We start from the raw sequence: 70,962 nt of genomic DNA, 5'->3' as shown, positions 1-70,962 counted from the left end.
GGTCTGTAGCGGTAGAACCACACTTGCAACTTCAGGAGACCTCGGGCACGCACCCATGCTCCACTCCAGGAAGTGTCATGTAAAGTCTCATGAAAAGTTACGGCAGACTGACCGATTGAAGAGTTTTGTAAAATATACATGCTAAAGCTGTAGGGGAAGCTCTGCAGAGAAAGCGAAACCGGCGATGAAATCGCCAATCCTGAATAGTATACCTTTAAGCCCCAAAAACGGCGTCGCTATCTAAACAAAAGGTACATCTGATAAAACATTTAGTTTCCACGTGCAAGTGTTATGGTGTAAACTGTCATTGTCTCTCGATTGAAAGGACAGGTGTGATTTGACCAACTGAAGCCTCGCCTGTCAGTCAGAGCTTTCCCTACAACATGTGACCCTAATCAATCCTACCAATATAATTTCTCTTGTTTTGTAGTGTACCCCTCAGAGAATTCAGTTCACTCAACTGCAACCCTGAGAAACATGCATGTCTCATAAATAGTACCCTTCGTTGCTTTAGAGTTGCCATTCATAATGTTTGTGTGTGTGTGTGTGTGTGTGTGTGTGTGTGTGTGTGCGTGTGTGTGTGCGTGTGTGTGTGCGTGTGTGTGTGCGTGTGTGTGTGCGTGTGTGTGTGTGTGTGTGTGTGTGTGTGTACGCTTGTGTTTTTGGTTATGTCTGTCAGTGCTGGAGTTGGCAGAACAGGCACTCTGATAGCCCTGGATGTGCTGCTGCAGCAGGTGGAGAGAGAGCAAGCCGTGGACATTGCAGGGTTTGTCCATCGCATGAGACGCCATCGGCCACGCATGGTGCAAACAGAGGTGACATTATGCACACCAGATAGATACTGTAGATAGATAGATAGATAGATAGATACTTTATTGATCCCCAAGAGGAAATTCAAGAGATTACACAGAAACATTTTCATATCAGGTATCAGGAAGTACATGAACAAATATTCAGCGTGTGTGAGAAGTGTGGATGCCCTTTAGCCTTTATCTATACGGCCAAATATGTGGTTGCACATGATGCAATAAATTTTTTCTTGCATGGCTTACTGGAAAGCCACTGTACGTGGCTGGGTAATGAGTGACTGCAATAAAAACGGTCGATTACTCAGAGAAACAGAACTACACACCCAGCCATTGTACTGTAAATGCTCTTTGGTTGGGATAAAAGGTGAATCTTTGGTCCAAAGGTCCTGCAATGAGGAAGTATTTGCAGGATATATCTCTGTCATACTTTTAAATATGCTCTAATAAGTAATATTTCACCCCAGTGGTTTAATATAGTTAATATCAGAGTGACACTTTACTAACTTTACTTTACTAATTTCTTTCTTTGTTTTATTTTTTTTCTATTCCCTATTCTATTTCAGTCCCAATATGTATTTCTGCACCAGTGCATCAATGATTGCTTGAAACAGAAGAAACCAGAGGAGCCGATATATGCTAACATAACTGGCCCAGATGTAATCTATGTAAACACTGCAGCCATAACCTCCAATCACAGGAAATGATTGTAGCCTTTGAGATTAGTAAAGGTACATTATGCAGGTTTAGCTATTTTTGGCTCCCTCTAGAGTCATTTATATTTAGTCATCTATATTTATATTTTACTCTGCTGTTGTTAATAGCAAACTTCTTTTGAATTATCCCCCTGCACGAATTAAACATGTTTTTGTTGTGAAGGATTAACAACAAAGAGCTACATTATATCTATACTGACAAGGTCATGTTTCCCGATTCTCGCGAGATTTGATGGGTCACCCTTCTTGAAGTTGCACGGCTGGTTTTCTCAGTAGCAACTCGTTATGTCTATGCGGTGGACATTAGCTACGGGTGAACGATTCACCTATTTCAAGTTTGTGTCGTCACATTGAGTTCGTAAAAAAATATTGCATATTGTACCTTTAACTTGCTGTTTCACAATTTTAGATAAAGGACAAAGATATTTGCTGATAAAATAATCCTGTAAAGTCAAAATGTCCACCAGAGTGACCGAAACACATACAAGAGCATCATGATTATATGTAAATATTACTTCTTCACTCATAATAATAATAATAATAATGATGATAATAATAATGATAATAATAATAATAATAATAATACATTTTATTTATAAAGTGCCTTTCAAGACACCCAAGGTCGCTTCATGGCCTAAGAATTGGTTTGTGCTGCATCTTTTGGTCTGATTAGGCATGACATCTCTGGTCACAAGCTCCGTTTGACAGTTTAGAAACAGGCTTCACTCTATAAAATATTGTAAATAGAACAGTTTGAGCTTTACATCATATGGACTACCTTTCAATTGAAAGTCTACAGGCCTTTGTGACATTTGTTTTTTTGTTCTACGATGCAATTGTATGCTTAATGTTTGAAGTAGGAATGGTTGTATTGCATTGCTAGTATCTGACTACTTAATGCAAGGACAAGAAAAAGCCTCAACAGATCAACACACTGTAATTCATACCTCAACATGGACACCGTACTGCTCATCATGTAGAAAACAGAAGTAACCATAAACTGTTAACATTAACCCATTTAATCCCAACGGTCACAATTGTGACCGATTTTTTTTTTTTGCTTCTGTGCCTTTACAGATGTCATTGTATGAAGTATCAATACATTTTCCCCAAAAATGGAAACCTGAAAGGGTCTCAGTTAAATATGTGAAGTGCCAAATGTGTAGTGTAATTTGTCACATGGTCAGAGCTGCTTATGTTTTGGTTGCACCCTGAACAGAAAATTTCCACCCAAAAGCTCCCAAACTAAAGCTTAGAAAAGTATGTTTATGTAAAAATAGGGCAAAGAGTTTGGGTACACATAATCTTTAAGGTGTCTAGTATGGAGGGATGCAAATGAAATATGTGAACTTTGTTCAGCGTTCTCATAGCATGAGTGAACATGAAGACGGTCACAATTGTGACCGCTAGGCAACTACAGAGTCAGATTTTGGGGATTTTCTCTTTTTTTGACACATTTCTTTGTCCAATTATCTAATTTCCAATACATTCCAAACAGAGATGATATGGGGACATTGTCCCAGGTCTGTTATTTACATTTAAATGTGTATCACAATACAATACTCAACATTGCCTCTGCAATTCTCTGCTATATTCTAAGTGTGCCGATTTTTACATAGAGAAGCCATTGTATCACACTATTATACATAGCTATTGTAATAGCTAATTTTCTATGTTGTTCTTTTTCTTAATTTTACTTTCAGTAATGTCCTACACATATAAGATCTAACTGACTGTCCAGATTTTACAATCATACCTCAAAAACAGTAAATCATTGTCCCCATTGACTATATTCCTATATATTCCTATATTGCATATGTCACAGGTGGTGGGGGTTGTAATCAACTCGCCAGTCAGCCTGTTGAAGGCAAATTGGCTGAATGTATGCAAAGACTTGCAATAGACATGAACAACCTTACCAGAAAATATATTCCCCACCCCTTTCCCAACAGCCCCCCAACCCACCCCCCAACACACACACTTATGCACAGTAAAGGGCCTATGTCACAGGGGCCAGGCAGACAAACCAGAAGCACAGCTTCATGTGATCAAAAATAATTGTCTCATCAATCTGTCCTGACACTATTGTATGTCCACGTTACAGACTGTGTCCTATTATGTATTTAGAACCTTACTTAATCCAGTAGTCAAATGAATTAAATTGAGCAATATAATGGATATCACACCGTTCTGACACTAGATTAGGCCAATAACTGAGGTCAGAGCAGGCTCCTATGCTCCTCAGGGTTATTTGGGATCAAGGACAGTGGTCCTGTGTTCTCCAAGTCAAGCATTGTATGTTTCCAGGGTCCTCCAGCATTATAAAGCACATAGTAGATACCCGAATGAGCATAGGTCCCAGGATATAGGACACTGGGGACATAGAGCCTTATGAATATGAGGCCTTTGGAGCAAAGGGACCAGGTAACTTAGGATGTCACTTCATGTGTGTTCACTAATTCACGGATGGGATAAATGCAGAAACCAAATTTCTTGTGTACGCAAGTATACTTGGCTTAAAAACTTGATTTACAATAATAAACAGACAAACGACATCTCTTTTTGCAACATGTGGTGGTTGTTGCATTGTGGTATATAGTTGATATAGATGATATAATGGCTTTTCTATGTAAACATGGTAAGGTTGTTCATGTCTATTGCAGGTCTCAGCATACATTTAGGCATTATGCCTCTAACAGGCTGACTGGCGAGTTGATTATACCCCCCACCACCTAGTTTGTATATGTGACATATGTAAAATAGTAGTCAATGAGGACAATAATTTACTGTTTTTGAGGTATGATTATCAAATCTGGACAGTCAGTTAGATCTGATATGTGCAGGTAATGACTGAAAGTAAAATTAAGATAAAGAACAGCATAGAAAATCAGCTATTACAATAGCTATGTATAATAGTGTGATATAATGGCTTCTCTATGTAAAAATCGGCACACTTAGAATATAGCAGAGAATTGCAGAGGCAATGTTGAGTATTGTATTGTGATACACATTTAAATGTAAATAACAGACCTGGGACAATGTCCCCATATCACCTCTGTTTGGAATTTATTGGAAATTAGATGATTGGACAAAGAAATGTGTCAAAAAAAGAGAAAATCCCCAAAATCTGACTCTGTAGTTGCCTAGCGGTCACAATTGTGACCGAAAATAAAACACTCCTTTTCACCCACTTTTTTATTAAAATTTTAAAAAATAGTAATTGATTACTTCAAAGGGTTACTCAAGACACATGATTTTGATATTTTCATGTCTGGGAAAAATTTGGGATTAAACGGGTTAATTCATGCATGACAACTTCCTTAAGGCACTTGAATCTGTGAGTCTATTGAAGAGAATTGAGAACTCGAATATCTAATTATGTGCTTCAGTAACATGTCAGCATTGTAACATTATTGTAACATTTTAAATATAGTTTAAATTATCAACCAAAACAGATTGGATAACACGGATACATAATTTTAGCTGTAAAATGTAAATAAAACATTTAATTGTATTTTCTTGTCCTCTTTGTCCTAAGTACTGTATTTTTGCTGTGTATTCATTATTAATGTGCAGCCCAGAGACCACTTCATGAAAACTCTGAAAATACAACGCTGGGCTTTTCAGCCTATGGGCCCTGATTCAAATTCTTGGCAAAGTGCAAAGTATAATTAAAGTTGGTTTAATAACAATTAGTTGCAAATGAAATACGAAGATCCTACATTCAAACAGCAATGGGTGAGCTAAAAGCCTTACACCTCATGATGCTGTTAGGTCAACCACAAGAACTTACTGTAGCTCATTACTGACTTTGCACTTTCACTAGCAATTTAATAATTTAGCAGATACTTTTCTACAAGTAAAGACCAGAGGGTACATTTACAAAAGTATGTTTATTCTCAGGTGTGATTTACACAATCAGTGTTGGTAAATAACAACAAACATTGCAAGCAAACAAAATAAGAAACAGAACTTAGAGACTTTCTCTGGTATGCACTCAAGTATTGAACTACCCTCAGGTTCATTTGCAGTTGACGTTTAAGCTCTTTTGAAAACTGCATTTTCAATCAAAAAAAAAAAATCTTCAGTAGGCCATCTTCATAGAACAAAAGTTGACATATGAAAAGTAAAAAAAAAAAAACATCTCAAAAAAATATTTCTCTGTCTAGCTGTCTTGTTCTTGTGTCTGTAAAGTCTCTGAGCCGTGCTGTCCCCTTCCCGGGCTCCCCTCCTCCTCCTCGTCATCCCAGCAGCCCCCCTGCAAACCAGCTTCAGCAGCCTGCGAGGGCTCGTCAGAAGGGCTGTGGAAGCACGTTAGGATCATGTCGTCTTGTATTTTCTCTGCTTCACTGATGGTAGTGGCGCTCTCGGGCCTCTCTGCCGCGAATGGCACCGGGTGCAAAGGCTCTGGCACCAGCTCACGAGGAAGTGGGACAGAGAACTTCTTAGCGATGTTATGGAGGACGCAGCAAGCGTAAATGACCCGGGCTACGTGGTCAACGGTGCCAGAGTGTACTTGGCCCAGGTCCTCTAGGCAGCGGAAGCGGTTCTTTATGGAGCCAATGGTCTTTTGGCTGCAGGAAAGGGCCTTCTGATGGGCTGCGTTGTAGGACAAGCTGGCCGCATTCTTGACCTTGGAGGGATGTTTGGGTGTCAAAACGCATGTGCTTAGCTGATATCCGTGACCTAAACCAGAGGGGTAGAAAGGAGGGAGGTTCGTCACTCCGCTCACAATGAAGGAATTAAGCAGGGAGTGATGGAAAGAGTTATAAAGTAAATGGGTATAGTGTACTAGTGGCCTACATTACTGGGAAAATGTGATGTGCCTTACCGATAACCCAAGTTGGTCCGTTGTATCCTTGTTTGAAATGCTGGAAGATTACCGACTTCTCCCAAATCTGCTGTGCAGGTGTGGCCCCTGGACAGCATTTCTCTACTGCCAGAAGATTACCATTCACATCGCAGATGGTCTGAACCATTAGAGAGTTATAATCTAGGGAATTCTTATATAAGGCCGGGTTTTCCACGGGAGGCGTCACCTTGATATGCATACATCCAAGTACACCGACAGCATTTGGAATCCTACTCAAATCCTTAAGGCCTTGTGCTACACACACCCTGTCATTGTGGCTACCAGGAAAAGTAATAAATTTCTCTGCGAAGCCAGCCAATAGCCTTGACACAGTTTTGACAGCATCAGTGGCCGTTGTTTTATCTAATCCCGCCAAGTCTGTGATTTTCTGGGACAAGGTGCCATTTGCGTAGAAGTAAAGCGCTACTAGCACCATGGCATCCACCTGCTGGGAATCCTTATGCTGGTCATGGCTATCAGTGTGTAGACTGGTCCTGATTAAATCGGCAATGAATGTCAGACACGGTCGGTTGAAGTGAAAATTGTTGAACAGAAAGGCATCATCCAGCTGGTCCAGAAGCCTTTGAGTCACGTTAACGTTAGTTCTGCCCTGACTGTATTTTGTAAGGTTGAGATTTTCATTTGCAGTTCTGAAAACATGCTCTTGCACGGCTAGCCACACAGCTGGTGCATATGCCATTCCTCCCAAATGTAACTTAATATCAATTGACCTAGTTTCCAATATACCAAGATAACTTTCTATACAACTACTAAGACCAACTTTCGCTTGGAAATTGCCAAGCGCGGGTCGCGATTTTTCTCACAATGCTAAGCAGCACGATGGGCTACATTTCAATCTTTACCGTTCAATAGGTCTCTGCCTCAGTAAATAAACATCGTCTATGTAGGACCTACACATACACTGTCACAAATATCAGCCAAAGCTCCAAGTCATTCAGAATTTAACTTAGATTAATGTTACCGTTATATTACAGAAGGCTAGGATTTATTGCTCCATCTTCATCAAACACTGAAAAAGCTGAAATTCTTCTTCCTCTTCTGTATGTTCTGTATTTTGCGATGTCAGTGCGTTACCGCCACCTATTGACCTGAGGTGTGAAAAGATTTAAAAATAATTTCCTGCATTCCATAAGTAGGCAAGGTAAGTCTCTATCTCCCCACAATTATTATTCATTAGCCAGATTGATGTAAACAATGTAAGGCATAGGTTATATTAATGTAAACACAAGCACATATTAGTGCGTTTTTTTAGCCAGTGTAATTACTGATTTAGCAGGGGGGTTGAGAATATTTGCAACGTAGGCCTACTGTGCAGGCATGCGGATTGTCCAAATGGGTTGATGGGACAGTGCCCAACCAAGAGGTTTGTCCACTAATAGATCCTTGTTCAATCAGCTTTTGTTTGTTAATGGTTAAATGGCCTGTAATTTCAATGACCTACTGTACCTCTCACCAACATAGCTTCCATGAAACCGTTCCAAAATTTCTCATGGCAGGTTTTATTTTGTTACATTGCTGGCACATTTTGCTCATTATATTTCTGACACAGTCACATCAACATAGGCTACTTCTTTGCTCATATGGTCCCAGTTATAATCAATGATAAACCTTTAACGCATAAGTTAAGAACAATTGCCAACGTTTGGTTATGACTTAACTGTTGGTCGCCATCTTTGTCCCGAGGAATTATTCACAAAAGTAGGCCTAACTCATTAATCACACATGGTTGATTTTTCCCACTTAACAGAAGGCAGGGCTATCCCTGTTGAAAGTATCAATGAAACGTTTAAAACATATATTGATTATTTTTGGAAAAACTGTGAACCTATACTTATTGTAATAATGGTTACAGTAATAATACATTTATGCTTTGCTATTTGCTTAAGAGGCTGCATTTAAAGACTTGCATCATCAACAGCTGTGGTTTCACTCTCAGGTTAATATGATATTGCTGAGCATCATAAGTAAAACAGTTCATTGCAGCAATTATGTGGTGTGGATGGATCTGTAACTCTAACCAGGGGTCAGTGTGCCAATTTAGCCCATAATGGGTCAAGCGCTCTCCCAGGAGAAGCAGCACAGCTCTGGGATACCCTGCCATCGCCCCATACTTAGACATACATGCCATCGGCACACACATGGCATATAGTACATACAGTACCGTAACATGGGTTAGGCCCATGGGGGATTGAAGCATGACCAGGAGATAAGTAGAGTGTACAGATAGGATTCTGGAATGTCTCTCTGTGTGTGTGTGTGTGTGTGTGTGTGTGTGTGTGTGTGTGTGTGTGTGTGTGTGTGTGTGTGTGTGTGTGTGTGTGTGTGTGTGTGTGTGTGTGTGTGTGTGTGCGTGCGTACGTGTGTGCGTACGTACGTGCGTGTGTGTGTGTGTGTGTTTGTGTCTGCTGAATAAAGGGAGTGAGAGAGAGCATTCACTAAGCCACTGTAAGTGAACGTCTGTCTGTTTGGACACACGTATCACATGCATTTTTTGCTGGTGTGTGTGTGTGTGTGTGTGTGTGTGTGTGTGTGTGTGTGTGTGTGTGTACGTGTGTGTGTACGTACGTGCATGTGTGTGTGTGTGTGTGTGTGTGTGTGTGTCTGCTGAATAAAGGGAGTGAGAGAGAGAGCATGCACTAAGTCACTGTAAGTGCACTCCTGTCTGTTTGGACACACGTACAGTATCACATGTATTTTTCATTGGGGTGTGTGCGGGGGGTTTGCATGGGTAACAGTTAAGCCCCAACACAAGGGTCTATTCATAGTGACCACTCCAAAGCTGGCCCTCTTCATACACACTGTACACATTTGTGTCATTTGTCCCCCTCCTTTGCCCAGTCATCCCCCCTGATTCAATGGAGTCTCCATTCGAGGTGGTAATCAGGTCATCTCTCACACATCTCACTCAATTAGGAAGGTCACACACTCTCACACACATCCTGTGGACAGAACAAGAGAACAGCCTTGGGGAGGGGGGGGGGGCGGACATGGTCAAGGAGTGTATGAGCAATGGACAAGAAGAGGAGTGTGGCTCCCCAAGAGGTATAGTAGCCCCTCCTGGGGTTAAGTGTCCTTTCCTTTTATAGAACCATACAGTAGCTAATATTTGGGGGTGGGCTATGCCAACACCCAACAACCACCTCCTACTGAAAAAAAATGAAAACAAGGGAGGAGAGAGACAGAGAGATGGAGCAGAAAAGAAAGAGAGCAAGAATAGAACAGTGGAAGAGGCAGGGCGTTAAGAGAGAGAGAGAGAGAGAGAGAGAGACATAGGCAGGACCATTACATATAACTCTTAGAGGTCTGGCCCAGACGGGCCATTGTCTTTACTGGAAGCAGTAAGCACCTCAGCAGCACCCCACAGCCCAGAGTCATGCCTGCCAAGAAGTCAGAGCCCAAGGCAGCAGCCAAGCCAGCAGCGGCCCCAGCATCACCGGCTCCAGAGGCAGGTCCTGCACCTCCTGAAGCCCCAGCTGCTTCTCCTGCCCCACCAGCTGCTTCTCCTGCCCCACCGGCTGCTTCTCCTGCCCCCCCGGCTGCTTCTCCTGCCCCTCCAGCAGCTTCTCCTGCTCCCCCGACAGCTTCTCCTGCCCCTCCAGCAGCTTCTCCTGCCCCTCCAGCAGCTTCTCCAGCTCCTCCGGCCGCTTCTCCTGCCCCTCCGGCTGCTTCTCCTGCCCCTCCAGCTGCTTCTCCTGCCCCTCCAGCTGCTTCTCCTGCTCCCCCAGCCGCTTCTCCAGCTCCTCCAGCTGCGTCTCCTGCTCCTCCGGCCGCTGCTCCTGCCCCAGTAGCCCCTGCTCCTGCCCCTGCCTCGGCTGCCCCTGCCCCAGAGCCACCAAAAGCCCCGAAGAGCGCCGCTCCACCTGTGAGTGTTAAATAGCCGCCGAAGGACCTGCTATTTGTTTGATTCACTCTTCCTGTTTCCTTTAAGAATCTGATGAGCAATTTTGGTGATATGTACTGTCGTCAACTTCAGGAGAGGTGATATACTTGATATGATCTGAATTGTTATCTCATGTTATGGTATATCGAAATGAATGCAAAGGTAAGGGCATCTTGTAATGATTCATGACTCCTTTGTTATTTGTCAGCTATCTATCAAAATGGTGTGATTATGAAGAAGGTTCTCCCTAACTCTTAACAAAACTCTCAGTTGAAGATTTTACCATCATGTTGAAAAATGTCAAAGTTGACTATCTGAATTGATGGAAACTTGGCGGTGCAACAGATAGCTACTATAGCTCAGTGTACAATATGCACATAAAGAATGTATGGATGGATGTGACTGTCTGAAAATGTGCGAGCTCCGTCTGGACTCTGATGCCTGTTCTCCCCATGCATCTGTTTGTAATGGGCAATACTGTACATTGATACCCCACCCTGGTGTTCCTCTATTGTTCTCAAATTAGCCCTCTCCCTCCATGGTAGAGACAGCCACAGTAGACAGTTTGGTGCTGAAGAGTTCCATAAACTCATGGGGGTGCTATTATTAGAACACAGAAGCAGGGTGAACATGTTTGAGGGACAGTGCCAAGCTCTGGCCTTGGCTATACACCACATCTGTTCAAGGGATTGATGCCCTGTCGCACAACAAAGCCTTCTCTTAAAATATGTAACGCTGAAGTCATCTATTGGAATGCAGCACACATTCTTATATATTGTATATCAGCATGTCTTTTTGACAAATTTAAGGAAATCAAATCAGATCAGAGACCAGTGATGGTGAAGCTGCTTACTTTTAAAATGTACAATTAGGAAGTAAATTGAATTAGGAAAGGTTCTATTTGAAGGTACACCCTGTTGAAGAGCATACGAGGCAATAAAGACAATATTATTTGAATAACGTGACACTGACAGTGGAAAATGGCTGTGACTAATTAGATTTGTGTGTGTGTTTGTGTGTCTATTTCAGGTAGACTTCAGTGCTGATCAGATTGAAGGTAATCAAATATCAAACACCTTTTTTGGTTGTATCTATTGTGTACACAGAACATGGTTTGCGTTGATGTTTCTGCAACAGCAATACTGCGCGTACATCAAAAATTATATAGTGACTTCATGTTTGTGTCTGACGCCCGCTCACAGAGTTCAAAGAGGCCTTCCAGCTTTTTGACCGGACCCCAACAGGAGAGCTTAAGATCTCGTTTGCCCAGTGTGGAGACGTGATGCGGGCTTTGGGTCAGAACCCAACAAATGCAGAGGTCCTACGAGTGCTGGGGAAGCCCCAGTTGGAGGGTCAGTCAAACTTTCTCTTTTACCCTTCTCTTCGCTATCACTTCCATCTTGCCTGAATTGGCTGTTGATGATTGGCAGAAGAAGGGGGGTTCATTGTTATGTGATCAGCCTCATAGAAAGATTATCTGTTTAAAAAAATAGCCTCACTTATGATATCTTACCAACTAAACCTGAAATGTCACCTTACATCATGCGTTTTTCATCATGCATGAAACCTGCCATATCTGTCATAAATAACCAGAAATAAAGTAGAAATACCAGTAAGCTAGAGGCTCACAGCAGCCACACCAATTCCCAGGTGAAGATAAGTTTACAAAACAAGCCTCATTAGTTTACAAAACAAGCCTCATTCCCCAGAGCATAACAGAGGTGTGGGTTTTGTCACTTGTGTCATCACCATCAATCCTTCATCCCAGCTTATATCTAGGACATTTACCAGTTCACACTCTGACTGATGACAGTGTCCGATAATCCCACAGCCTGGGTGTTGCTTAGTCATGCTGCGTATTTAGACTAGGGAATGTCACAGGAGCACTGTGAATTCCAAAGGGGGTGACGGGTATATTGGACTACCCAGTTTGGTGGAGAGAACGCATATGCACTTGTCTCCACCATCCAAGGCCACACAATGTTTATCTGACCCTTACCATAGGTTGAGAAGTTGGGGCAATAAACACCTCATATATGTAGCAGGGGGGATAATTTACGCCTTATGGCCACCCACACGCACACCTAAGTTCTCTCTATTAGTGATCATTGATTCAATTCTTTGCAGTTTATTGATGAATGTCTAAAATGAATACTCTTGTTCTTGTTAACAGAAATGAACACCAAGCTGATTGACTTTGAAACCTTCTTACCTATGCTTCAACAAGTCTCAAAATCCAAAGACACGGGCACATTTGAAGACTTTGTTGAGGGACTTCGTGTTTTTGACAAAGAGGGAAATGGAACTGTTATGGGAGCTGAGCTTCGCCATGTTCTGGCCACTCTCGGTATGAAGGCTTGTAGATAATATTCTCATATAGATTCTATAAAACAGCCTGTTCAAATATATTTCTACTATATACTGTATATGATGATAGGATAGGCCTACTATGGCTGCATTATTCATACATGTACATGATGGTATAAATAGTATTTGTCTGTGTAATTCTTTCTATATTGTAGGTGAGAGGATGACAGAGGGAGAAGTTGACCAAGTGCTGGCTGGACAGGAGGACCCTAATGGCTCTATCAATTATGAGGGTATGTAGGCATTCATTTTGATCAACAATTACTGATTTCAGGAATAACAGTAAGTCTATGCAGTCATGAATTACATATTTTTTATGTGTATGTTTTTCAAGCCTTTGTCAAGCATATTATGGCTGGCTGAACAAACCTTCAAGAGTAAGTGTATTACACAAACAGAGGTTGTAATAGAATGGAGTTTCATTATTACAAACATTTTCTGACTTTTTCTAACTATCAATACATTTCCTTTCCTTCTAAAAGGACATAGATGAGTCTTCTTTTGGAGTCCAATGGATATATGACAGTGTGACAGTACGAGGTTTACATGAAGTGAAGCAAACAGCCAGTGGAGAGAAACTAACATCTGTTTGTTCATAAATATTCCCATTGTTATTATTTGTGCATGGGTCTGTAGGCTGTACTCAGTGCAGTTTGGTGTTACTTTTACTCTGAAAATACATATAATAAAGAGTTTGTTTTTAAACGTTTGGAAGAGTTTACTTAATTCACAATAAGGGGAATAAGAAAGAAATGAAGACCTCCCTGCCAAGAGATTCAAAATCTCCCTAAATATTGTCTGTATAATTGCACCCTCATTGACTGTCTTCACCATAAACTCCATATAAAAACACACTTATAAAACACCCATGATTGTCGTGTTTTGATGAGATTATCGCAACGCAACTGCAGCACTTCCAATTCGATTTCGATTTCCCATCCAGCTGTTCTGCTCAGATTCATTTTTTCTCCCCACTCGATCAAAAATGCTGTGGTGGTACAGTTGCTAGTACTACAGAATAATAAACCCCCGAACATTCCCTTGAGCGTTCTAGCACAGCTGCCAGTGGATTCCTGGTATGCGCAAAGCCAGGGAGAAGTGCTAAGTCTCCCCGTAAATTCAATACGTCAGGAAGGCCACCATCCCCTGCAGTCTCCCAGTGTGGTTGGGGTGTCCCAGAGGGAAATACAATGCAATAGGACACACACAATTCTCTGAAATGAATCAATGACATCACAGATGTCAAAATGTGAGGCAAGGTTGTTGAGTTGTGTATGTGTCTCTCTCCATATCTCTCTCTCTCTCTCTCTCTCTCTGTGTGCATGTCAATGAGAGTATGTAGCATTCCAGAATAACAAAATTATATTTAAGAAAAAATAAAAACAGGCCAACCTAAAGCGAAAAGGACAAATTTTGATCAAACTGACAGACAAACATAGCAGATGTTAAATAGCACAAACAAACCTCTAAGGGGATTGGGCTCACTTTGGATAAGATTTATAGTAGCCAGATAGCTATCTGCTCAATCCGACTTCATTACTCTCAGGCAATGAGATTACCTTACGTTAAGCATCGGAGCTGTCTGTTTCAATCTTTTTGGGCATGTGATGGTCACTGACACACTTACCACTAAAGCTCTAAGTTCATTTGTCAGTCTTAAGGCTAACAGTTGGACTCCCAAAAGTTGTACTCCCACACAAGAATTGTTGTCAGGTGCAAATAGGTCTTGGACAGCTCATTTATCTTATAGGAGTAGGGAAACCAAAATGCAAAACCAAACACAAAGACACATGGACACACACACACACACGCACACACGCACACACGCACACACGCACACACACACACACACACGCACACACACACACACACACACACACACACACACACACACACACAAGTCACACAAATGCAAATGTTTGTGTGTTTGTGTGTGTGTGTGTGTGTGTGTGTGTGTGGAGGGGGGGGGGTTGTGTAGGCTGTATGCACTACATGGGCATTGCCTTCGACAATGATAAGGAATAAAGTGGCATGTACCTTTTCTGTCTATTGTAGAGTTAAAGTTTATGCTTTTTAGTAACAGAACAGTTGTAATGATTCTGGATGTTGATACTGGATGTGAAATGTTGAAAGATTGTGACATTCAAAAGCTGAGTGGAAATTTAGTCTTTTTAGTAGACATATTAAATTGCTTAGGCATTATTATTGTATATATTTATATTTGACACAAATGATATGTGTAAATGAAAATGAAGTTAGTATTCGTGTGAGATTCGTGTGTCCAATTTCACATGATTCATGTTCTGACACGCACGCCCAAAGTCCTCTATCGCTGATGCAAGGTTCCGGAACTGTCTGACAGTCTGACCTCATGCACAGAGCACTAACGACACCTAGTGATGGTGTGTGGTACTAAACAAGTCTGTCTCTTTCCTCTCCTCACAGAGACGCACATGGTGCAGGAATTAAGGCGGTCCTTTGTCTCTTAACAGTTGGCGGAATTAACAAACTTTCAGTAGCAAATAAAATAGGGGCCAACCAATAGGATAAACAATTAACATTAGTGTAAATGCAACCGACTTAATGAAAATTATTTTCATTATGGACGACGACTACATAGAAGGACAATGACACTGGCACTTTTAAACAAGTGTCATTGTTCTGTACTATTCTTCTGTGTTGGCAGGCAGGAGGTGTAGTGACCTGACATGTAGCCAATGGAATACAGTGACACCTGGCAGACAGTGATGTCGCGGCCAAGGTAAATCCCCATGCCTCCTCTGTGGCAAAACTAAATGACAGATGTTATACTGGGAACATTTCCAGAATTTCAACCGAGAGAGATAAAGAGTCTGCCAAGAGCTGGGTTAGCCACAGGGTTAGGGACTAGGCTACTATGTCTTTCGGACTTCAGCTGACATATCGCAGGCCTACATAAAAATGCACTTGTTTGCAGTGACCTAAGGTTTCAATAGTCTTCATAAGACATAGATGGCAATGGAGTAAAATGATCAAGAGTTGTGCACTCTTCACTATTTAGGTCCAATCAAGAATCATCTGCTTTCTGAAGGTCAAAGTTCATATTAGTAAACGATTCAAATAGATGTAGGCCTACATGTATTAGGCTACTTGAAGTCACTGAATAGTCAAACCATACATTTACAGTAGGCTATAGGTCTCTCATGGCATGCAACACGCACATTGGTATTTGAGTTCATTTAAATATTTAGGATAGGCTACATTGGGCTATTTGCGATGTTGCCAATTATCTTCAGTTTGTACTGACGTGGGCCTGCTGCTGACAGGTTACAGTGCAATAATTCAATTCCGCCTAAACGTATAATCATCACTCATCTCTCTGGCGCCCTCTCTCCGAATCAGGATTTCTGCCGTATTACAATTTCGCTGCGCGCCGGTCCTCTCAGTGAGCGATTGCAGCTGGAGAGACAATAACACAGTCGGTCACACAGGTAAGGAAAGCAACCTAATTGTATTATTGTAGTGATCTTAATCAAGTTCTGTCACCAGCAACCGTAATCCTAATCGCGTTGCAATAGATCACGTTTTCTGTCCGACGTTATGCAACTGTTGGGTTCTGCAGGTTTCGGCGTCCGTCGTTCCATGTTGACTATGCTGTATTTTGCATGAGGTGGGAGAGGTTGGGCCTCTTAGTTTACGTATTAATTAACTGTAGCTCCAGAAATCACGAGAATTTTGAATTAATCTGTTGTTTTATATTGCCATTATTTATCTTCAATGGTTTCCGAATAAATCCAAATATATTATTTACATTTTATTTCATTCAAGACTGCTAAATCTTAGTAGGGGATATCAATGTAACGGCATTTATGTACGTCTGTCAGTAAACATCAGACGTGTAGCCTATTCTAGCTCCATTGCGTTGACTATATCATATCTAGAGAAATGAATACCAAAACAGTTTGTTGAAGGTTATACAGAAATCTAGATTAATTTCCCGTCATCGCCGGTGCGCATGGCACGGTACAACGCTTTGTCTTGTCCGAAGATTATTAAATTCGTTTATGAGCCCATTGCCTTTAACCGGTATATGCAATGGCCGTTACATGTCCATTTGTCGACAGCGTTTTGAGAGTTACATTTGACAAGGCCCAATTTGATTGAAGCTATGACAATCGTACATTTGAGGAAAATGTATTATTACATTGTACAAGTGAGAAGGTTGATTGTCTTGCAGACATCGTCTGCAGACTGTGTGCAGGCTACATCACTGTATGTATCCTTATTGAGGATCGTTGTTGATTCTACAGTCAGGCATCTTTGTTGAAATGGTCTCCATTTGCTTCTCGGGAAAAGCGGTACTGATGCGGGCATGTCTCCAAACCTGCATGCTCACAGCATGCATTGCGTTAGAGCCGCGACGATGGCTTTGGCTTTTCAAAGTGGTTCCACTGGTTTTAATTTTTAATGTTTTGCTAGCTGTCGTTAAAACCTTCTGCTATAATACTGAAGTCAGCGCCATTATTTTACCAGGTTGTTGTTAGATATGCAATGGCACGTTGTTGTGATGTTGGACAAGCAGTTTTCCTTTGGGTTTGCGCAAACGGCACCATGCATTATAACCGTGTTATCTCACACACATATGGGTTATATTATAATCCGATTCAGAATGGGGGTGAGGTAGAGACTAATCTAAATGTAGGACTATAATGAAACGTCATTATTGCCTACACTCCTCCTTCAACACAATATGATTCTGTTTTAGGCTGATATAGCCTAGGCCTATTGAATCCTGATTTAGCGATTATAGCGGATCCTATTGCCGGCTGAATAAACATCCAATAGCTTCGGACAGGCCTACATCCTTGTAATTATTGAGTAAATACCACCGTTTCGGTCATTCTTGCTCGATTTAAATATCCACTTGACCAGCATTTAAAGCGGTAGGCAGACACACCCCTTTCGCTCAGCTTAACTCGGTGCAAGTGCTTTGGAGGTGCAATGTTGAGATTGGGAAATACCACCTGACACATGTGGTCCACATTGTAAAATGGGCGCTCCCTCGCCCTCGTAGCCTAGCAGCATGGCCTCTCAGCCGATGCTAGATTCCTTCAAAGTAGCCTACAATTGGTGGCATCTGATAATCCGCTGCAGCAGAACTGCCGGACAAAGCTGTTGTAATTTGATTTAGGCTATTTGAACCATATGCTCTGGATGTGTGAGATGAAGCATGCCAATTAAAGGGAGTTCATATAGCTCTATGGTATTTAATTGGAGACCCACCTTTTGGAAGGTGTCACATTATCACGATTCAGTTGTTTTTGTTGGTTGTCCTCCTTTTGTAATGCACCAGCAGATAGCAGAATACGATTGAATGATAATTCTTCTGTGCGTAACTGAAATGTTCAACTGAAGTGAAGGTTTAACAATTTGGCTAAACAGTACTCAGCAAAATTTCATTGTGGGATAGGCTACAACTGGCTTGTCTGTCTGGCAATGATGTAATGAGTATTAAAGGAACAGATCCCTAATAGCCAGATTAATCCACATGGCAAAAAAATGTCTGGAGGAATTCTTACTTTGAGAGGCTTTGCAGTTGAATTCTCAGCCTCAGGACAAGTTTGACTAAATGCCATATGCAATGCCTCAGCCCCACATTCTTTCGGGAGAAAAAAGCTTAATTGGAGAGGGTACTGAATGACAGAGGACCTCGACTTGTTGCAACATTCAGCGGATGTCTCGGGCAAGCAGTGCTGACTTTGGAGGTGGTGCGCACTATCGTAGCTGGGAGGCTCGTTGATTTGCGTGAAGTGACGTCCACCCACAGCTGCTGGGGTTTAAGCGTTTACACCCCTCGCATTTAGCAGGGGAACCATGACCACCAGGATTCCACTCGCAGTCATGACCACATGATTGCATGTCCAGAAAATGAAGTGGAACCTTGTTGGAATGCTTTTACCAAAGCCACAAACGGCCCTCTGCTGAAGACCCCTCTCCCCCTTCCCCATTTTTTTCGTTCCCCAATGCATCATGCGTGCCTGTTTTTCAGTTTCAAACCGTTTTCCACACCTGTATGTCACCTGAGCAGTAAATACCACCGGACCAATGGTTCATTCTTAGAAAGTGCTTTGAACCTAACTCATGCCCTGGCAAGTTTTTGATCCTGGCATGTTTCGGTTATTTTCTTTAAAGCCAAAATCCACACGAGAATGAAAGCCTCTGTCCATAAGCCCCCTTAGTGGTGAACTGAGAGTTTTTGCGTGCTTGTTCACAGCAAATTCACCCAACAGTAGTTTCATTCTGACACTCTAAAGGGTGTTGGCTCAGCTACACGAGAAAAAAGGTCCCATCATCGACCCCTCCTTTTCAAGGAGGGCGGGAGAGAGAAAGAGAGAGATCAGGCTCACTCTGCTCTAAAGCGATGCTGAGGCAAAACTAGGTCAGAGATACAGGGGCAGTCATCCATGAGTGTAGCATCCTAGGCCTTCAGCAGCCACACGCACACACACATATTCACACACACACACACACACACACACACACACACATACACATACACTTTCTCTTCTCATGCACACAATCTCACAAACACTTTCTCCCTCCCTCTCTCTCTCTCTCTCTATCTCTCACACACACACACACACTCACACACATAGATACACACACACACACACACACACACACAATGACACACACACACACACACACACACACACACAGCATCTCAGCCCACGGTGTGCACCTCAAAGTAATGAGAGATGAGTCCAAGTGCATTTCCTCCATATTAGAGCGCTGAAAGTGCATCTTTCATTTCATCTTCAGAATGAATCATGAAAGGGAGGGAGGGAGGGGGGGGGGGGGGGGCTTGTCGTGTGACTGTTTCACCCGCCTAACAAAATGCCACTGATGATTACTTGTTCTTACTGTGCATCCCCACAAGCTGAAATTATACCAGCTTTTCATAATTAATGATGTTGCCCTGAACTTACAGTAAGACAAGGGTAAAAAAGTGTCTTTGCGTGCATTCCACGGCCCATTTTGAATAGCATTATATGAGGGCACAGGCTTTAGCACCAGGAGCTGTGCACCTATAGGGCCCCCCAACTGAGGAATGTGAGGCTTCCACCTCTCCAGTCGCTACCTATTAAATCAGCACCATCATCACGCAGGCTGAGGCCCATTGCGTTGGTGTGCGTTGGTGTTTCGGGGGGCTTCACAGGGCAGCCATGCCGGGTATCTTTGTCCGGGTGTCCCTGGTGTGGTGTAAACATCCACGTTGATCATGCTCTTTGTGCCTTTGTGTGTGTGTGTGTGTGCGCATGGTCCCTCCCCCACTTAAGTCTGCCTCTCTAGTCTGCCCCCCCCCCCCCCCCACACACACACACACACACTTCAACCCCCACCCCCTCGTCCCCACGTGGCCCTGCTCTGGTGGGTTTACTGAAGGAGGACAAAAAAACACAACAGCAGCGGAACGCGGCCAAGTCGACATTCCCACCGCACGCACCAAAGGGGGCGAACTGCACCAGCCTGGTCTCCCTCTCCCTATCTATCTCTCTTTTCTCTCTTTTCACTATTTCTTTTACTTCCCCTCATGAAATCCTGGTGTCTCTAACACACACACACACACACACACACGGACGCACAAGCATGTAGACACACACACACACACACACACAGTCTGGAGTCTTTACTAGCATCCCTCTCAGCAGGTGGACTACAGTTGTCCCCAGAGACATGCTCCCCTGGGTCACTCCTATTGGTCGAGTACCAGCGTTGAAAGGAGACGTCCATAGACTAACATTCGATCCGCTTTGAAGTTGGCTTTGGTCCCCTGCAGACATCATGAATTTAATTAATTACATTTTTACGAGCTATCTTTTTTTTTTTCTCTTGCTTGCCACTTTTAACTGTGAAATTGTAACAATTTATAATCTCCCTTATGGGTTATGTGGCTGGAATTTGGTGTGCCACTATCATCCCAATAATTGCCATGTAGGACACTGACATTGGGCTCGTCGCCTGTCTGGTTTTCATGTACTTAAGCTCCAGGATATCCTTTGTTTGATGTGCTCTTGAACGTTGTCACTGGGTGTTGTCACTCAAATGTACACAAAGGTGTGTGGAGAAATGCAGAAATATGAGGCAATGACTAATAACACAACTGGACTATTTCAGCTTTTGTACCATATGTTGTGCATATGATGCCAATGACATAACTCTCACTGAATGGCATCAGCGCTTCACATTGTCTGCTAGAAACATGGTCATACATTGCATGCCTAACATATTCAGATAAACTTTACATGTCAACCAGGTGTTACCATGTGCTGCACACGTGGATATGGAGATCTTAGAGATCTTAGGCAAATTCTAGGTCTGCGAGATCTTAGGCAAATGCTGATGGACAGCTGAAGGTGAGGCCTTGTTGCCCCAGTAGGGAGAGGGAGGGAAAGAGAGAGAGATAGAAAGAGAGAGAGAGAGGCAAAAAGTAGTGAAGAGAGACGCAGAGACGATGGAGCTTGTGTAAATACACCATCTGTGGGCTGGGATGACTTGTGTACTGAGTCGGCACATAAACCAGGTGAGAGTTTTCCCACACGGCAGTGGAAGCTTCCAGAACACTGTGGATTGTGCTGTGCTGTGCTGTGCTGTGAAACGGTGTGCTCAGCGACCTGTGTTGGCTCCCCCTCGCTGCCAGTAGGACTGCGACTAATGATTATTTTCATGGTCGACCGATCCACCGACTATGTTCTCGATGAATCGATTCGTTGTTAGATTGATAATATATCTCGGTCTTATATAAGATTGTGTCCTCAAACGGCTTATTTGTCCACACGCCAAAGATATTTCGTTTAGCGTCATTGAAGAGTAAGTCAATTGAACCATGAATATTAAAATTAGAACAAGTTCAAGCCTACAAGATTGAGGCGTCACCTCATTTTCTGTCAGGGCTGGTCTCTTTTAGGTTTGGTCTGAGAAAATAGGGACTAGGGAGGGTGCATTTAATTGAACACTGAATCAAATGGGAAGTGGTTTCTACTCCAGAATGAACTGGTGCCCAAATGCCAGTTGCGTGTGCCCAACAGTCAGAATATGATCTACTCTCCTGGGGAGTGGCAGCCATGATGGCATGATGTTAGGATGGCAGTGCTTCATTGCCCACATTCTGTCCAATATGTGAAAAGTCATGCAATACCACTGTATTTGGTAAACACAGAATTGCTTAGAGCTGTCCTTATGGACCCCCTACAGTGCCAGGGGCTGGTGGGCACAGATTTGACCCGATGAAAGGTCAACTAATCTGGGGTCCCATGAGGCCTGTATGTGTCTGGTTCCTGGACATCACTGTACTGGTGGTGTGTGTCGCAAAACAAGGTCGGAGAGAACACACACAACGTGATCGTCGAAAGAATACAGTGAGGTGCAGCTCAGAGGTAGCAAGCCTGCCCAGGGTTTTTTTCTCAGAGTCCTACGCAGCCAACGTTTGAGGACGGCACAGGCTGAAGGGGAAGAAGACGGACTCCACCCCAGGAAAATATTCCAGTCAGTGGAGGCATGAACACCGACTTTTGACAGCTGTGGGGAGGTGCAAGCCCGGGCTTGGCATGGTATACTCGGCCGTGTAGGTGTAAGGGAGGATTGCAGACAGGGACACATATCGTTTTGCCTGAGGGATGAGCTATGTGTGTATGTGGGTGTGTGTTTGTGTGTGTCTGCCCATATGGGGAGTGTGTGTGTGTGTGTGTGTGTTTTTGTTGGGGGGTGGTGGTGAATTAGGTGTGCATGCACATTCATGTGTAAGACAGAATAAAAAATGAACACTGATGGCCTGGCATTGTTGTGATTGACTAATGCAGGTTGCGACACTGACGTGGGTAGTTCTGTTCCTGCAAAAACCTTGCTCTGGTGCCAGATTCTACACACCAGTGACACTCCTGCTCAGTCTTCCCCCAAATTTGTTTCCCCCCCCCTAAGAAGCTTTAAGAAATCAGTTCTTAAAGCGTCAGTCAGATTAGTTGTAGTCCCGATTTGGGGAGCTGAGACTCTGAGCTGAGAGTAAATTGCACCTCAGCCATCATTGAAAATCGTTCAAATATGTGAGCTGTTAACAGCCCAGCCGACTGGGCGAAAAGTGAACGGCACGCAGGTGCACAGATGGAGGTGGGAAACACCTCTCTGCGGGCATGCTGCGGTGACAAGATGAGATGAGACATGCTCTGCTCTCATAAGTTCTTCTGTGGCATTTACTGTACTGTACATTGCATTGGTGTCTCTGTTCAGCTCACTGCAGCTCACTCTGCAAGACCACGGTCCCTGAGCACTCTTCTATCTGTGGAAGACCTTCACGGTGACACAAGTCAAGCGAGCTCTAACTCAGGACGGTCTAATATTATATCAGACTCCAGTTAAAGGGACAGTGCAGCAACAAAAAAAAAAACTGAATCTCTCTGAGCATATAAATACACGTATGTGTGACCCTTTATGCGGTGCTAATCGTGGAGGTGACAGTGTCAACCATTGACGGACACGGACAGGACTGCATAAAGGTGCCTTCAGAGTACCTGATTGTGTGGTAAGGTAATGAAACGACAATTCAATGCTGCTGGTGGACTGGAGCTAGCCGTGTTAGCAGCTCAGTGCTATCCCTTGCACAAGGTATTATATGCCAGTGTACTGTACTGTATGTCCATGAAATCCCTCTTGACTGATCATTTGAATGAGAGGTGCACTCTTGTCAGGCCCTTGAGGGAAATTATTGCATGAGATTGCATGGTCATGGAGGAGGAGGAGAGAGCCACTCACTGACTGACACTCTACTACTATTTTCGGTCGGTGCAGTTGTAATTCAATGCCTGGTCCTCATGTTTGGTATTTATAAATAACCAGGTTCTCACCGGTGCATCATTCCTGTTTACATTTAGCTGGTGACGGCCGGGCGTGTGAGGGGGGCGGAAAAGGGACGTCCGTTCTTTAATGCGAATGATTGTTGATTTTAAGTGCTAAATGGTGCCTGGGAAAGCAAAGGGGTGAAATCCGTTCTTGGATGTAGGCTTTTGTGGATCTGGTTACCTTGTGGATCTGAATACCTTGAATAAGATTGGAATAGGTTTGATTTGTATGTGTTTCTAGATGGTTCCTGATGGTAAATTACTTTTTGCCAGCTTTTCTGTTGTTTTTGTTTATTTTGTCCTTGTGAATTTGCAGTGGAAAGGAGCTGAGCTTTTTGTGGTTTATAACCTGGCTCCACCATTGCTTGCTGATGGCTGCTTTTTTTTAGTTGGGGGAGGAGGCATTGTTTTATTTCACTCATCTCTGACCCTCTTTCAGAAATCCTATTGTTCTGGTGATCTGGTGTCTCTCTTCTCTTTCTCTATCTAACACTGTCTGTTTCTCTCTCTCTGTCTCTCTTCCTCCCTCTTGTATAGCCTTTAGTGGAATTGCTATGGACCAGCAGCACCAGGACTTCCTGAGTTCTTCACCGAACAGCCACGGGCTTCACTACAACTCCTCGGATACCATGGCGACCTCCCTCTCCGGTATGACCATCAATGACCATCACCATGGCAACCAGTTCCATAAGGAGAACGGCGTTGCAGTGGGGCACATGGGACCAGGAGATTGTCCAATGAAAGGTGAGCATACTGGCATGTCTCTTAAACCTAAGTAGGTCTCAGCCAATCTGGTGCAAGCTTAGATTACCCCCTCAGGAAAAGCAGCCTTTGGGGGGAGGGGTAGGTCACAAAGAAGACCACTGCTATTTTCCCCTGAAATGCCTTCAGACAGATTAATGCTAAATTTAGAGACCACTGCAGGTAAAGATATTCTGCTCACGTTCCTGACCTTGGGTTCTCAGGGCAGTGTATGCATGTCAAATAAATGTATTCAATTCTGATTCAGCCACCAGTTTAGAGGCTATAATAACAGCCTCCCCCTGGGGCAGCCTCTGTATTCTTAAACATGAGATCAGTGAAACTGGACAATTGTGGATATTCTCAATAAATGAAATGGGAACAATATGAGGAGGGTTTGTATATCACGCTGTAACTGGCGGACATGTCAGATGACTTAGCAGCTTGTTAAATTTCATGGGCCCTAAAACAAGCAGATGGGAATCATCTGTCCTAATTAACCCTGATTGTCACGCATGCCTCTGCGCATTCATTGTTGCTAAGACGCAAGGAGGAGTGACCTATCTCCAACCCAACGAGAATACTTGCAATGTTGGAGATTTAATACTATCACGTGCGAGAGAGACACACACACCACAAGCCTTTAATTCCATGTGTTCTATTATTACTGTTTCTTCCTGTCCTCTGTGCTCTTGCTTTTTTTGTTGTTGTTGTTGTTGCCCTCTCACTGACTGACTGCGTGAGAACTGCGCGGCCAGTGGCATTTTTTAGTTTTAATCCTTTTACATAAAGCAAACACAACATGCTCGACTGGGCCGGGGTTTGTGCGCTCAATCCCGGCTTTGCAGCTGCGCTCTTCGCGCCGTAATCCAGGCATCTGGGTCATACCGCCGCCACCGCCCAGCTCGGACGGCCCGGGCCACCGCCTGGTCCGTCGCGTTCGAACCGGTCCCGTTCCCGGGGCCCCTGGAATGTGCTCGTGGGTACCAATTCTGCTCTGTGATCAAGGCCATGCTTTCAAGGGACAGCGCTGCCGCTTCAATAGACTGCTGGGCTCTGTTAGCGATCGTTAAATGGTTTTAAATGATTTTCTTTTTGGTCAATAGACCGCTGTAAAAAAAGAAGGAGAGGAGGGGGAAGGCTGGACAGGACATTACTGTGTCTCTATTCCATTCAGCCGGTCACTTTTGTCCCTCTGAAAAGACTCCCTCTCTCCCTCAGTGGCTCCTCGAGAGCCTGGAGAAAACTGTAGCACGCTGATGAACTGCACAGAGCCCGATGAGACCTCCTAGACAACACTGAAGCGCACTGACACGGCCCAGTAGTGTAGGGGACCGTTGTCGGCATTAAACATGGTGTGCTGTGTTCTCGTCACGGCTTTTCAATGCTCTTTGGTGTTGTGTGGGTAGACTGCCCCACTATGCAATGTATTTGATCACAGCTCAGAAAAATGGAGAACTCTTCCTTTACACCATAAAAAAAACAAAGAACCTTCCAAAGCTGGTCTTTTTTTTTTTTTTTTTTTTTTTTTTGGCGCTCTATAACTGGAACATTTGACACATACTTCAATATCATCCCACGGGAGAGACTAAACTATGAGAACATTTCCCCCAAATATGAGCAAGGAGGAAATGGCTGTACGACTGAAATAGCCCCAATGCAGTCTTTGTGTGGGGCAGGTGGGTGGGCAGTTCTAGAGAGGCCTTCACTCTGTTGTGGGTTTTGGGGTGGAGTGGGGGTTGGGATGGGGCTTGGGGGGGTTGGATGGAGAGGGTGTATGAAATAGAGGGGGTGGGGGCGGGGGTAATCAGAGTTGTGGTACTGACAGAGTGAACCCTAGAGTCCGTGCCAACTCTGCACAATGGTGTCCGTTGTCTTGCGCCCATTGGCATGCAGAAGGACGTGCCATAATGCTGTCTCTTCATCCCTCCGTGACCTCTCTCCTCCACACACCACCAACCCAACCCCGACTCCCCCACCTCTCCACACACACACACACACACACACACACACACACACACACACATACACATACACACACACACACACACACTCTTTCTCTCTCTCTCTCTCTCTCTCTCTCACACACACACATGCACACACACAAACACACACACACACACACACACACACACACACACTCACACAAACAAACACACATACACACACTCTCTCTCACACACACACACACACACACACACACACACACACACTCACTCACTCTCCGGCCTGGTAGTGCGTAGCCTAGCGTTCCCCAGTCTGCAGCCCTCGCTAGTGCACATGTTCCCCCCCTTCGCCCTCTCTCTCACACTCCACATCCAGCGGGGACTGCTCACGCAAAACGGCTCGCACCCGCCGCCAGAAACCAACGGCATGTGTGTCGACCTCTCAGACGAGCGTGAGTATGCTCGGACGAGCGCCGTAGCTAGACGTGGTGTGGTCATTAGATAGATGCGTAGGGTAGTGACCGTAGCCTATAGCTCTGGCTGGTCGAGGTGTAGAGATGTGGACAGGATTTCACAGGTAGTTTGGGTACAGTGCCGTAGATAGTAGTTTGACATGCCTCAAGAGATGTTCCTCAAAAAATAGCTTTGAGTGAGAAATGTTGTAATGATCCATAATCAGCACTATTGTTCATGGTCAAAGCATTGTGTGAACAGTAAACACAATGGACAAGCTCCATGGTTAAAATAAGCCTGTTATCAAGAGGTGTGTTCTGTTGCCACATATCACGTGTAGATCAGCTTTTATTGCCAGTTCTGGTTCATGTGGGTCCATCAGTGTTTGCAAAATTGAAATGCAGTGTTATGCTGGGTGGGGCGAGGCATGGACACGGCCTCTCCACAGTAGCCGGCGGAGGGAATGAGGTCATGATGACACAGGAAACAGGTTACATAAGCCTCTTGCAGAAATGTCTTGTCTCATTACTTACGCAAGCCATCGCTTTAACGCAGGGATTTCTCTGTTCAGCTAGCCTGTAGGTGTCTGTGCCTTTTCTTGCCCCCCCTTATGACCACTGTCCTCACATCACTGATGTTTAAGGTATCAGCAGCGTCCAGTTAAAGGTTTTGGCTAGCCTGGCTTGTGTGAAGCATCTAATGGACCCCCTGTGTACTTTGTTTGTGTCTGACTGAACCGCTTGGCCGGCAGTGGAGGCTGAGGAGCCCGAGCCTGTGTCAGAGGAGAGAAAGGATGGGACTGTGTCCATCTCTAAGCTGAAGGAGACTCAGAGCGCCCCCTCTGGTCAGGAGGTGTCCACTGGTATGAGGCCTTTTCCCTTGACAACAGTTTGGCATTCATGCTTGACTGGCAGGGATGCTCTTTTGTTTACACTGTTTTGGCTTGAAAATTTGCTTTAGTTTCTTGACTGCAAACAACCAACATGTACTGTATGCTGTGTTTTGAAACATGTCCTTTCTGATGTAGGCCTATTTGAATAGCTGTTTGTGGCTGGTGTGATATGGACTTTTTTCAGCTTTCTTTACAGCCTGCATTGCTTTCCTTTAACTATTTCATTTTTCATAGGTTGGTTTCTTCCGTGTGTTGCATTATGAGTGTGTGTGTCTGTGTGTCTGTTGTATTGTCATTTTGCTGCATGTGTTTGAAGTATTTCTGATTAGTCATGGTATTGATACTAATTACTTTTTTATTATTAATTTACGCTTCACATATAACTTTTGCTGATATTTTTGTGTTTCTCCCTCATGTTATTACCAATCATTAACATGAAGCAATTATTCCACAGCAGACGACCCAACACCAACAGCAGAAGGGCTAGAGAATGCGCTAGCCTCACCATCGGAGATCATGGAGGGTCAGAGTGCCCTCTCTAGTGTAGAGGGGAACCTCGGTACAAGTGCTATCTTGAATCATATGCCATTCTCAATCCATTACGTTACTCTCTGTATCTGTTCTGACGATTTTTATTTACATTATCTGGGGTTTATTTTAAAAAGCAGAGTGTCTAGAACAAGCAGCAGAAGAGACAGAGTGTGGGCTAGCCTCCCCATCTGATGTCGCTGAGACTGAGAGCGCCCTCTCTGTTGAGGAGGTGCAACTAGGTATGACGGTCTTGTTGTGCAGTGGAGTGGCTTGAACTTCTGTTTGACAGAGATTTTGCTCGTTGCAATATATATTCCACTGGGCTTTGTGCTTTTTAGCTGAACTCAGATTTGGAACAAAAAGTTGCCTGGCTTCGTTTGCTTTTATTGGAATGCCAATAGCCATAGACTCACTCCTGAATTTGCTTTTGAAATCTTTGCGTTTCCAGTGCCTTTAATGTAATTTTGCTTCTGATACTAACATTACTTTCAGTGCAGTTTGGTGTAGACATATTTTTTGGGATTTGCTTTCTATTGGCTTGCCTTTCTATCGTATATTACAACAGCTACACACAGAAGATCCCTTTAAAAGATCCTCTTCTCCTTTTGTGTTGGTTTCCCTCGTCCAATTATCAGTCATTAATCAAAGCAATTTTTCCACAGCTGACAATCCAACACCAACAGCAGAAGGGCTAGAGAATGCACTAGCCTCACCATCAGAGATCATGGAGGCTCAGAGTGCCCTCTCTAGTGTAGAGGGGAACCTCGGTATGAGTGCTATCTTGAATCATGTGCCATTCTCCATTATGTTATCGTCTGTATCTGTTCTGACAACATTTATTTACATTATCTGGGGTTTATTTTTAAAAGCAGAGTGTCTAGAACAAGCAGCAGAAGAGACAGAGTGTGGGCTAGCCTCCCCATCTGACATCGCTGAGACTGAGAGCGCCCTCTCTGTTGAGGAAGGTCAACTAGGTATGACGGCCTTGTTGTGGAGTGGAGTGGCTTGCTTGAACTTCTGTTTGACAGAAATGTTGCTAGTTGTAATACGTATTCTACTGGGATTTGTGCTTTTTAGCTTTGTGCGTTTTAGGTTTGGAGCAAAAAGTTGCCTGGCTTCATTGGTTTTATTGGAATGCAATTTGCCAAAGACTCCCTCCTGAATTCGCTTTTGAAATCTTTGCATTTCCTGCCTTTAATGTCCTTTTGCTTCTACTAACATTACTTTCAGTTGCAGTTTGGTGTAGACGTATGTTTGGATTTGCTTTCTATTTGCTTGCCTTTCTTCCCTATCCTATTCCAACAGTTAAACAGAAGATCCCTTAGAAGATCCTCTTCCTCTTTTGTGTTGGCTACTTGTGTGTGGCAGTGCTTTAAACATCTCTTCCCTATGACACAGACATACCTCTCTCTTCTAATGAAGCATTTCTTCCATAGTGGAACGCCAGGAACCTGCAGCAGAGGAAGCTGATGATGGACAATTGTCTGTGTCTGAGCACTCTGAAGCTGACATCGCCCCCTCTGGTCAGGGGGAGGAGTGTGGTATGATGTTTTATACCTGCAGTGCTTTTTTTGTCCTTTATTAAAGATAATCTTTGCTTTGAGGTAAAATGCTATGCTTTGTGGTAGTCTCCTCTAGAATGGCTTTGTTTTTGGTTGTGATTTTGTGCTTGCATAGCAGTTGACACTGGCACAGTCTGGCTCTGATCCATGTTCATTCAGGGCCAGAATCTGTCCCTCCAGAGCCACATGGCTTTGTTGATGTAGTAATACTAATATTTTTATTTTCAGAGTTTAACATTAAGAGGACCGTTAAGTGTGGGCTTATACCATTTACGTTTCCGCCATTGTCAGTTTACAATTTGGTAGCCTGCTTTATGTTTTGATCACCAAAGAATACATTATATTTTGAAAAATATTTAATACATCAATAGACATTCTTACCAAAGAATTGCGTCTAATCTTTGTATGACCACAGTGCAGGTTAATAGTCATCCCACCTTGAAATAGATGCGTGTGTCTGAACAATGAATGTATGAGGCTTTTGTTTTGGGCCGTTCATCTCTGACTTGGGTACTAGGTGGAAAAGCAAGGGTGGAATGATTTGGGAACACCAGACACATTCCTTGCTCTTGCTGAATAGTTTGAAATGTTTGGTAACCTGCCCTCACTTTTTTCGCTTGGCTTCCCTTTTGTGTGGACAAAGAGCACTTTGTGCTTTGCATAGACTTTGGTGCAGAATATCGTTGCAAATATAGCTTCTTTTATGTAGGCTATCCTGATTGATCCAGCTTTCCTTTATTATACTTGGCGCAGGACTGTTGTCAGTATATATAGTTTCCTAATTCGCTTTCTCTATTTTCTCCTCCTTTTCAGCAAGTGGAGGAAACACGGCTTCTCCAACAGGTAAATAATCTCATGCAGATCCACTGAAGACACCTAACAATGATGCACACTCACCACATTTAGTTTAGGATTAGTCATTTCTGGGTGTAAATGCATTATGTTTTGGGCACAAAATGGGATATTTTACCTAATGGATTAACCTCAATTCTGACCGTGACCCTCACCATAAGCATGGAGCACTCTGCTGCCCAATCATAATGCAGTTACTCTCACCATTCATCATCATTGTGTGTGTTTTTGTCATGGTAACGAAACATGGATTCCATTCTGTTTGCTCTCCATTTTGTTTCGTACTTCCTCATTTTCCATCACTTGGGAATCTCTTTGTTTTTTGTTCATTTGTCTTTATTGATGCCTTTTTTTTATTATTATACTACGTTCACTTCTTGTTCTTGCGTTGTGAAAAAACGCCCAGCGAGTCATTGCACTGCGTTGGCAATTTCCGTTTGTGGACCCTCTCTCTGTGGGATGAATTTTTCTCCTTTCATTTCTTCTCTGGATTTTCTTTTGATTGGCACCTGTTGAATGCTAGTCTAGTGGAGCCCCAGAATGTGCCAGATGTCGTCTCTGCTTGCATACCCAGTAAAGGAACGGACACAACAGGAGTGTCTCTTTCTTTACTGGACTGCTGAGAGCTCTGGGCCGGTCTTTCCCAGATTCGTTAAGAAGCTCTTAACTGCTAAGAACCTCTTAGGAGCGTTCTTAGTGCTCCTAAGAGGTTCTTAGCACTTAAGAGCTTCTTTAACGATTCTGGGAAACCCGGCCTCGGAACTTTTTACAAATCGGCACATGCTGCTGCTCCTCATGTCATAAAAAGCGAGGTAGAGTTTCATGATGATTCTTGCTTTTTGAAAAAGCGCCAGAGGATCCTAGTGGCTGGGGACTCCATGCTGGGGGCATGGGGGCTGTTAGTAGCTCTGGAGGAGGGGAGAGAGGACGGAGAGACTCGGCCGGTCCTTCAAGAGTAGAGGCCAGGTCATTCCCTCTGACCCAAGTCCCTCCCGCCGCCGCCGCCGCTGCGGAACTGGGACACGAGTGGGGCTCGATGGGCGCGGAAAGCTTTCCGATCCGGAGCGAAGAGGAGGAAGAGGACGCAGCGGAGAACGAGGATCTTCTAAGGAGCAGCTGGCCGGCGGGGCCCGCTCACCCGCTCCACCGGCCGCTCTCGCTCAGCCCCGACCGCGCCCGCAGCCTCTCGCTGGAGGCCGAGCCGCCCGCCTCTTTCCTGGTGCGCAGCGCCGCCCTGGAGGACCTGACGTCGGTCGGGGAGAGCGCGCTGGAGCTGGACGAGCCTCGGTGCACCGCCACAGACGCTGCCGCTGCTGCTGCTGCCGGTGGAGTGGACGCCGGGCGGATGTTTGGTGCCGCGGAGCAGAGCGCGGCAGCATATGGGGGACATCAAATCTCCCCCGGGAGGGAGAGGGGATCAGCGCCTAATCCGTCGGGAAGTTCCCCGGCGAGTGCCAGCGCCGGCTCAGGACAGACGCCCCCACCGCCTCCCCCGGACGGGAACGCCGGCGGTCCCCGGAGGGAACAGCTGCAGGGAACAGGGCCCATTTTCCCATCGCCGCCGGCCAGCAGGGACTCCTCGCCTCTGGGGCCAGCCGCTGCGGTCCGGCCGAACGGCCAGAGACACCAGAGGGACGACGATGGACGGGGCTCGGACTTGGCGTCCGGTCCCGCGCCATCCGATGCCAGCGGCGGCGACCCTCAAGCCAAAGACAGGCCGGTCAGTTGGACCGGCGACGCAAAGGGCTCCGCAGGAGCCTCTCCTCTCTTGAAGAGAGCGGCGTCGCAAAGCTCGCCGGCCAGAAAGTCATACGTTCCCGTCGCGCAGTTTAAAGGTCTGTTGTGTTACGCTCACCAAAAAAAAATCCCCCCCCCCCCGCCTCCCACTTCGTCAACTCTGTCCCGTTGAGTTCCGTTTTTTTCTTCTCACACTTTTTTTCTGTTGCAGCGTCCGTCGCTAAGCTGTGAAGCACTCTCTATCTTCCCTGGTTAATCCAGGCCCTGCAAATCAGTGCTGGGTCATGGCAAAGGCCAAGTTGCTTTTTTTCCGTTCGTTATATTCTCTCTGCCTCTCTATCTCTCTCTCTCGCTCGTTGGATCTGTCTTATCTCCCTTGGTCTTGCAGCCTCGTTACGTTTGGGATTGAATTAATCCAGTTTTACTGGCCATGTTTTTACCACACGTCCTGTGTGCATGTCACTCTGCATGGGTGCAATGTGTGAGAGTGTGTGTTGTGTGTTTGTGTGTGTGTGTGTGTATGTGTGTCTGTGTGTCTTTCTGTGAGTCACATCATCATCATTTTAGAGGAGTTTACTGGGTCACCACTGTTACTGCTTGCACATTCACACCCTTGCACGCAAGCACGTGCACAAACACGCACGTGCATACACATACACATATGCACACACATCCACATACATGCACACACACACATATGCACACACACATACACACACACATGCACACACACACACACACAGATTTCATGGATTTATTGTATTTGTAAAAGCTTTAAGTATTAGAATTTAAGGTATTACACTAATATTTCAAACACTGACAGTTTTATAATAATCAAGATGAATCTCAGTTGTCTGTAATATCAGGGCAAAGCCACATTTGAAACCATGCCAAATTCAAATACTCTTAACTCTGTTTATGTTAACATTTGTGAGTGTTGGAGCTCGGAACTCTCCCTTTAAATGCATACACTGTGTCCCTCTCTTCCCCAGCACAACCCAAGGCTGACAGCGATGCTGACAAGCGGGTAGGTGACCGTGGCTACTGCTGTCCATTTGCTCTGTACTACCATCCCTTATGGAAGAGTCACACCTGTCCTTCATAATATACAGTAATTAATTACCAAACATCCTCACCTCACATCTCCCGTCCACCCACCCAACAAACTGCTAGCTCTCATTCTCCATCGACAGAAATGGTTTTGTCTTCTATGTCCATTTTTTTTTATGTTCACCTTGTTTTATGTTCATCCTCACATCCGGGCCACCACAAAGACCACCCGAACGCCCCTTGCCAAAGCTAGACCCTCCTCCCTAAAAAGGCCCACCGCAGTCCCCCCGTCCCTCCGAAGGAAAGCCCCGACCCCCCCCTCTAGCAGGTGCCCCCCAGCCCCCTCCAAGCCCCCCATCTCTGGGCCCAGAGAGAGACGGCTCAGGGTGAGTATCGGAAGGTTCCGGCACATGCCTGCTGCTTACCGCTCCGACCGGCACACCCCCGCTAAACCGATGGCGGGAAGATCCTAATCCCGGTGCATGTTGTACTGACCTGACGATAAGAAGTGTCAAAGGGATCACAGCCTTATTATTGTGAACCTTTGGCAAGACCATGACTAGTGTCTAGGCTTGTGTTCATGACAACAGCATAGGCTTGGAATCTGCCATTGTGCAGTGGAAGTAGGCCATCGCTGTGAATAAATGGTTGACACAGCATAATTATGCATAATTACAAGTCCCTAAACCAGGCACCCATTTTTGCCTTGCTCTTTCTTAATGCCTACTAAAGCAGACATGTTTTAAGTACATGAACTATTTTCTCTAATGGCTTCCCACTCCAGCTGTAAGGACTTACTGTAACTTCTATTAAATCAACCCAACTGCTTGTAGACTTTGCTATTAAGCACCCATTTCCTCATCCTTCCCTCTTCATCATGCTCCATTGACTGTTGACCTACAGTACTTATTGCTTGAGGAGTTCACTGCATGTTCTGTTTGTTGTTTCTGTGCTTTCGGTTAAAAACTGGAAACATGTCGTGATTTTTCTGCTTGCAGGCTCCAGGTGCAAGACCTCATGCTGCAGGCACTAAGATCCCAGCCATGACACCAACTCAGTCGGGTAGTCGATTTGTTTCCCCCCCACCCCTCCTCCTTCCATCACTCCCCTCCAGTTTAACCGTCTGTAATACGGTAGTTAATGACCTCTTCTAAGGCCTCTGAATATGGAACTAATTGGAATAACTTGACTGCAGAGATCTTAGGACAAAAGAATGGTTGTCCCCTTCACGGGCACTCAGAAATGACTCCGCTTGAGTAGTGCAATTCCTTTGACGTAGCGTTTAATCTTCAAGACTTTGCAGCAGAAAGTACATTAATGTAATGGGCTTTTCTGCTTGTTTTCACAGTCAATGGCAAAGCCGCTGCTGCCAAGAATGGCAAAGGTAAATTACTCCAAAGTGAGGAAAAGGGAAGAGGCACATTATACTAAGAGAACTAAGACTATTTGCACTAGAATGTACTACTAGAGAAGTCACAATTCAAGTAAATAGCATGATTAGATCACTCTGCTCTAGGTCTGTAGGTTATACAGTCTAACTAGCTGGTGATTATGCCATTGCGATAGATTCAGTATGTACATGTAGGTAGAGACACTTGTATCATCAGCAATGTTGCTGGACAATGCTCCGTGTTCCATGTTGTTCTGGGCAACTTTTATCATGATCATCCAATCAGAACGCATAGACCCGGTTATGTGGTTGCCCAGCAACATTGCTCAAAAGGTTACCCCATTTGTCATCACCTTCTCCATACTATGTTGATGAGGAGCCCTCGCAGTGCTGTGCATGTATAACCCCCGTGCCCTTTGACCTCCATCAGTCTCCCCCAAGGCCGCCGACGCGAGTGGGGGCAACAGCCCCGGCACCCCCAAATCCCCCGCCAGCAAAGCGCTGGGCGCCAAGTCCCCCGCCACGGGCAAGGAGATTAAGAAGGTGGCCGTGATCCGCTCCACGCCCAAATCCCCCGGCTCGCTCAAGGGCCGGCCGCCCGCCCCGCTGGCCGCCGCTGCCCCCCTGCCCGACCTCAAGGGGGTCAAGTCCAAGATCGGCTCCACGGCCAACCTGAAGCACCAGCCGGGCGGAGGACAGGTAAACTCTTTTCATTTGGTTTTTCTTTTCGTTTTTTTTTATGGCAAGGCAAACTAGGCTAAACATCCTGTGTATTTATGATAAATGGTCTCTAAATTCTCTCTCTCTCTCTCTCTCTCTCTCTGTATCTCTGTCTCTCTACCCTTAGTTCATTATGTGATTCATTTGAATGAGGCATGCTTTTTTTGCAGTGTCTTTGAAGTTCGTTTAGTGAAAGAGAGAGCCTGTAATGAAAGCTGCACAAAGGGCTGAGGAAGCTTTAGTTTAGTCTGTGCACCAATATAGCAGCAGCGTGTAACCCTTGCCTCATGTCTGTTTATAACAGCAAGAGATATCTTTGTAGTTTAAGCTCACAACACGTCATATTAGCTGACAGAATCTTTTTACACTGCATTCTTGAGTCAGTGGGTTGCTGCTTTTATCCCCCAACCACTTCCACGGTGGTGAAAGTAGACATTTTTGTTACTTTTAAGAAAGGTTTTCTGGCCGGCTGTTGGCCTCAGTGAGCTATCAAACCCTAGGGGTTGTGCTGTGATTATTTATAGTGACCCTGAAAGAGGATGTGAGCTGTAGTACTTTCAGTTTTACTGAAAGATGTGAAGCAGGCTTTAGGGATAGAATTAGTCCATTTAGTCCAAAGCACAGAGATGGTGGACTCCCTGTTTTGTCAACTGAAGAATCCAAACTCATTTGTTTTCTTAACAATATATTTATGTAAATGTATTATAAGCTGTAGCCTATATTTATGCTTTATATACTTTACTCAATTGTATTTCTTTATTTCAGTTATATAAGCTTTAACAACTTAATTTGAATATCAGTTGATTACGTATTTTCTGTATAGACAGTATACTGTATATGGAATAAGCAATTATGGTATTGTTTAATAATAATTGTTTGCAGTCTCCTTTGAGACTGACTGTAGTGTGTTTCCCTCTGACTCCCTTCTCTCTTCCCATGCTGTCTCTTTCTTCACTCTCTTCCATTTAATTCACATTGCTGAACAGTTGAAATCAAAACAGTTGAATTGGTTCTCTTCAAGAGAAAGAAAAAACATGCAGGTACTCGTTCACCGGTGTGGGCTCTTACGAGTCGATAGATAGATAGATAGATAGATAGATAGATACTTTATTGATCCCCAAGGGGAAATTCAAGGTCCCAGCAGCTTAAGACACCACACACAACATACAATACAATGTAAACAGGAAAATATAAAGCAAATCAACAAATCAACATGACTAAAGGAGCAGTAAAATACTATAGATAAGATGTGCATGAATGTACTGAGGATTGGTACTGTGATCCAGTATGAGGTTTGTGTCAGGTTGGTAGTGCAAATAAGTCCAACAGTGCAACAGTGCAAGATTAAATTCTAGTGACCAGCAATACATTTGTACAGTACAAAATGTAAGCATAGTAAATCCAACAGTGCAACAGTGCAAGATTACATTCTAGTGACCAGCAATAAATATGTACAGTACAAAATGTAAGCATAGTAATAATAATAACAACAGTACTAGTATGAATATATGGACAATTAAAATAAACCTAACATAGTAATAATATAAGAGTTACAGCAGCAGTGCAAGGATAGTTAGATATGGGTGCAGACATTAGTCATTGGTCAAATATATGGACAAAAAGAGGGTAGACATGTAAGCCATGCCATGTAAGTGTATAAGAGGGTGGAGGTGCAGATATACTATGCATAGAAGTCCAACTCTCCTTTTCCCTTCAGTGAAGCATTGTACAGTTATATGGCCCTGGGTACAAATGACTGTCTGTTGTGCATGTCATGGAGCGTAGTCTCCAGCTGATCAAGCTCTTCTGCTGTCTGATAGTGCTGTAGAGTGGATGACAGTCATTGTCCAGGATGCTGTGTAGCTTGTTCAGGGTCCTTTTGTCTGATACTGAAGTGATTCCCTCCAGATCAGCTCCCACAACAGAGCCAGCCTTCCTTACCAGCCTGTCTAGTCGCCCAGCATCCCTCTTCCTAGTGCTTCCTCCCCAGCATGCCACAGCATAGAAGAGGACGCTGGCAACAACAGACTGGTAAAACATCCAGAGGAGCTTGCAGCAGACATTGAAGGACCGCAGCCTCCTCAGGAAGTACAGCCTGAGGAGTCCTTTACATAGCTAGTGTCAAGAGATCTTATCACTTCTCCCCTACCCTTTTGCAGGTACAGATATTTGATGAGAAGTTGGACTTTAGTAGTGTCCGGCCTAAGTGCGGCTCCAAAGACAATATGAGACATGTGCCGGGAGGTGGAAATGTGAGTGACTATGGGTTGAACTCAACGCTGCCAGTCTTGGTTCTTCCTTGAGTTATGATGACCATTCGTTCATGCCTTAGCACCGAGTGCTTCCGCTATATCCCTGATGTCCTATTCCTCGTCCAAGCGCCACCATTACGACAGCCACGACAACGCCCTAGAATCCTCACAAGTGCACTAAACCATCTCCTTTTCTGTTTCTTTTCGCTTTCTCTCACGCAACTTCACCCTCTCTCTCTCTCTCTCTCACTCGCTCTCTCTTTATCTCTGGGATTGTGTATGGAGAGACTATGGGTTACTTATTATTTCTGTCTTTCTAGATCCAAATTCTGGATAAGAAGATGGACCTGAGCAGTGTCCAGTCTAAGTGTGGATCCAAAGCCAATCTGAAATACCAGCCTGGAGGTGGAAATGTGAGTGTGAACTGTAAAACTGTCTGTTGTACCATTATCATAGTTGAGGCCTTTTCTTGGATCCCTGAGATATTTGTGAAATCACTAGCACAGGGACAAATCTCAGATGAAATACTCAATATATTTGTCAAAAAAGTACATGTTGTTATGTGTGTGAACTACAAATGACATGAAGTCCAGTTTCAGTGGTTAGCACAGGGCATTTTCACCATTTGAAATCCAGTGAAGGTCCTGTCCCACCATTCTGTGGTTCAAATGTGATGTTCAGTCATTAAGCTCTGGCCCTGTCCTTCTCATCAGATCCAGATTCTGGATCAGAAGGTGGACTTCAGCAATGTCCAGGCCCGGTGTGGCTCCAAGGCCAACCTCAAGCATACTCCAGGAGGTGGCAGAGTAAGTAACCATGGGATTGACTCAGAAGTTAACCTCATGGCCTTCTAGAGTTCTGGTTCTAGAGTCAAAGGTATTTTAGTCAGTTCTTATGTTTGCACAGACTTATTTGCCAAACAGTCTTTTTAAATAACAGGTCGAGCTACTAGCTAATTGTGATGAATGAAATGGCCTCTAGTAATTTCCATTGGTATGGTTCAACAAGTGCTATACTCTGGAATACCAATCCATGAAGATGCAGTTGGTTCAAACTGTTGGGAAATGGGAATTATCTGGAAATGCTTGGAAAATGTGGAAAGATTTGATGTGCATCCTACCAAACAATGCATGCCGATCTCAAAAATCTTGGATGCTCAGATCTTCTCAAAGGAGGTCTATTTATTTTTTTTATTCCAGTTTTTGAGAAGTGAGACAAACAACTCTGTGGACTGGCCAATGGAATACAAACTTCTCATTACTTTATTTTGATTAATTATTACTCAGACATGGGACAGAAAGAAAGAAAAAATCTCTCATCACAGAATAATTTTTTGGAACCCATTTTGTTCCAGTGGATCCAGTGCAATATTCTTACACTGAATTCTGTGATTTTCCAAATTCACACAACTGTTCCTGTTTGACACTACTATTTTAAATCAATCAGAATCATACTTCATTTTTTGATAATTTATTTACAACTGGAAAATCTTCATGGATGTAAGCTTGTACATTCTGTGGATGTAATTTGCACACAGAAAGGTCATGTCTACAGGTAATAGTAGATGACTTGACTGCAGTGTTTGAGGGAATGGTAATGTGATCAAACAACAGTGTCATCTCCTCGTCTTCAGTGAAATTGCTCTCGTCATCGGTCCCTGCGTTGGTCGATGCTGTCTCTGTCAACCTCAAAAAGAACTCACCTGTTCCCCTACCTTTTACAGGTACAGATATATGATGAGAAGGTGGACTTTAGTAATGTCCTGTCTAAGTGCGGCTCCAAAAGCAATATGAATCATGTACCAGGAGGTGGAAATGTGAGTAAACGTATGTGGTGAACTCAGCACCTTTCAGTTTTGGTTCTTCCATGGGTTATTAAGACTTTCGCTCACCCTCACCAGAAAAACGCTGAGCAAAGACCCCCCCCCCCCCCTCCCCTACCCCCCACCCTCAAAATCCTCCTCGCCCGTGCAACGCTACTGTACTGACCATGATTTTTAGAACCTCAATAAAGCACTAATCATCCTGTTCAGTTCACTTTCAAGTATTGTGGCCTTGAATGTGAAAAAAACCACATGATGCACTTTTGTTCCTCTGAGATGCAGTAAGGTCTCGCCACACTTTTTTTTTTTAACTCTCTCCTTTTTCCCCAGTATATATTTTATTTGCTCATTTGAACACTTTTGCTTTCAAAAGGGAAGATAATTGTCCTCTTTTTCTTTGTATTTTTGTCCTTTTTTCAGGTGCAAATTCTTGAGAAGAAGATGGACTTCAGTAATGTCCAGTCTAAGTGCGGCTCCAAAGACAATATGAGACATGTAGCGGGAGGTGGCAATGTGAGTGACTATGGGATGAACACAAGGCTTGGTCTTGGTTCTTCCTTGAGTTATGACCATTTGGAGTTCCCTCACCTGACCTGACCTTCAAATGTCACTGTGTCCTTCACTGGTTGAGTGTCTTCACAATACCACAGTTCAGACCCACCTGAACTCAACACGTATCACCCTGCTATACTCTCATTTCTTGGTATCTTCTCATGATGGCCAAGCGCTCACCCACAGATGTGTTTGTCGGAAAAGCCGATGAATTTAGCTATACAATTTCTCTCTAGTGGGAAATAATCATTCAAATGAAATGAAAGAGGGATATTTAATCATACTGAGACATTGGAAATCCAAAAATGTTGCACTCCCAAATGGGTAGCTAACTATGACTGTGACTCATTGCGCTGTTATGTAAGTATCCCCAGACAAGCTAGTGTATAAACATTTCAATCTGAGAAATGGGCTGGTAAAGGGAGTAACTATATGGAATAGCCTCCACACTTTTCCCACTCAGTTATTTCTGGAGTCATTGCCCTATTTTTTTCAGCCTGTGTCACCGTTTCACTCTCCTTAAACACACCTGTCGTACCCCCACTGCACCAACTACAGTTAAGTGCTGCAGCAAGGACAGAAATGTCCTTAGTAGTTGTCCCGCATCCAACACAACACCCACGGGTGTAAACCAGGCTAAACGTTCTGTGTATTTGTGGTGGGTCACAGCAGTGAGCATTGCTCTCTCTCTCTCTCTCTCTCTCTCTCTCTCTCTCTCTCTCTCTCTCTCTCTCTCTCTCTCTCTCGCTCTGTCTCAAATTTAGTTATCCTCATCAGCGTCCACTGATGCTGTTTGCTTCTCTTGAAGTGTAACGCTCTCCCTCCCTCCCTCCCTCCCTCCTCTCCCAACCTCCCCCACCATCTTTCAGGTTCAAATTGTTGATCAGAAGTTGGACTTAAGTAGTGTGCAGTCTAGGTGTGGATCCAAAGACAATATGAAACATGTGGCCGGAGGTGGAAATGTGAGTAACGGTATAGCAGAAACACCCCTGTCTGGTCTCTGTCCTGTACTGCCCTCCTCTACCAGATGCAACTAACGCACGACTTCCAATCAATCAACTCCTCCACCAAATGATCTAATACTGTAGCAAAAATAAACCCTCTGCATGAGAATTCCTACGTTTCCTAATTCCTAATACCTCGAGTCAAGGGTGCAGTGTGGCGTCTCCTCCTGTCTGTCACTTCCTAGAAGTATCGAAACTCTCATAACTCCCTTCAAAACATGTGACGTGACGTCAAGACATGTTTTGCCTGTGGGGTGGAAAATAGACATGGGTTAGTTGGTCTGTCTAGCAACAGTTAGCATGTTCTGTTTGTGGCGTTGTATTGCCTGAAACACCAAATCCCAGGTGTGAGTGTTCATTCTTGTCTGGTAAAGTCCCCCCCCCCAACCCAGAGTAGTGGACCCTCCCTATCTTGTTTGTCACTTCCCTTCAAAGACTTGTGTCTAGTTGTTAAAAAAGCTATTATATTTTTAAGTGTTCCATTTTTAAAATCCTTTTATGTCATGTGGTGTTAGGAAAACCAAAAGTTGTTGCTCAGTGAGATTGTATTTGTATTCAGGCGTGGGCCCTTGTGGGTCTTTAGGGTAAGTGCCGAAAGAGCTCATCTGTTCCCCGTCCTTTTACAGGTGCAAATATTTGATCAGAAGTTGGACTTAAATAATGTCCAGTCAAAATGTGGCTCCAAAGACAATATCAAACATGTGCCTGGAGGTGGAAATGTGAGTAACTATGGGAAGAACTCAATGTGCTGACAGCATTGGCTCCTCCTTGAGTTATGACCATTTAGTTTCATTCCCTCACCAAAACTGCTAGATATCCCGATCCTTTTCCTCACTCAATTGCCCTCTACTACATACTGACCTCAGTTCAGTCCACGTCATGTTAGCACTAACTATCCCTTCAATCCCTTACTCTTCACACAAGCCAACATAGAGAAGCTATCAAATCAATATTTAATGTCACGGATAATGCTGATCCTAGAACACTCTCCCACTAAAATGCAATAAATTCATGTTCCTTAGCTCACTGACTATGACATTGATTCTGTATCACTGCACATAAAGTTATAACAGAATTAGGTAGCGTATAAATAACGAAATACATGTTTTATACGTATAAACAAACAAAATACAAAACAAAATCCCTGCAGACCATCACCACACCCTCGCCCTCATCTCACAGCCTAATTCGCTGCTCTGTATTAGAGTCCTTCACTTTGACTGGAGGACACCGGGTTGTTTTTTTTACGACCTCTCCAGTACTTAACAGAGCCCGTGTTGTTGTCAACGGGTGCTGCTGGCTCGCTCGCCGCCTTTTGTAGCTGAACAGTTGGGGCCCCAGTGGAAAAGGCTGATGTCACAGGACAGGACAGGGCAGAGGGATACTGAGACCTTTGTGTCCAGAGGCGCTAACAGAGGCCCACAGGCCCCCGGACGGACGGCTTTCACGGTCAGCGATGAGGTCACCTCGTCAGGGTGGGGCTGCTGGACAGAGGCGGGTGGATAGTGGTGGTGTTGGAAGTTGGGGGGGGGGGGGGGGGGGGGCTGTGTATTCGGAAGTGTGAGCTGGGGGGTTGTAGGTGGGACAGAGGGCTGCTGGTGAGCTGAAAGGTCACACACAGTCTTTTTTCGCATGTGGCAGTGATTGTGGTGGCACCATGCTGCGAGTTGAGTTGGCGGCAAGTGGAAATGATTTCATTACGACGTGCATGTCAACAAGGAGGACAGCCTCGACGGCGAGGCGTGAGGAAACAGCGCCACCCCCCCAACTCAGAGCCTTAAGCACTAGTGGACGAGGCCATTAAAAGCCTCTCCATGTCAACCCCCCCCAGAGAGCTCACTTCCTTGTAATCTAAGAGTGTGTTAATGCTTTTACGGAGCACAAAATCAATGCCAAGAGCCCATTAGTGGTACAGCTGTCCTGATCTCATTAGAATAGTATACTATATATTATGCATGCATACTCACACTAAAGGAAGGGCTTGGAAGTGCAGTGTCACGGTGCGCATGATGCATTAAGTCTGTTATAGTCAGTGAAACAGCCTGCTTACTTGCGTGGTTACTAACAGATAATCCACTCAATATCTCCTAACACCCTTTATCAGGTAGAAACAGAACCGCTACAATCAATTAATCAATGTGGTGTGTTATCGGCTTACTGTTTGCAAACACACTCAGTGCAGTGGTAATGCACTAATGACTGGTTACTCACTTAGTATGCCTCACTATATAGTAGCACACTACACCACACTTTAGTATGCACTGGTTTCTGTATTTTTTAGACGCTTGTAAGTCGTGTCACATGCATCTTTGTTCAGTTTGTTTAACTGAGTAAGTGCAAGAGTCGAGGTGTGCCTTCCCAGCATGCATTGTTCTCCCGGTCAGTTTCAAACGCTTTTGAACTGAGAGGAGCTACACGCGGCCTATACGGTGGTGCTGAAATGTGTCCTCTGCTTTTTTTTTGTTGTGTCCAGGTTCAGATTGTCCACAAGAAGATCGATCTGACCAACGTGCAGTCGAAGTGCGGCTCTAAAGACAACATCCACCACAAGCCAGGAGGCGGAGCGAGGAGGGTGAGAGAATGTTTCAACACACACACACAGGCACACACAGACACACACACATACTGTACACAGACACAAGGAATTTCAAGGAATTTCTATGTCTGCTAAGTATATGTGCTAAGTATATGCAAACATACAAACTCTGATTACTTGTATAAGGTCTACAAAACATTCTCCCTTCTAAAAGAGAATACACTGGTGTTATTACTAACAGGTACCTTGGTATGCTTTTCATAGTTCCAAACTCATCACTTTAATGTGCACACGCGAGTTGAATGATATTAATATCGAATACCGAAATATGATATGAAACCACCAAAGACCACTCAAAGCTTCAACACCACGTATGGTTTATACACAGAGATGCATAATCTCTAATAGACTATATAATACAGTATGTAAATACAATATGTATAATACAATATGATCTTGTAGTATAATATAGACGTTTAAAACAGGACATTTGTAAAAAAAATGATTGTCAGTCTATGCATTAGCCTATTGTCAGTCTATACATCTGATGTTTCCTGATTGCTTAAATGGATTTTAGTGTGTTAGCATTCGTCCTCGGGGACTCTGTGGCTCAGCAGCTTGTAGATGATGTAGCATGCTCTGGTTGTGGGCGCTATACGTAGTAGCATCTGTGTGCTCATGAGAGCCTGGGGATGTAGAGCGGAAGTAGTGGTGCACTAACAGCACATCGCTGACCTTTAACCTGCATGACATACGAGCAACGGGGCTTACATGTTAGAGTGCAGTAGTCAAGCGGTAATACACGATCATATATGCTTGCACATAAGCTCAGACACTGGCACACAACAAATGCACACGCACGCACGCACACGCACGGACATGCGCGCACACACACACACACACACATGTACACATGCACACACACACACACACACACACACTCACTCGCAAACAAACATACTCACAAATGCAAACAAAAAAAGAAATCTACTATGCACACACAAGTGCACATACCCACTAATACACACACAGGCACACACACAGGCACAGCCACAGTCACCCAGCTGATGGCAGTGGCTTATGGGATTGCGTGCTTTCCTTCCCTTCCTCTCTCGCTCTGCTGCTTGGCGGTTGCATTCCGTCCATCTCTGCTCTTCTCATCCTTGTACCTGTTATCATCCCCTCTGGCTTCAAGCGTTCCATGAAGCCCTCTTCATTTCTTTCCCGACTAGCACACCGCCTTTTTTTGCTCATATGCCATTTTATGCCATTTTATGTTTACTTTTCAGTGTTATTCAAACCAGATGTGCAGTGTGATTTATATGCTGGTCCCATATATTACCAATATTAATTTGATTTTAAGATTTTATGTTTGACCATGTATTTTTAACTCATCGTTGTAAGTTTTGCTCTTGGTTGCACTCATTTCATTTTAATTTCTCATTTTAATTTCCATCTCCTCTGTTTTATTTTATTTGAAATTATTTTCATTTTTATTTTATTTTACTTCATGTCACACCCACCCCTCCCCCGCTCCACCACCACCACCACCACCCCTCCAACCACCCACCCTGGGTCACTGCGCCCTAAAGAGAGAGAAGGGGAGGGAGAGCGAGGGCAGTACCAAAACAAGCACCCCCGAAAACGGGGACGTGTTGGGCCTGGAGCCCAGTGACTCCCCTGCCCCGTCCTCCTCCACCAGCCTCAGCCTGTCCCCCGAACCAGCCATGCTCAGCAACCCCCAGATTCTGATCGAGGACTCCAGTAAGTATCATGCGTAGAATAGAAAACGTAGCGGGGAGAGTTTTTACAGTAAACTGGGTTGGCGTTTTTACAGGGTTCAGTTCTGATATTACTCCCACACCTGATTGAGTTTCATTCATTAAAGTGAAGGTTTTCGGTCTCAGGGGTATTTTGCAATGGTAATCATAAAAGGTAAGTGCATATATCAAGAGCTAGTTGTATCTCTAAAAAGGTGTTTGCCACAAGAGAGCATAAAATAGATGTAGTGGTTTGTCAGAGAGGGTGTCAATGATCACTTTTTTGCTACTCGTTATTTTCAAATTATACTTAAATATTCTATGTAGAATCCTTAGATCTACTATCTGTAGTCTTAAATGGGGCATTAATTGTGAACCTCAAGGGAACTACCAATTTGGCAGCAGCTCGAAATATAAGGTCATATTACAAAGCCTTCCAGATAACTTTTCATCAAAGGATGTTAAGTAGAACTAAGCTACACTGCTGCACACTAACCTTTAGAGGTTGTACTGATAAATCATGAATGTTTTTTAAATGGCCCAAGGGTATTGGTTGAACACAAGAACATAAATCTCTCTAGCAAATTCTTTTGGTTAGTTAGGATGCGCTCACTCTACCTACTCCATGCTTGAGCATGTTTGACCCCTAAAGTCATACAAGACAGCCGTGCCTAATGTGAGAGTTCAGAATAGAGTCACACAGAACTCAAGCTCTTATCTCAGCACGAGGAAGCGTGACCCTTAACACCGTCCGTGTTGCCTCCCATCACTAGATTGAGTCGCACAAGCTGAACTTCCGCGAGACGGCAAAGGCCCGCACCGACCACGGCGCCGAGATCGTCTCCCTGGAGGACTCGCCCCACGACCTCAGCACCGTCTCCTCCTCGGGAAGCATCAACATGGCCGACTCACCACAGCTCTCCACACTGGCCGACCAGGTGTCGGCCTCTCTTGCCAAGCAGGGTTTGTGATCACCTTGCCACCACTGCACACGCACAACAACCCACCTTCTGTCTAACACACACACGCGCACACACACACAGACACACACACACACTCTCACTCACACATGCGACAAGTTATCATCCATGGATCTCAACTCCCTGCTCTAACGTTCCGGTAGAATAGTGAAAAAAAAAGAGGAAAAAAAATTGTCCTCGTGATGTTTCCCATCACCTCTTTTCTCACCTTTGGGAATTTTCAACAAAAAAAAAAAAGAGCAAAAGACATGACACTGTAGTTTCCGAGATTTCTTACCGCGTAGCCGCCCCGGCTATCACTGTTGATTTTTCTTAACCTTTAGTATACATGACGACCAATGAAAGTGTTCTGATCCTCATGTTCACATCTTTAAAAAGATCAACTTCTTTTCTTCTCACTTCCTTTTCACTGACTGTGGGAATTGGTCATTGAGTTATTTTAGGAAATAATGAAAAATGAAAAAAAAAGAAAAAAGAAAAAAAAGAAAGATTCAGAAGGGATGATGTTTCCTGAGATCCTATTGTAGCCTCATATCTTACCACTGCATCTCTATGGCCATTGTTGTCCATTTCTAGGCCCGGTAGACTTTTACATTGTTAGTCTTTTCTTTGAGATGTTAACGGTGTTGTTGTGGAAATGTTTTGGGATGATTTGAAGTGGCATTTCAACAGGAGAATATTCATATGGTGTGAATACGTAATGGAAAAGGAGGACACATAACCATAGGATAAGAGGACACAGATTAATTGCGATATTACAGATTTGGAGGTTGCTTGAGGGGAATTGCTTAACTTTGAGGCTTACAGCACCTACTCTAGATAGATATTTAGTCAAACAAGAGGCACACACTAAATGGCAGCATTATATTGCAATGTTTGATGACAAGGCTATTTTGTGTTAGTCCCCTTTTCCCTTTAAAATATTAAACAAACATTAAATATTAAAACACAGTTACAGGGTATCCGTAGTTGGTAAATGCTTCGCTATGGCAACCAGAGCTATGCTTTGGTGAGTCATAGTTTATGCCAAGATGATCAGAGATTCAGAACAGTGAGGTCATTTCTTGCTCTCTCTGGCATAAAAGAGAGAAAAAAACAAAAAACAAAAACAAACAAACAAGAACTAAATGTAACTGAGACCCAGAGTGCTTGGTGTAGAGAAAACAGATGTCTGTTGAGCACTTTTTTTCTTGTAATATTCTGTGGCTATGACATGTATTTGATATGAAACATTTTGACTGTGCCTGCTGGCAGATTTCTAATTTATTAAGATTATTTTTGTTTCTTTTTTTTGTAAGTGCTTCATTGTAAAATGCCTATCATGTTTTCATTATTTTCTTTTTTTTCTGTTTGTTTAAAAGTGGCGGCTGTTTCATATCTTTAAGTTATGGGGAAATACAAAAAAAAGAAAAAAAAAACTTCATGGCATTACTCTTCAGCATTAACCCTGTGCATGGTCACTTCTACGCTATCTTTCTATAAAGCAGCTACTGCAGTATTACGGGGGGAAAAAATACACTTATCATACATTCTTACAGGCCACTGTTGCTCCATATAACAACCTTGCTAAGAGAGATTAATGACAAGTCTATTAGCCAACTTAATCCTAAATCATCCATTTTATTAGCCAACCTTAAATGACCATTCAACTAGCTAATCAAATTCTCTTGTATTACAAAAAGTGTTATGTATTTGTACAATTTGCCAGATAACTTTTTACGTCAGAAGGTTACATCTACTGCGAGTCCCAGAACTTGGTGGCTATCTCAGCCAGTGACGCCCCTACTATTACTGAGAGTGTCTCATGTTGGCCTTTTTAAATCAAAGAATGCCACAGCTTCGAGGAAGGCTACAACATATACACACCCTGATGACCTGGCTTACTACCCCCTTAAGGGTGTGCAAATGACTAATGGAAGCTCTCGATAATTGTATACCTGCCCAGTATACACTAAGGTGCAGTATCATGTAAGGCCTAGCTCCAGTACGAGACCACTGGAAACTGGCCTATCCTCTCTTCAGATGACATCCATTCAAAGAATAAAGAGAGAGCTGTGTGAGTGTGTCATCACTCTCCTGTCAGTAGACGAGGCTTCTTCCTCACCTGCTGCGGACAGTCATTAGCAAGTACGTGTCCAGTGCCAATCGGACCTCATGCCCATGCTTTGATCTTATGGAGCCTACACTCACCAGTTAGAGCGCGATTTCATCCGAGCACCTCAGTCTGCCAGCCTTGTAGTAGGCCCATAGCTACACCTGACTGTACAACACTCTTTTACGAACTTTGTCAAATCAGGTTGACAGGTCGGGTTGCCCATTGGGAATTGGGTGTGGTGCTATTATGTAGTCTCCCAGTGAATCGGAGGGAAAGCATTCTCAATCGGTTGTGGCATCCCACAACTGATCATTTGAAAACTATGCTACTTGCATGCGTCTCATGGAGGAGATGGACCTCTTTGTTGCCTCTTTTGTTTTTTTTTGTTTTTGAACACGATGCATTAATGGTATATCCTTTGCTCTCAATCTCGCGCTTCTTAGGATAAATATATGTAGGTATTACTGCAACGCAACACTACCCAAAAGGTGACCTTAATTTCCTTATTGGGTAAAGAAGGGAGGTGTAGTGATAGTATTTGATTCTATATAACGTAATGTGTATATGTTTGATTCTCGAATTAACTATTTGCCAAGGACATATATTTGAGGACACCATGGTCATAAAAGCGGTCATTCGAAACTTAAAACGCAGTGCTTGCAACACAATAATCTGCATGCTGTTTGGTCTTAGTTTTTCTTTACTCTATCACAAATTTGGCTGCACATTTTTTTGAATGTTTTTGGACAGATGTGTGTACTAGTGGGAATCATGGGTGTTTTGGAGTGGTTGGGTTGTGGATGAGGATGAGAAAAATGAAAGTGATTGGGGTCGAGAAGTTGGAGGCTCGGCCTGGATAAGGCGGATGGACAGAAGAAAGGAATTGTTGGCTACTAGGTAACGTGGGCTGGCTTGTGGCTGTTTTTTTCTTTCTGTTTCATCCCCAGTAGCTCTCCTCCCTCCCTCGAGGGCTCAAGGAGATGGACTTGCCGTTGTTCCTGTCTACACCTTTCTCACCAGTTTTGCGGGTTGTACATTTTAGCTTGAGCGTTGTGATTGTCGATATTGTTCTTGTGTGTTTTAATAATAATTGGTTTATGATGATTCTTGTCGCTGTAAATGTGAATTTGGAAATAAAGAATATTAAACCACCGTATGACCTCTAGACTTCTTTCCTGGCTGCACAGAAATTACAGCTGCAAAGTGTTAGCACTAGATTTTGGGTTCAAGAAATTTTTTCCAGAAAATTCTCACACACTTATTAGATCAACGTTTTTCCTTAACAGAGTGGTTGGCCGAGTGTTCGAGCATTAGAGGCCAGGCCATCAGCACACAATGATTCTAGTAAACAATTAGACATAATGCTAGGACATTTTTGTTTCAAGTGAGCTATACATCTTTAGACAGCGACTGAAAAGATAGACACACAAGGTTTTGTGGTTTGTTTGCCAAGTATGACATAAAGGTTTTAATGGTACTATTTACAAACTTTTTTTTTCTTTGCAAATGAGGTTAACTGCTGTAAGATTTGAACTTGTAAAATGAAACCTGTCAGAAAAAGAAAAACAAAACTACAAAAACTGATAAATGACGTAAAAGAAAAACAGTGACTCAATGACTGGAATAAAACATAAAAAAACACACACACAGGATTAGGATCAGACAACAATATAGTGGACTTGCATAGCAATCAATTACTAAAGAGGAAACAGTGCTTAAGGAGTAGACACCCTGAAGTGACAAAAACAAAACAGTTGATGGATAGAGAACCTGACCTTGCCTGTTGATCAAATGGATAAGACTGGATAAGAAACATAATCTAAACTATTAAAGAATGGGGGATCTTGAGGTTAACTCTGCATATTTGTTTATTTATTGGTAGAATGAATTTGAATGGCTCACCAACTCAAAACACCTCTGATAACTGTAATAGCTAGACTGTAAAAAAATGTGCATGCATGCACATCATGATCTTGTTGCGTTGAAGTTGGTGGGATGGGATGGTGGGTACAAGGGTTCATGAAACTAGGTCTTTCTAACAGAGTGGCAGAACAGTCGGTTGTATACTAAATGCCAGGTAAGCTGCGCACATTCAGGCGTGCATACCCTTGCCTAAACAAGCTTTAAGTTGGATAGCAAGTGCTCAATGTTTTTGGTCTTGATGAAGCAATGCCAATTAGCTCTGGCGGACAATCATGGGTCCCCTGCAATTCCCTGAATAAGTAGTCAAACCAAAAGCGAACCCCTTTCAAATTCCAGAGTACTCCAAAATATGCCCATGTTCTATACATGCTACACTTTTAAATTGCTTAGCTAAATCTTTACTTAAATGCTGATTTTAAAGACTTTATTTAGGATGTATGATTGAAATAAATCAAACCCTTTTAATTATCTTTAGCAATGTTTAGTTAGCCATCCACTGTTTTATAGCATCTGGTGCTAGCCAGTCAGATGGCCTGTTTTGGCCTATACTTCCTAGATGATTATGCATGCGTCCATAGTTGCAATGGAAATTAACTGATTGGTTGATAACAAATATTAGTAGATGATTCAAAGGGAACATTTGCTGTTCTGTTACACACCTACGTCCATCTCAGGAAAGCAAACAAATTATGAGAAATCAAGACTTTAAACAAAAAAAAAAAAAAAGGAAAATTACAAACATATATGTACTTTTAAGGAATGAGGGATTGGGATGGACGGGAAAATCCATACCCTTGTTTTGTTTTTTGTCACTCCTCTACACAGCAACACAGAAAACCAGCAGAGAAACCCCTCCCCTCTTGACCAAGCCCCCTTTAGAAGTCTGCTACATAGTGCTCTACAGAAGTGTACACCTGACAGAATAGAGTAGCACACTACGCCCCAAAGAACATTGTTAAGCCAATGAACATAACATTTATGGGAACCTCTCACACTGAACATTTTTGTTTTGTTTTATTTGTAGTTTTTTTTTTCTCGTTTACCTTTTTTTCTTTTTTTGTCAATGGCAAAAGACAGGTTTGACTGATGTTCCATATTATTCACTAAAAACTGTGAAGATATTTGGCTGGTGTTTGAATATCAAACAGCAGAAGTCCTTTCATAATTCTTTGTGAGATGAAGCATTTTTTTTTTCTCTTTTCTCTTAATGCTGGAGAGTGTGATCAGTCTGTCAGCAAGCGGTATCAACAATGCTGTTGTCATGGTGAGACAGGCTCACTTTCTGACTCTGCCCTCGTGTGGCCTGATTGGATGCCTGAGGTGTTCCTGGATGTATCGTCTGGTCCACTTGGCTCGTCCAATATGGCAGGCTCCTCAGAGAGAGGGAATGTGCGAGGGTCCCAGGGATGTACCGTCTGGAATAGGAAAGAAACGGCCATTATCACCTGTCAATCAAAATCTTGGGCCACAGACAAACAGACAAGGGAGACATTCTGACTGCACTGAGCTTTTTCAAATCAGTTGACCCTATTTAAAATGGCTAATTTTTTATATATTTTATATATGTATACATCTTTCATGTAAAAAAAAATAATTAATAGGCTAATTAATTTGAAATCTAAATGTTGTGTACTATTTAAATTGACACTTAACTGATCTCTTTTAATGATTACACAAATTCGGTACGGATATGTTTAATTGTTAACATGTAGTGATAGGGATATGGCTTAGTTCCTTCATACATGAGGTAATGACCCTTCAGAGGTATTTTGCCACTTTGTAATACCTGTACATCCTTCAAGAGATGAATATATAGTTTTGCTTCTAATAATCCTGGCAACGCTATACAAATGGTGGACTTGGCTGATCTAATAATACACACTCGATGGATCAAATTATCAGCTGGGTGGGGTTAGGAGCAGTACTACAGTCAGTCAGTAGATGGCGTTGAAAACAGTTTGGTTTTGGTCATAGGAACATCCTCTGGTTCTCAAAATACACTGTATTTGTATGAACAGAATTAACAATGAAGGAATGGTTCAATGCTTTGTGTGTCTGTGAATCTCTCCATCTCTCTGCCTATATAAAGCCTTCTTGTGAGTGAGTGAGTGTGTGTGTGTGTGTGTGTACACGTGTGCGTGTATGCTTGTATGCGTGACAGTTTAAAGCACGGCAGGGGCTCGTACCCTCTCCTCATAGGTGAAGTCGGGCGTGGAGCAACGCGTGTGGGAGTCACGCGAGGAGGGCGTGTCGGGGCTCGGGGGGCTCATTGGCGACGCCAGCGGCCCGTAGTCCTGCAGCACGTGGAACTGTGCCATGTCCGGGGACGACGGCTGGGGGGTGGAGGGGTTGGTTCCCCCCAGCAACGGCGTGGTGCGCCCATCCAGAGATTTAAATAATCTGTTGAGACAGGAAGAGACAGAATTAGAAACCCATTACAAAGATGATTTTAATCACAAACGCACAGAAATAAGGCAAAGGACGACCAAATGCGTGTACAATGACTGTAAAAAAATAGACAGCAGAGCATCATGCACAGACACAGCACATGAAGAAATGAAGCCGGAATTGGTTACATCGCCGCCATTTTGTAGTTCCTACTGGTGGCTTACCATTGGACTGGGCATACAAATATTTGCACTTGCAGATGATACATAGATGAGTTAGTACTCTCTCTGTGTGTGTGTGTGTGTGTGTGTGTACACGTGGGTGTGTACACGTGTGTGTGTGTGTGTGTGTGTGTGTGTGTACCTGCTCCCTCTCCTCTTGGCTGGTGCCAAGGCCCTCCAGGAGTAGCGGGAGCGTTCCTGCTCCTGCAGGGGGAGGTGCAGCTGAGCGAACACCACGTCTGACAGGTCCTCGATCTGCACACAGCGCCACACACACACGTCATTAACACACGGCCACGCACTGCTCCTCAACTAGTCATTTATACACACGGAGAGAAAGAAGTACAGCGAATGGGGTGGAATAAAGAGTGGAATGGGAAACAAATTAGGGTTACACACACACACACACACACACACACAGGGTGCCTATCATTCGTCTTTTATCTGTCCTCCCTTCCTTCCTCGGTCCTCGTTCCCACTGATCTAGACAAAGAATGATGGGGCGGCAACAATGGGGTAGTCCATATAGTTTTGTTTATAGATCAGAGGGAACGAGCCTAGAGCATCGAGGAGGGATGTTGAGAGGCACCCACAGTGGGTTGTGACAGTCTCTCACCTCTGCATCCTCCTCATCCTCTGCGACTGGCTCGTCCAACACGTTCACCTTCCTCCACCTGAAACCCCAACATGACCGCACACGTTAGCAGCCGGGACTAAAGCTCAACAGACACGACACACAGTAACACGTATGGACTCGTATAAACGTTTGTTTATCTTTTATATTTATGTACTGAATTTGGGTACATGTTTTGACAACACAAGCACTCATGTCATGTCAATGTGACTGAATTTGAATTTTATGGAAATCAACATGTTTAGGAATTACACATCTGACACGCGTGCACGCACGCACGCACGAGGTACCTTGGCGTGAGGATCTCTTTGTACTGCAGCTTCTCCACTCGAGTGGTGGCGGCCACAGACATGGGGATGACGATGTTGTTGATGTCAAAGGAGCTCTCTCCTCTCCTGCGACGGATGGGCTGCTCAACACCAAAACACAAACACAAGCAACGTCAACAGGGGTTACACTCAAACAGCGTCAGAAACGCCACACATGCCAATACAGATAACGAAAATAATAAATAAATGTAAATAAAAAATAAATATAAATAAAATAAACTAATAAATAATTGAAAAGTAAAGTGATTGAGTGTTGGCATCCGTACCGCTCCAGACTGGCTGCCGGGGCCAAACGGCGTGTAGGCCTCGTTGGGGAGGGACAGCTGTCGGCTGAGGGGGCTGGGAGTGGATGGATGGAAGCTGGAGAAGGATACAGACGGGCTGCCAGTGTCCACCAGCTGCCGTGGATCTGAGAGAGGGATAGAAAGAGAAGGAAAGAGAGAAGGAAAGAGAGAAGAAAGGAGAAAAGCAAAATGAAACACTTGATTATTATGTAACTGTTGATCACATAAAGGAAATGTTTGAATCAGTTGAATATTGTTCACAGCTTTGATCACCACATATTTTTCACATAAGTTTTGATGAGTCATTTCCGCTATACTACAGAGGAAGTCCTACTAATAATCAACTTCCTCTTTCTTTTTCATCCGTAAATAGCACTTCCTAATCTCCTTATTGTCGTGGGCAGATACCATAAGATATTATGAAATCAGCCCTAACCTCCTGCTCTGCCAACCCTCCTCCTCCTCCTCACTCACCATCAGTCGGGTCTCCTGACAGCTCTCGCGGTCTCTTGCGGCTGTGGCTGCGCTCGTGGGGCCTCCCCGATCTGTAGGGGGTGTGTGTCTCCGACTTGGACACTCTGCCGCTCCTGTCGGCCAGGGAGCGGTGGTGGGAGCGCTCCAGACGACTCTTGCGATGGTGGGCCAGCCCTGGAGAGAGATGGGAGACACACGCATATGAGAGGCGGCAGGGGGAAGAAAGGTCAACCCTTTACTTCTCAGCAGCAGAGGATATGAGGGTAAAATGAGGGGTATTCATGGGTTTCATCAGGTCCCTTTGCACAGGTGTATTAATCAAGCACCATGCAGTCTGCATTGATAATCAAGGTGCTTGATTGTATACACCTTTGGAAAGGGACCTGATGAAATCCATGAATTGATTCTGATTCTGTATTGGTCAGATGAAAACCAAAACAAATTGCTATTTTTTTCTGTGGAAAGGAGCCAATAATTGTTTATATATTTAGCTTTTATACTGATGGACAATGGAGACAGGAAGTGAGTGGGATCAGGACATGACCGCACAACAAAATTGAACCTGAGTCCCCATGGGTACTGAGACACGGTCCAGTGCATGTAGTACGGACAATGAATTTGCCAGATAATAATAAACACTTGGGTGCACTGAACCAGAAGTAATATTAAATGCAATAGCCACAGAGGAAATTACCAGCTAATTCCACCACCAGGAGGTAGGCCTGCACAGGTATTTATCAAGGATTTTAAGCCCATCTGTCTCCAATTATATACACTGGGATGCAGTCAAGGATCACTGCCCACTTAAGCCAAGCTAACAAATGCTGGGAGTTCATAGAGATGCTTCATTATGATGGGTCTGTGTGTGTCCGTGCACATCTGTGAGTGTGTGTATTTGCATGCGCTTGTCTGTCTGTCTGTCTGTCTGTGTGTGTGTGTGTGTGTGTGTGTGTGTGTGTGTGTGTGTGTGTGTGTGTGTGTGTGTGTGTGTGTGTGTGTGTGTGTGTGTGTACTCACGGACTGCGGCCATGTGTGAGTTGCCCAGCTTGTGCTTGTGTTTGGAAGAGGCGGCAGAGGGCTGGGGGAGGCGTATGCGGCTGAGAGCGATCTTGTGCTTGAGCGAGTGCTTCTTCAGGCCCTTCAGCCTCTGGGCATGGCCACCCTGCCCCTGAGCCTTCATCAGACTCTGCAGATGAATGCTCAGCTTTGTGTCTGGGGGAGAGAGAGAGGGAGAGAGAGGGAGAGAGAGAGGGAGAGAGAGAGAGAGAAAGAGAGAGAGAGAGAGGTGTAAAGTCATGACAAAGATAGGTACAAAGTTTATTTTGTAGCAATGCTCGATGGTGTTTTGAGCCCCCAAAGCGTCTTCCAGGCAGCGCTGCCACCGTCGACTTAATATAAAAGGCACCTAATCCTAAGCCTAACTTTAACCCATGTCTAACCCTAGTGCCCTCCAGGCAGCACTGCCTTGAAGACAAAGTTGGGGGCTCAAAACACCAAGAAACTGTAGAAATCCAGCTACACAACAGTGATGTGAAGTAGAGATTCCTAAAAGAAAAAGGCATCTAAAAGAGAGATCACTAGGTATACTTGTGTCTCATGTGTGTCTATGCGGATGGAGCTTTGGCATACCTGATAACAGGCAAAGTGTAGGGGTGTGTGTGTGTGTGGGTGTGTTTGTTTTCAAGATACCAAAAAGTAGCAATAAATACCTGAATGTAACGCAAGTTTGTCTGTGTAACTGTGTGTTTTCTTGGCATACCAGGTAGTAACAAGCCAGTGTCTGTGTGGTGCACTGTGTACTAGAGGGTGTGTGTGTGTGTGTGTGTGTGTGTGTGTGTGTGTGTGTGTGTGTGTGTGTGTACATGTGTGCTTTTGGCATGCCGGACAGTGAGGGCTGTGTGTATGTGTATTTGGCATAACTTACAGAGGAGACTGTGTGTTTGTATTTGTTTGGCATACCTGACAGTGGAGACTGTGAGTGTGTGTGTGTGAGTGAGTGTGTCTGTGTCTGTGCGTGTGTGTATTTGGCATACCTGACGGCAGAGAGAGGATAGGATGGATGCCAGAGTCGAGGTGGGCCAGACGCTCTGGCAGAGACAGCTCCAGTGGGGGTGGGAGAGGCTGGGGGGGCCTGCTGCCTCCACACATGACACAGGAGTTGTTCACCCCGCAACCAGCAACACAGGCCTTGGGAACCTAGCGCGTGAGAGCGCGTGAGAGAGAGAGAGAGAGAGAGAAGAAAAAAAGAAAGAGAAATAAATATTTCCTACATTTATCTTCTATTTATTTGAGAGGCATGATTTATCCAAGTGATGAATACAGTTAGGTCTGGGGTGTGTGTGATCATATATCATAGAGAAGTTTTGAAAGCAGAGATGATTAATGCCTTGCCAACCAACATTGTTTTCTTCCCCTTATTAAATCTGTTGAAAGAACCCATAAAACAATAAAACAATCACACACACCTTTCCAGTGAGGTTGGGGAGAACGTTGGGGTGGACGAGTCGACGTCTCCGACAGCTGAGCAATGGGCGTGTGCGGGCTGCCACACAAGTGGGGTCAGGGGTCACGCCCAGGGGCTTCCTGTCAGAGGCGTCCTCAGCGCTGCAACAAACCACATCAGAAAAGGTAAACAACAACGTACAGCACCACAAACACAGCCAACTCTCAGCATAGTTTCCCCACCCACTGCAGTCTATCCTTGCAATCCAATAGCCAGAAGTGCAAAGAGCTGTACATGTTCACTGCTATTTTAAAATGTGTGTAAAGTCATTAAATGTAGACACATATATTCAGATGCATCTCTACACCCTTACACACCCTCTTTCCATTCCAGGAAGAGAGGACAGGTTGTAAACATGCCGACAGGTTGTAAATATGAACTCTTTATTTCTCCTCCAGATAAATGTGTCAAGTTAAGATTTTACATGACAGAGTTTCATGCAAAATCAAACAAGGCCATTCCTACCAGACTGCAATTTGTATCTATGCTGCCCTTAAGCCTGTAGGGGGCAGCAGAGAGCTCTTGGCAGTTGTTTTATTCTTTTGGGACCAACACTTGACAAAGGCTTCCGAGCCGAAACGTCGTCATTTAATACTTTTTGGCATCAGGACAAGAGTGTGCGGTCTCCTCTATCCTCTTCAACTTATTCTTTTGGGGTACCTGTTTGGGATGCCGTTGATGGAGTTGAACGTTCTAGAGTGATTGGGCTCTGCTGCTGGGTTCATAGTCCTCTCAGAGTCTCCATCCTGAAGGCAGAACACACGTAGGAGAATACAATGTTACAGTGAACGAACTATGCACTTTAGCCTAAGCTAACAATTCAGTTCACTGGAAAGCTTTGGTTACACATCAACTTCTCTGGAATCTCATGAGATTTTTTTTTTTGTGTGTGGTTGTTGAGGTAGTGAAACTGAGAGCTTGAACATAGCCAGTCTGACTCAATTCTTGTTCTCGCTCGTCCGAGTTCTTTACCTCAGGGGCGGCACACGGTGAGGGCAGCATGTCAGTGGACAGCTCACAGGGAGCAGGCTCACCCAACTCCACAGCACCCTGCAGGACACGAGGGGAAAGTCGGGGAAAAGTCAACCACACTGAGGATTGTTTCACAACCGCAAACCGATACTCATTTCTCCAACTTCCCCCGTAATCCAACACGCAAACACACTGACATGTGCACGCACACATACGCACACACTCTCTCTCTTCTTGTTTTTATATCAAGAGTTGGGTGCTTGACTCTAAGGTCACAGACACATTGACCTTAGATGGCAGGATGTTCTTAAAAACAAGGTTAAAAATACAAAATAAAACGCTGACCTTCAATCAAGAAGACAGGCTGGAATTTACAGTCAGTTTGCTTTTGTGATGTTTACCTTTGAACTCAAAATAAGCTAACACCGCTTAAACCATAACAAACACAGTCCAAAAGTGTGATTTCACTCAGATTTAGACCCTGTGTCCACCAATCGCGTTTTTTGCACCGACGGCGACAATTTTCAATATAAAGTCAGCAGTATGTAGTTCAGCGTTCACAGCGCTGAGCGCCCTCGGCGGAAAAAAAGCTCTCGGCGCTGACGTTTTTTACCGCAGTGCTTAGAGCGCTCGAAGTTGAAATTTGTTCAACTTTTCGAACAGCACCGGGCTCGTCAATATCAATTCTCGTTATAAACCGTCTCTGGTTTTGGTTACTTAGCAACAATAAACACTTCTCGAAGCGCCAAGGAAAGCGTTTTTAGGCTCTCAGCGTAAAAAATGCGATTGGTGGACACAGCACCTTAAAGTGTGTCTGCTTAAAAGTCAAGGGAAGTGAAACTTTGGGACACTGAAGGTGATGTAATTTTTTTAGATTAAACTAGAAGTTATGTAAAATTCACAGCATCAAGTGGATAAAACATCACAAAAGAAATAAACACAGTTTGAAGCAAACGTGTTAACATTTTAGATGTATATATTCAACTAACGAATAATGCTAAGCTAAAGAATACCCCATCAAACTACCATATTTCTACACTAGGCCTGTGTAAAATCAAGTCCATTTCTACTTGGCAGTATTTTGGCAGAACACACACACACACACACACACACACACACACACACACACACACACACACACACACACACACACACACACACACACACACACACACACACACACACACACACACACACACACACACACACACACACACACACACACACACACACACACACACACACACACACACACACACACACACACACACACACACACACACACCTTGCTGGCGCGGATCTGCTTGTAAATCTCTGCCTGCTGGCGAATGCGGTACTCCAGGTCTGAGACGTGGGCCTGCAGCCAGTTCCAGTGACTGATGATGGCCGACCGCTCCACCGCATAACGGCCCTCTGCCCTCCTCCATCTGAATGAGAAAAAAGAGACAGAAAGAGAGGGAGGTAGAGAGAGAAAGAGAAAAAGGGAAGGAGAGAAAGATGATGGGATCATTAGCATCATCAGCGTACAGACAGCTGACGTCGTCAGACAGCATCTGTTCATCTTTTCATTCGTTTATTTGTTCACTGCTTGTTGTCTGGCCCATAGAGGACCTCGTCTGAGACCTGCTTCATCTATTTGTCTGTTCTGTCATCGGATGCCAATCTTTAGATTTGAAATCAATTCAAAAGAAATCTGAGATTAGTCTAGTCATTTGTATGTACTCCTCTTTGCCACTCGTAGTAGTGCTGTAATACCTGTTCTACGCTGCAGGGGGTGCCAGTTTACAATCGCTCGCAATATCCTCAAGGACAAAAACATTACAATCCATTATGATGCCTACCATGTCTCCTCCTTTCAGCACATCAGATATAAAACACTTCTTCACCATCTCCCCTTCCATTTCAGAGGCCAGCTAATACCCATCGCTGATGTCTAGCCTCTCCATCTTTCAGCCACACAGACAACAGGCAGCTGCGGAGTCTTAATGGCCATAATCGGAGCATCGAACAATGGGTTTGAACAATGGCCAACAACAACGACGGCGGCTGTATCTACGGCTGATGCAGCGCCGCTTAGGAATGCCAAAGCCAGGAAGCCTCAAGGATATGCATTCCACAAACTGGTTAAGCACTCAGCTACCAAGCGAAACGAGCCAGCTTTCCATTGCACCTTGTCTTATGTAGTGAATATCCATACTAGATAGAGCACCCAGGCACACTACACACAGTCAGGCCCATTCATATCCTGCGCCAATTTTTTGATTAAAAATTAGTTCCTATTTGACAAAGAAAACAGATATGCAGTAATCCTTTTTTTATTTATTAAATATCTTGGCACAACGGATCATATTTTGTCTCATGCTAATGTCATTTCCAGGCAGAAGAAACCGACTGGGCAAAATAGAATGCTCTGTAAATCTAAATGTGTTTAGGGTATGAGTAATTACAGTAACTGTATGTAAAGACTAATTTGGAATATTCCACCAATACATATAGAGCAGTCTGCCTCTATCCACTTAGCGGTGTGTGTGTGTGTGTGTGTGTAGGTTTAGTCGCTGACCCCCTCCATCCATCGCACACAAAAAAGGCCAGCGCACATACACACCCCCACTCACACCCCTAGCAGTGCGCAACTCACACACTCAGCACTTTCTTAAAGGGCATACTCCCTCAGAGACCGAACCTACGCACTCTCATTACCATCCCACTGCACACACACACACACACACACCTCAGACATGACACAACTCTGACATAAACTGAAGAGGGACTCCCAGACTCAAGGTCATTATTTTGCAGTCTTTGCATATCAGCCATTGGCAAATCAGTGCCAACAGCATTCCCGAGTCCATTTACAACCCCCCGCGCCCCCCATTCCTCTTTGTGCCACTTAGCCAAATGAGCCCAAAATGGCCACCGAGCCCCATCCACGGGCTGCACACAGAATTGTTCTCAGAGGCAGATTTAGAAGAACATGGGGAAGGGGAGAGTGGAGCAGAATAAATATTTAAACCAGAGGAAGGACAGAGGGAACAGGGATCCAACAGGGACCCAACACGGACACGAAGCAGGAAAAAGGGCTGAGCAGAAGACGCCTTACAACTGTGTGCATGCCAGTGTGTGTGTGTGTGTGTGTGTGTGTGTGTGTGTGTGTGAGAGAGAGAGAGACAGACAGAGAGAGGAAGTGTGTGTGAAAATGAGAGATAGAGAGGAAGTGTGTGTGTGAGAATGAGCGGGTGTGTGAGCAAGAGAGAGAGAGAGAGACAGAGAGAGCAAGAGAGAGAGTCAGTTTGTGGTTGAGTGAGGTTCGAGTATTGCCAGAGATTTTGGAGGAGATGACTCACTCGATACAAAAAGGAAGAAATGAAGTCGGGGAGCGAAAAAAAAAAAAAAAGTAAACACAGTAAAGACAGAAGCGATGGTGAAAAACAAGTGACACGACTACGCAAAGCAGGCCACGAGCAGTTCGCCGCTGCTGGAGCATCACTAGTGCACCAGATGTGGTACAAACAGGATGAAGCCGAGCAAGGTGAGCCGAGCTAAAAATACTAAAAAAAAAAAAAAAGAAACAAAAACCACCAAGGTAAGAAAAGGGAAAAGAAAGAAAACAAAGCTCGAGAGAGGAAAGTAAACGGACACTTGATCCTTTTCCTCCTTCCTCACAGCTCATTAGAATGCACGGTCATGGTGAGACGGAGCAGCTGAGACACTATTAGAGATGACTTCATTATGAGCACCACATGATCTTCTCCCCTCTCTCTCTCTCTCTCGGTGTGTCTGTATCTCTCTATCTCTCTCTGTGTCTCTCTTTCTCTCTCTCTTTCGACCAGTCTGGGAAAGATGAGGTGACTGCACGCGTGTATAACTAGGCTCTGAGCAGTACCTGTTTGCTTTATAAACATCCCCTGAAATAAACATGACTCATCTTGAGTGATTGAGTCAGTGTGTGCATGTGTATGTGTGTGTGTGTGTGTGTGTGTGTGTGTGTGTGTGTGTGTGTGTTGCAGGGACAAGGACTTGTATTCATGAGGAGCGGTACTCTTTCAATGGACAGCTTTTCCTTTCCAACCCCTTTCTGTAATTATCAAGAGCTGAAAGGAGAGCCTGACAATAAATGACTCCCGACACACACACACACACACACACTCGTTTTGACTTTCCAGGTGCTCTCTGTACCGTCCCTCTGACAAAACCTGTGCGGTGGAAGCTACATGGCGAAACCTTTACACATATGAAATGTTAGCATCACACAGGGTGCTGTTTATTTGAATAGCCTCTGCATTCTATTTACGGCATTTTCCCTGACTGCCTCTAACTTGCTAAGACAAGCAGCCAGCCTTGATGAATCATGCTGTTATATAGTTGCACCAGATGGTCAGGCCAGGCAGTCTAACACAGGGGAATTTAAAAGCAGTACACACACACTAACTCACTCACTCACGCACGCGCACACACACACACACACACACAGACAGTACATAAACACATATAAAAAACACATCCAAAGCCTGCAGAGGGGTATTTAACACATCCGTGTTCCTGCTATTCTACAAATACTTCTACACTGATCCTCTGCGTGTGTGTGTGTGTGAGAGAGAGAGGGAGAGAGGGAGAGAGAGAGAGAGAGAGAGAGAGAGAGAGAGAGAGCGCAAAAGGGGCGGGGGCTGCTCGCTCATGGCGGCATCTATAAAGGGGTCAGACATAAACCGGAGTCAAAGTCCTCAGACAAGAAACCGCTTCTGACCTGTCGCGGTGTCATGGCAACGGCAGTCAAAGTTCAAGTGACTGAAGTTGCGTTTCCTTTTTCATGAGGTGAGTGATGTCATTATGCCTTGTCGGCCTCACCTTGGGTGCGAAGGACAAGCGAGCTGTGAAATAGGACACAGGCAAGTCCTGTGCCACACCTCGGGTTTAAACCGCACATTTGCACATGCTCACAACACAGGCAAGTCCTGTGCCACACCTCGGGTTTAAACCACACATTTGCACATGCTCACAACACAGGCAAGTCCTGTGCCACACCTCGGGTTTAAACCGCACATACGCACATGCTCACAACACAGCAGATCGTCTGCAAAAAAAATAAAAAATCACTTCACGAGATCACACTCCATTTTACATTCCAATCCGCCCGCCCACATATCACACTCCACATCAACACATTGATCTCAGCTATGATGCTAGCTAGCACTCTAAGGCCAAATCTCAGGCTCATCACCAGCTCTCTACACCCCGACAGAGCTCATGACTTCCTGTGTGTTTCACTCACATGTTTGCATACCCCCCCCCCCCCCTCCATCCCTTTCATGGATGCCTGCATATTTAGGTCAGGGGTCCAGGGGGCGGACCCAGGCGGTGGGTAGGGGGCCCTGGCCATGGCAGGTTGGGTGGGTTGCTAATCATCAACCTGAGGGCCTCTGTGGTGGCTACTGCTGGGTCTCTGCTGGGCATGGAGGCGCAACCTCAGCCTTAGCGGTCCTGGACACAATAGTGCACCCACATAGGGTGCCTCTCATTTGGTCTTTTATACACCCTCCCTTCCCTCCTTCCTCGATCTTCGTCCTCACTGATCTAGATAAAGAATGATGGGGCGGCAACAACGGGATAGTCTATCCAGTGTTAGTTATAGATCAGTGGGAACGCCCCTCAAGGATCGAGCATCGAGGAGAGGTGTTGAGAGGCACCCCTGGACACAATAGAGCAACCACATACTATCGGCATAGATTTTCTTCTCTGCAACACCCAGGGCCTCCCCCTCTCGCTCTCTCAGATACACACAGGCTGCCTCTCTCACTCATACACAGGCTGTCTTTCACATACTCAGTCACGCAGGTGGTACGATCTTGTCTATCCTTCACAAACAAACACACTTTACATATTAAAATGTACATTCAAATAAAATGATAATTGTGGAATAACAAAATGTCCCAACAGCCACAGGATGCCATATGAACACATTCTTTTCCAAGCTGGCATGGCCTCGCTCACAACACTCCATATGGCATAACACACATACACACTTCATCCCTTGAATGTCTGCACTTTACACAATTGCTGCTGTACACATTAAACTAGAGGGTCAGCAAAAGAAGACCTCCCCCAGTCACCCCAATATTAAAATAACGGAATCCGTTTCATATATCCCTCCCGTGAATAAAGCAGAAGAGGCCTTTACACCACCAGTCTGAGCCACTCTTCTGCGGCTTTAATAATGCAGCCTCTCTCTCTCTCTCTCCCTCGCTCTCTCTCTCTCTCTCTATCTGAACATAAACAGGAAGTGTAACCCTGGTCATGATTCAGACAGCACTGCGCCGGGGAGGGGCAGCGGCAGAGGAAGCAAAACAGTGATGACCTCAAGCGCAAAGCAGTGCCCAATTATGACAACACTGAGGGAATTTGAGGGTGGAAATAAACTGGGTGGATGGTGGAGAATATGGGTGTACTCTCTTGAGTGCAGACAGCGTCTGAGGTAGACATACGCAGACACAGACACACAGACACACACACACACACACACACACACACACACACACACACAGTAACAACACTGAGGTCACGGGTTCAATTCCCAGGAACCACACACTGGCTTGAAAATAAAATAACATCTGCCATATACATACATACACACACACACACACACTCTCTTTTGACGTAAGGATGCACAAATTGTGAAATTCTGGGTCAATACTGATGTTTAAAATAACAATTTGGACCGATAATCCACTCTAATCCCAAGACACCAGAGAGAGTGTTTGCCTGTGCTAACTGGTGGTGAAGCAACTGGCTGATGCAACCGTGCTTTATCACTTCATGCAGTGGGTGGATCAGCTCACCACAGGCATGCCTTGGCCCCAGCTAAACCTGTTTCCACTAGCAGTCAGGTGTGTGGTGCTAACAGGCGAGATGGGTTATCTCGCTAACCCTGCCTATTCAAGGCGGGAGGCCGACACGGCCTGGCTGACAAGGCTTTGTTGAGGCTGACAGAGGGAGTTGACGACAAAATGACGAATGGGACTCGGTCTGAAGAACAGCAGGCAGTTCAGCCCGTTCAACAGCGCCACGCAAGCTGGCTTTACTGCACTGTGAGCAAACAGGGTGGAGCAGTGTCAGTTGTGTTGGAACAGGTTGGACTCTTTTCGGTCCTGCCCACTTATCAACACATGTCGTTAGCCTCATCGCAAGCCAAGAGAGGCTATTTCTAAATTCGGTCAGAGTAGAGAGAGAGTTATTATTGAGGTGAAGGGATTGATTTCACCATCACTGGCTGATTCCCGGACTGCGGCGCTAACACACACATGGCCTGTGTGGGAGTGAGGTTCACTGGGGCTACTGGAGCGCGACATGCTGCTCTGATGTATTTGTTTGCCTGTTTGGGTCACTGCTCTCGTGTGCTTGAGAGCAAGGGAGAGAAAGGAGGCAGTGGAGTGGCTGTGCCCCCATCAGTCAAGACACACTGACATTCAGATCTTACTTTACTGATGTGGCAGTGAAGACATCTCTGGGACTTCCCAACATTAAAAGACGTGAAAAATCTCCAGCTTTCCTTTATTTCCTTTTTTCATTCTAGGTGTACCATTGGCAAGATTAATCATTACTAAACTGAAACTAAAAGACTCCTGCGCACTGTTTCGCTTGCAGATATCAATTTGTAATTTATACAAATAATTATAATAAAAGAAACTTGATTTTGTTATGGCCTGCCTGTGTTAGTGTGAGCATTTTGTCACATTTTAACACATTTCTCTCAGTATTCCAACACCTCCTACGACGTCCACTGTACTTACAGCTTGACATGGCGCTTGTCCGGGTCCGCGCGGGCGATTTCGTCCTGCTCCACGTCCGACTCCCCGCCCGAGCTGCTCTCGGTGGCGTCCGAGTCAAACGCGGTCTCGGTCGAGTGCAGGAAGCTGCTGCTGCTGGCGTGCAGACGCTCCAGATCCGCCGGCACCGCGCCGCTCCTGAGGAAGTTCGCCACGCCCGAGGAGGAGGAGGCGGACGCAGTGGCCGAGGAGGAGGACGAGGAAGGGTCCACTATGCGGCCCCAGGGGTCCGTGGGTGCGTGGTGACCACCGCTGCCGGCGCGGTGCACGCCCGTTTTGTCCACGAGGCCCGTCAGCTGCTGCTGCACGTGCCGTTCCACCTGCTTGGCCTGGACCACCTGCAGCCGCTTGCGCAGGCGTCGCAGGCGGCCCTCGATGTCGGCCTGCCGCCGTTGCGTCTGCTGCGTGCGCTCCTGCACCTGCAGGCCCGCCGTGGAGGGAGAGGGAGGACGCAGGAGGGAGGAGGAGGAGGAGGAGGAGGAGGAGGAAGAAGGTTCATGTCTGTGGTCTGTGGTGGTGGTGGTGGTAGAGGTGGTCAGTGTGAAGTCGGAGCTGGAGGGAGGCCCCTCTGGTTCCACCTCCAGCCGCTGGGAAGAGGCACTCTGGCAGGTGGAGGAGGGAGGAGGCGAGGGCGAAGAGCCGTTGTCGTGGGATACGGGGGAGTGAGAGGGCGACGGTTGGGTGGGCTGAGGGGGGTCGTCCACGCCGCCTTCCCCGAGAGAGACGGGCTGGGCGTTCAGCTGCTGCCCCCTGCCCGACGACGCTCTCGCCAGGCCTCCGCCGCTCCGCGTGACAGACGCAGGCTTGGGCAACTGAGTGCTCTGGCCGGCGGGCGTCTTCCCGCCGCCGTTCACCACGCCGACGCCGTTGGCGGCCATCTTCTTGGCGAGTCCGTTGACGGGCATGGCGTGCCCGTTGCCCGTGGCGGGCGTCCTCTCGCCCCCGCTGAGGAGACCCTGCAGCTGGCCGCCGGTGATCTCCAGCGCCTGCCTCTTGCGCAGCAGCGCGTCTCCGCCGGCCGTGGCGGCGAACAGGCCCAGGCTCTGGTGCTGCTGGCTCTTCAGCACCGTCTGCTGGATGAGCGCCCCCTGCAGGTGCGACTTGAGCGACTCCTTGGCCTGCGTGTGCGACGGGACCGTGGTCACATCGGAGCACAGGTAGGAGGCCACCAGGGGCTGCAGCTTGCCCAGCGACGGGGACTTGGAGACGGGGAGCGCGTCGCCGCCGCGCAGCAGGGTCTTCTCCTGGGCGCTGTGGTGGTAACGGTGGTGGTGGTGGTGGTGGTGGTCGGTGCCGTTGGCGACGCGTCGCTTGGAAGGGCCGCCGCTACCGTTGGGCGCGCAGAGCAGAATGTTGGTGGCGTTGCTGTTGTTCTCGGCGCTGGCGGACGGGGACAGGTCGGACGAAGGCGTGGCCAGCTTGAAGCGGATGCGGTGGGCTTCGGCTGGGGCGTCGGTCAGAGCGGGCGCCATCGCAGCCATGCAGTGGCCAGGGGATGGAGCCACCCCCCTCGTCGCTGCACCCTGCCCAATCACCGCCTGACGAGGGTGGGAGAGAGGGAGAGAAACAGAGGAAAGAACTGGTGGGAGAGAGGGAGGAGAGGAAGAGGAAGTGTCAGATGGGAGGAAGACAGACAGGACATGGGGAAAGTAGGGGGATGGGGAAACAGACAGAGAGACAAAAACAATATTACATACATGAACAGTAATGAAAATGGACAGTATCATAAATGTTCTTCTACCACCTCAATCTTAACAGCTAAGCAAATTCCACCTAATTAGCATCTACTGCAGTAGTGCTGCTTCATCTGAAGCCACAATGACAAACTAACTGGCTATGAAACCAACGGAGGGCAAAATATTAAAAGTGGACAAAGAAAACAGACCGGGGAAAGTTTGAGTTAGGGGGTTGGTGGTGTACTGTGTAGGCATAAAGCTTAATCCATGCCTGGCCAGGCACTTGGTCTAAAATAAAGCCAGAAATAGACACAACCCTTCACCTCTTGCTTGACCTCATAGTTAACGCAGTGGAAACAATGTGAACCCGCTAACCGGACTAATAGAGGAGAGGGGGGTGGCTCCACACAAACTAGACCCCGGACACAGTAATGACCACTACAGCTGTTTGGGAGGGAAAATCCTGTTACGGTCAAGCTTGTGTGAGAGAGCAAGAGCAAGGCCTCTCTTTCTCCTTCCCTCCAATGGTGTCTGTCTCTGCTCCTCCTCCTCCTCCTACTTCACAAGAACTAACCATCTGTGGTTAAGGAATTAAGCATGAATCCTTAGGACAAGAGACTGCAGCACTATGTGACTAACTCGAGTGAAATGTGGAATGTTTATGCAGTGTCCTACATCTTTGAGAAACCGTTTCACAACATATATGACTCCATGCTTCCATTTGTGTACAATTCACTTGAGACATACCAGTTGAGGAGATTTATAGGCTGTCATGGTGTGCTAATTGTCTAAAAACATTACTCCCCAAACAGACCAGTCAAACAGGAAGACGAATAATTTGACCTTTGAGTGTAGATAAAATCATATTTTTTTTAAAGCAAATAGTCCTCATCTGACCAGGCATGCTAATCGAAAATAGGGGCATACTGTAGGCCTGACGTAAGACAATGTCCAAGCTCCAAACAGGCGCGTGTTTATCACCAGGGATTAGGAGGACTGTAGTGGAAACTAACTAGGTTAATATGTCAGAGCAACTCGAGGATCAATCATGGTTAAATTGTACGACACTACCGGTCCAGACACAACGTTTTGTTTCATAAAATGACAGAGGGCTTCTCTACAGCATGAAGAGAGAAAGAACATCACCTCTCTGGAGAAAAAATAAACTAAATAGCGTGAAATCTCACCGCCACAGGGCATGCAACGTTTCTACGCCATACTTCCCGTGGAGATTATGCAATACATCCCACAGTCCAAACTAGCACCTACCAATAACAAAATAGCCAAAACAGGACCGCTGGAGACGTACGATAAAATAAGACATGCCGGATATGCGGATGTGGGATTTGAACATTATTTACCTCTACGCTTTCTGTGCAGAAAGTGTATAGCTGCTAACTACTACGCTATAAAAACGAACAATGCGAGTCTGCAGTAGGGTAACAGGAACCCGCGACAATGTAGGCTACACTAAATATCTTTTCCCCTTCTCGAAATTAACGTTGTGAGTGTGAAGTGGCGCCGCGCCTAGTCTCATGTTGCGTAAACTACCGATAGCTAGGTACATGGCAGTTTGCCAAAACCTTAAGTTAGCAAAGTAGGCTATCTGGCTTGAGATAGACCACTGCATTTAACGTTAACGTTGTCTGACAATAAGAACAAGTGGAACTGTTAAGAACTCACGAAGCGTTTTTAGGTTATGTAAGAAATGCGGAAACGTCCATACACGCGTGGGTTAACTACAACTATGCTAATCTTAACTAGGAGCCAAGCCCTTTCCATGTAAATTTGACTAACCTAAATGGTAATTTCACCAACACTTGTTCACAAGACTTGGCGGTTTCTGACTACGAGATTAATGCTACAAACAGGAGTTCGAGCTGACTGCTAAGACAAACAATAAACAACCAAATGAATTAAACTGGCTATATTCAAAGCATGCAACAATATTTACCAACAAGTATAGCTGCTAATGAATGTTACGTTAATATGACGTTAACGTTAGATGGGTTATTTTCAATCCACATAACCATAATATTTATGCTTGTTTAAGAAAATTAACGTTAACGTTACCATGCAGACGTTATCTGTTGTGTTGACAAATGCTGCAGAGCTACCAAACTGAACAATAAGTGAAATTGTGAGTATTAACAAGGTTGCATAACCATAAGCACGTTTACGTTAGCAAAACCCATAATGTAGCCGTATCGTTGGCTACGTAAGTTTAGCGACGCTGGCTAATGGTTTATAAACCATGACGTGCAAAAGATAGAGATCTTATACACTGCACCAATGTTGACAATGTGCATTAAACAAAACAGCAATCATACTATTGTTGCATCAAGCATGTATCAGTATTAATGTAGCATTCATTCAACGCAAATAGCAATGTTTTACAAACAGAGCTAGTATGAAACGTTAACGTTAAATAAGAGAGCACGCCAACTGGTCTAGCAGTAGCTTAGCTAACCAGCTAACAAAGAAAAAGGAGGAACCTACCACGTGATGAAGTGAACTGTCCGACCGAATTTCAGCCGTAATTCCGTGCGGTTTGAGAGGGCTTGCGAAAAATATCAAGAAAAACAAATAATATTTGCCATTTCATACAGCCACTTCCAGCGTCTTTGACAAAATATGGTCCGTTCTCATGTACCTCGCTTTCAGGAAGCCTTTCGTTTTCGCCCCGGATTCACGAAATGGGCGAAACTACACCTTGCTGCCACTTCTTTGAAATATGGACTGCAAGCGAGAAAAATAGTTACATCCAGTCCAATATACAACGCATTTAGGAGAAAAACCTATTATTTACAGATATTCGAATATTTATTTGACTTGGGAGATGCAAACAACCAGTTTCAGAATATTTTTTTTAATCGCTAAAGGGAGAGACGCACAAAAGATGGCGGCTCGTCCCTCTCCATCGGATTTGACTCTGACGAGCGCAAATGCGGAGTGCAGTTTGTAGGCGGGAGACATTTCTCTTGTTGGCCGCTGGGGTACAGCGGCAAGGACTCTCCCTTGCAGCCACTAGGTGGAACTGTTGTCACATTTTTTTCCAGGCAAGGTCAAGTGCCTAGCAAAATATTTCTATTATCCTGAGTGGCCTAAATAAATATTAGCCTACTTGTTTTCTATCACCTCCTAGATCTGCTCTTTAAGAACAACCATGACAGGACATTTTACTGAAATGTATTGTGAGTAGGGAGAGTATGTTGCATCACCAGGTTCCTTGGAAATTAGGCCTACAGTTGACATTTCAAAATCGCTGTGAGTCAATCCATTTCAACAGTCTGTAGAATTTGAAGGAATTGGCATTGAAATGGCAGTGGTTTCGGTGGTGTTACTCTGGC

General features: G+C 44.8%; 5 protein-coding genes across 6 annotated transcripts in view; 3 read left to right on the top strand and 2 right to left on the bottom strand.

Annotated features, from left to right (window-relative positions):
• LOC134070630 (receptor-type tyrosine-protein phosphatase H-like) overlaps positions 1-2,534 on the top strand; it is a 5,797-nt gene extending 3,263 nt beyond the window's left edge. Inside the window, exons 10-11 of the mRNA XM_062527028.1 lie at positions 680-815; positions 1,373-2,534. Of these exons, the coding sequence (XP_062383012.1) occupies positions 680-815; positions 1,373-1,513 (277 nt within the window). The 3' untranslated portion in view covers positions 1,514-2,534. The remainder of the gene's footprint in view (positions 1-679; positions 816-1,372) is intronic.
• A 2,862-nt stretch (positions 2,535-5,396) lies between these two features.
• On the bottom strand, positions 5,397-7,422 carry si:dkey-197c15.6 (putative nuclease HARBI1). The gene is made up of 2 exons (XM_062526182.1): positions 6,354-7,422; positions 5,397-6,208 (listed from the first exon to the last, which is right to left on the bottom strand). The coding sequence occupies exons 1-2, from the start codon at positions 7,072-7,074 to the stop codon at positions 5,688-5,690; spliced, it is 1,242 nt and encodes a 413-aa protein (XP_062382166.1). The 5' UTR covers positions 7,075-7,422; the 3' UTR covers positions 5,397-5,687.
• Positions 7,423-9,768: 2,346 nt separating this feature from the next.
• LOC134070629 (myosin light chain 4-like) lies at positions 9,769-13,183 on the top strand. The gene is made up of 7 exons (XM_062527027.1): positions 9,769-10,263; positions 11,305-11,332; positions 11,478-11,627; positions 12,449-12,622; positions 12,798-12,875; positions 12,977-13,019; positions 13,125-13,183. The coding sequence occupies exons 1-6, from the start codon at positions 9,769-9,771 to the stop codon at positions 13,003-13,005; spliced, it is 954 nt and encodes a 317-aa protein (XP_062383011.1). The 3' UTR covers positions 13,006-13,019; positions 13,125-13,183.
• Positions 13,184-23,554: 10,371 nt separating this feature from the next.
• Positions 23,555-49,540, top strand: mapta (microtubule-associated protein tau a). The gene is made up of 14 exons (XM_062526041.1): positions 23,555-23,731; positions 24,051-24,257; positions 30,452-30,481; positions 33,220-33,254; positions 34,276-34,339; positions 34,626-34,661; positions 35,098-35,366; positions 37,960-38,052; positions 38,353-38,445; positions 39,363-39,455; positions 39,882-39,974; positions 40,883-40,975; positions 43,491-43,589; positions 46,087-49,540. The coding sequence occupies exons 2-14, from the start codon at positions 24,068-24,070 to the stop codon at positions 46,282-46,284; spliced, it is 1,386 nt and encodes a 461-aa protein (XP_062382025.1). The 5' UTR covers positions 23,555-23,731; positions 24,051-24,067; the 3' UTR covers positions 46,285-49,540.
• Positions 49,541-49,979: 439 nt separating this feature from the next.
• Positions 49,980-70,526, bottom strand: kansl1a (KAT8 regulatory NSL complex subunit 1a). Of its 2 annotated transcripts, none has more exons than XM_062525642.1 (15): positions 70,112-70,526; positions 65,901-67,515; positions 59,402-59,543; positions 58,117-58,194; positions 57,805-57,890; positions 57,107-57,245; positions 56,675-56,837; positions 55,659-55,853; positions 54,642-54,815; positions 54,150-54,292; positions 53,845-53,963; positions 53,537-53,594; positions 53,063-53,175; positions 52,498-52,711; positions 49,980-51,726 (listed from the first exon to the last, which is right to left on the bottom strand). In XM_062525642.1, the coding sequence occupies exons 2-15, from the start codon at positions 67,415-67,417 to the stop codon at positions 51,571-51,573; spliced, it is 3,297 nt and encodes a 1,098-aa protein (XP_062381626.1). In that variant the 5' UTR covers positions 67,418-67,515; positions 70,112-70,526; the 3' UTR covers positions 49,980-51,570. The 2 variants fall into 2 exon arrangements, with proteins under 2 accessions (XP_062381626.1, XP_062381627.1); XM_062525643.1 differs by lacking the exon at positions 70,112-70,526 and adding an exon at positions 69,686-70,028.
• Between the last annotated feature and the right edge of the window lie 436 nt (positions 70,527-70,962).

Source organism: Sardina pilchardus, chromosome 22, assembly GCF_963854185.1.
Source record: "Sardina pilchardus chromosome 22, fSarPil1.1, whole genome shotgun sequence".
Taxonomy (NCBI): Eukaryota; Metazoa; Chordata; class Actinopteri; order Clupeiformes; family Clupeidae; genus Sardina; species Sardina pilchardus.
This window is presented reverse-complemented; position numbering and strand designations above follow the sequence as displayed.

Coding starts and splice junctions, on each gene's coding strand:
- kansl1a (XM_062525642.1), bottom strand. CDS start 67,417: ATGGCTGCGATGGCGCCCGCTCTGACCGACGCCCCAGCCGAAGCCCAC. Junction 55,854..56,674: donor TATCCTCTCTCTGCCGTCAG/GTATGCCAAATA, acceptor TCTCTCCCCCAG/ACACAAAGCTGAGCATTCAT. Junction 54,816..55,658: donor CTCACACATGGCCGCAGTCC/GTGAGTACACAC, acceptor ATCTCTCTCCAG/GGCTGGCCCACCATCGCAAG.
- mapta (XM_062526041.1), top strand. CDS start 24,068: ATGGACCAGCAGCACCAGGACTTCCTGAGTTCTTCACCGAACAGCCAC. Junction 24,258..30,451: donor AGGAGATTGTCCAATGAAAG/GTGAGCATACTG, acceptor CCTCCTTTTCAG/CAAGTGGAGGAAACACGGCT. Junction 38,053..38,352: donor ACCAGCCTGGAGGTGGAAAT/GTGAGTGTGAAC, acceptor CCTTCTCATCAG/ATCCAGATTCTGGATCAGAA.
- si:dkey-197c15.6 (XM_062526182.1), bottom strand. CDS start 7,074: ATGGCATATGCACCAGCTGTGTGGCTAGCCGTGCAAGAGCATGTTTTC. Junction 6,209..6,353: donor CGGACCAACTTGGGTTATCG/GTAAGGCACATC, acceptor CCTCTGGTTTAG/GTCACGGATATCAGCTAAGC.
- LOC134070629 (XM_062527027.1), top strand. CDS start 9,769: ATGCCTGCCAAGAAGTCAGAGCCCAAGGCAGCAGCCAAGCCAGCAGCG. Junction 11,628..12,448: donor GGGGAAGCCCCAGTTGGAGG/GTCAGTCAAACT, acceptor TCTTGTTAACAG/AAATGAACACCAAGCTGATT. Junction 12,876..12,976: donor TGGCTCTATCAATTATGAGG/GTATGTAGGCAT, acceptor ATGTTTTTCAAG/CCTTTGTCAAGCATATTATG.